We start from the raw sequence: 72,089 nt of genomic DNA, 5'->3' as shown, positions 1-72,089 counted from the left end.
GATAGGAGAGGTAGCCTATCGTATCGCTTTACCGCCGTCACTTGCGAATTTGCATGATGTTTTTCATGTGTCTCAGTTGAGGAGGTACATTCATGATCCGTCGCATGTGATCCAAGTAGATGATGTACAGGTAAGAGATAACCTGACTGTTGAAATATCGCCTATGAGGATTGAGGATCGAGAGTTGAAGCAGTTGCGGGGTAAAGAGATTGCCTTAGTGAAGGTAGCTTGGGGAGGACCAGCATGTGGCAATGTAACTTGGGAACTGGAGAGTCAGATGAAAGAGTCTTATCCAGAGTTATTTGCTTAAGGTATGTTTTCGAGGACGAAAACTCTTTTAGTGGGGGAGAGTTGTAACACCCCGAATAAAATAAGAGAATTATTTAAATTAAGTTAATAATATATTTATTAATTTAATTAAATAAATTGAATTATTGGATTATTATTATTATTATTATTTGGAATAATAATTAGTGGAAAATATATAAGTTGGAATAAGAGAAAAGGGTTTTCATTTTTGGTAAAGAGTTTTCACGTGAAACAGAGAAGCGGCTGAAAGGTGAAAAGTGGAGAAAGGGCAAAGAGGAAGAGCTAGAGAGCAAAGGTTGAAGAACGGAAAAGCTTGAAGCTTAGAGATTGCCGGATTATCTCAGGTAAGGGGGGTTTATCGTCGTTTAATGGGTATTATAGATTAACATGTCATGGGTAGTGATAAACCGTTGAAGTGACCCTAATTGGGATGTTGAGTGCTGAAATATTGTGATGAATAAGTTGTATTAAAGCTGTAATTGAGTCTGTAATTGTGTGAGTCGTGTTCCCCCGAACGTATAGCTTTTTACGGAAATTGAATCGGAGGTCCGGAAGTCCTCCAACGGCGGAAAATGCGGAGAACTCTGCATTCTGCCTTGTGTTAGCGCAGGAACTGCTGTTTTGTCTGCGTTAACCGGTTAACCCAGGGCGTTAACCGGTTAACACTGTTATATTTTGTGGAAATGTGTTGTTTTGCCTGCGTTAACCGGTTAACCCAGGGCGTTAACCGGTTAACACTGTTGCGTTTTGCCAGAAAGTGTGTTTTGTCCTGCGTTAACCGGTTAACCCAGGGCGTTAACCGGTTAACACTGTTGGAAATTTGAAAAATTGATATTTTTAATGTTGTGAACCTAATTGGTGATTGGCCTATTATAGTTAATTGTGATGAGTAATTTTGTTGGATTTATGTTATGAAGTGTTGATACAAGTATGTTGCTGAGTTGTTCCGTGTACGGAAAGTTGTTGAAAATACTGAGTTGTAGGCTTGGCGAGCCAAAGTTGATTATAAGTTGATGTTGTTGAAAACATTGTTGTATTGCTATTATTATTATGTTGTCGACAGTTTAAAGTCGTGTATGCCATGTACATTCATATGCATTAAGTCGGAGCTTTGCTCACACCACGTTGGCCTGGATTGGCAAATTTTAAGTTGAAAGTTGAAGGCTTATGCCTTGATGCCCAATAAAATGGCAATGATTTTAAGTTGGGAGTTTTACTCCGAATGGTACCACATGCATGACGAGTCGAGTCTCATTAGAGTTGCATTTTGTTGGCTTGTTGTATGGATATTTAATTTAATTGAGGAGTGGAATTGTGTTGATATTAAGTATGATGTTTGAGTTGATGTGCCGTTACTGGATGTATGTTACGATTAGGGTGATGAAATGTGTGAATCTACTTAGCATTACATGATGATTTATAATGCTTATTATATCGATTGAGGAACTCACCCTTACAACTATTTTTCAGGTAACGAACAAATGAGTTGAGTGGAAGCTAATGCTTGGAGTCTAGTGTAGTCTCCTAAGTGGGTCATGCTCTGATAGATGTAACATCGGGAGGGAACATTTTTAATATTGTTGTTGATGATTGTTGAACCAGTTTACATGTAGTATGTTGCATGTTTTGAATGATCGATTTGATCTCTATCCGCTGCGTATTGTGCAAATGTTTTATGTTTTGAGTTAATGAAAGAGCATGACAGTTATTATGGTGTGAAATGTTGTGTGACACCCTTGATTGCATATTTACTCTGATTGATATGTGTTATTTTTATTAAATATTTGGGGTATTTTAGAAGGGTGTTACACCACCTTCCTGGTCACATTAGCATATGATGCAGCTTCAACCCATTTGGTGAAGTAATCAATTGCTACGAGAATAAACCTGTGTCCGTTGGATGCCTTCGGTTCAATCATGTCGATCATGTCAATTCCCCACATAGAGAAAGGCCATGGTGATGAAATCACATTCAGAAGTGTCGGAGGAATATGAATCTTGTCCGCGTAAATCTGACACTTGTGGCATTTCTTCACGTATTTGCAGCAGTCAGACTCCATTGTCAGCCAATAGTAGCTTGCTCTCAACATCTTTCTAGCCATGGCATGTCCATTGGAATGAGTACCAAATGAACCCTCATGGACCTCAGTCATCAACAGGTCTGCTTCGTGTCTATCCACGCATCTGAGCAGAACCATGTCAAAATTCCTCTTGTAAAGCACTTCACCACTGAGGTAGAAGCTGCCTGACAACCTTCTCAAAGTTTTCCTGTCTTTCACAGATGCCCCAGGCGGATAAACCTGGTTCTGGAGGAAACATTTGATATCATAATACCAAGGCTTGTCATCTTCTGCTTCTTCAACTGCAAATACGTGAGCTGGTCTGTCCAAGCACATCACGGTGATATTGGGAACTTCATTCCAATACTTGACCACAATCATTGAAGCAAGCGTAGCAAGCGCATCTGCCATCCGATTATTCTCTCGAGGAATATGATGAAAGTCAACTTCTGTAAAGAACGTTGAAATCCTCCTCGCATAATCTTTGTACGGAATGAGACCGGGTTGATTCGTTTCCCATTCACCCTTGATCTGATTGACAACGAGAGCCGAATCACCAAAAACAACGAGATGATTGATCCTTAGATCGATACATTCTTCTAATCCCATGATACAGGCTTCGTACTCAGCCATATTATTCGTGCATTTGAAAGTTAGCCTTGCTGTAAATGGAATATGTGTGCCCTGAGGAGTAATAATTACTGCCCCAATACCATTTCCGTACTGATTTACAGCGCCATCAAACACCATACTCCATCTGGAACCAGGTTCTGGCCCTTCATCAAGTGTAGGCTCATCGCAATCTTTCATCTCCAAATACAGAATCTCCTCGTCTGGGAAGTCGTACTGAACAGACTGATGATCTTCAATCGGCTGATGTGCCAAGTGGTCAGCCAAGATACTACCTTTGGTAGCTTTCTGAGCTCGATACTCGATATCATACTCAGATAACAACATCTGCCAACGGGCAATCGTCCCGGTTAAAGCAGGCTTCTCGAAGATATACTTGATCGGATCCATTCTGGATATTAACCAAGTGGTATGATTTATCATGTACTGGCGTAAACGTTTAGCGGCCCAAGCCAAAGCACAACACGTCTTCTCAAGCATAGAGTATCGAGACTCACAATCAGTGAACTTCTTACTCAAGTAGTAGATAGCAGATTCTTTCTTTCCCGATTCGTCTTGCTGGCCCAAGACACAACCCATCGAGTCTTCAAGAACAGTCAGATACAGGATCAAGGGTCTTCCCTCTACAGGTGGAGACAAGATTGGAGGTTCAGATAGATATTCTTTGATACTGTCGAAAGCTTTCTGGCAATCCTCGGTCCAATCATGGGATTGATCTTTCCGGAGGAGCTTGAATATCGGCGCACATGTGGCAGTCATGTGGGATATAAATCTGGAAATATAATTCAAGCGGCCAAGAAAACCTCGGACTTGCTTCTCAGTTCTGGGCGCATGCATCTCTTGTATTGCTTTGACCTTTGCAGGATCAACCTCAATACCTCTCTCGCTGACTATAAAGCCCAATAACTTGCCGGAACGGACTCCAAATGTACATTTGTTCGGATTCAGACGAAGCTTGAACTTCCTCAGACGCTGAAAAAGCTTCAACAAATGTTCAACATGTTCAACTTCCGTTCTTGACTTTGCAATCATATCATCAACATAGACCTCGATCTCCTTGTGCATCATATCATGAAACAAGGTAGTCATAGCACGTTGATACGTGGCTCCGGCGTTCTTCAAACCGAAGGGCATCACTCGATAACAGAATGTTCCCCAAGGTGTGATGAATGTTGTCTTCTCCATATCCTCGGGTGCCATCTTGATTTGATTATATCCGGAAAATCCGTCCATAATCGAGAAGACTTTGAATTTAGCTGTATTGTCTACCAACATGTCAATGTGTGGTAGAGGGAAATCATCTTTCGGACTAGCTTTATTCAATTCTCTGTAATCAACACACATACGGACTTTTCCATCTTTCTTAGGCACAGGCACAATATTGGCCACCCATTGAGGATACGTAGAAGTCACCAGAAACCCCGCATCAATTTGCTTCTGAACTTCCTCTTTGATCTTCACTATCATATCTGGATGAGTTCTTCTAAGCTTCTGCTTCACAGGCACGCACTCAGGCTTCAGAGGTAGGAAATGTTGCACAATATCTGTATCTAGACCCGGCATGTCTTCATACGACCAAGCGAAGATATCGGAATATTCTCGTAGCAAACTAATCAATCCCTTCTTGACAGACTCTTCAAGGAGTGCCCCAATCTTCACTGTTCGAACACAATCTTCAGACCCCAAGTTGACTGTTTCCAGATTCCCAATATGCGGTTGAATGATCTTCTCTTCGTGCTCAAGAAGATGGGTAATCTCGTCAGGAATTCCTTCAACATCATATTCCTCTGCTTCGAATACAGGGAATTCAAAATTGGGAGATGGCGTTGGATCATTATGTTCAATGGGTTTTAGAATCAACCTGCATAATGATTTTGATATGAAAAGCTTTAGAATTCAAACAAGCAAATCATTATGCAGATGAAAAGATTGATTTTATTCTTTTTTAGGGTTTTTTGTGATCACCAATTTCATGCAAAAAGCAAAAAGGGAAAACAAATGGAAAAACGAATGTTTAACATGAGTTTATTGAATGAAATATCATTGTCTAAATGTTGCCCACAATGTCATCACTTCTCCTTTTGGCATGGGAGAAGGGTTTTTAAACAAAGCAAACATATTACGCTGACTTATGAATGACCGTAGGAACATCCACAGCGACCCAATTGTGGCAGATCCCACCAGGGATGACAAAATTGTCAGTATCTTCTGTATCCTCTTCCAGAATAGCAGCAGCTTCTTCACCCTGATCGGCGTGGATGAAACCTCCACTCTTGAACAACCCTTTATCATTGAAGACCCCAGAAGAATAGCCAATGCCAGCCCGGGACTTGTTATCTTCAAGCTCGATCATTTTTCCTAGACCAGCAACTGCACCACATTCAATGGCCAGTTTCGCATCTCGATAGGAAGCAAATGAAGGAGTCCTCTTCTCAACAGACTCGGCTATAGATAAAGCTTGGAAAGGAGTTCCGACTTCATCCTCAGCATCAATGTATGAGAAAGAACACAAGTGGCTAACTAGGAGAGTCTTTTCTCCCCCTACCACAACCAGTATCTTGTTCTTAACGAATTTCAGCTTCTGGTGTAGGGTGGATGTCACGACGCCAGCCTCGTGAGTCCATGGTCTACCAAGGAGACAGCTATAAGATAGGTGGACATCCATAACCTGAAAGGTGATCTGGAAATCGCTTGGTCCAATCTTGATTGGGAGATCAACTTCCCCAATCACAATCTTACGCGACCCATCAAAAGCTTTCACAACAACTCCACTCTGCCCCATGGGAGGCCCTTGATATGACAATCTAGAGAGAGTGGTCTTCGGCAATACATTCAGAGATGACCTAGTGTCCACCAGCACGTTGGACATGGAGTCGTTCTTGAAATTCATGGATATATGTAAAGCCATGTTGTGGTCTCTTCCCTCCTCATGGAGATCAGAGTCACAGAAACTCAAAGTGTTGCAAGCAGTAATGTTTGCAACAATGATGTCAAACTGTTCTATAGTGACATCTGTAAGACCCCAATTTTGTCCCTAAGATCCCTCATGGCATCATATCATAGCATTGCATAAACCTTAGGGATCAATAAGCATCTTGTGCTCCTTTACCTGTGGGTGGTATATCTTGTGAGTGATTCTTTGATCACCAAGCATGTTTGCATTATATATCTTTGCTTTTCTCATTTAAACACTAACCAAAAGCATCAAAAATATGTCATTAACCTTTGTTACTTGCAGCTTAAGCAGCCACAGGTCAAGGCAATTCAAGGTTTTCCTCTGAGCAGGAGGTGATGGTATTTTCTTGTTATGAGGACCACATGTCATTATCTTGAGCTTATATGAGCTAGATGTTCATTTTGGAACGAATTCCCCAAGTGGTTGAAGCTCAAATTCATCAGGCATTGTTAGGTCATCTAAGGACCAATGCAAGACAACTGAAAATCAACTGAAGGCTATGAGTGTGGGAATTGAATTTCTTCATCCCATTCATGTTCAAACAAGGCTTATTCATCATGTCAAACATCTATGTTGAAGAATTTGAAGCCAGTGCAAAAGTTTCCCAAAATGGAAAGTGACCTATAATTTCAAGTTTCCAAAAATGGAAAGTTTTTGGACCAAATTCAACTTAACTTTCCAACATCAAATAAGCTTCAAATGAATTTTTGTCCAACATGAAAGTTGAAGATCTTTCTCTCCCATTTCCAAAAAGTCCAAGATCATGAGCATCTGATGAATGGTTAAGGAGTTATGATCCAATCATTGCCAAGTGTGCATGGAACTTCAACAAGCCATAACTTTTGATCCAAAACTCCAATTTGAGTGCCTCTTTTTGCATTATGCTTGTCATGACATATATTTTCCAAATCCATCATCACATTGCATGAAATTTCATCATATGACCATTTGCTCATTCATGCTCATTTTGGAGGAAAATTTGGAAATTCAAATTTGGTGCATTACATGAGCTAAATACCATTGCCATTGTGTTCATGAGAGGTTTTTGAGTGAAAATACACATGCACATGCTACTGTGCACGTCCAAAATTAGCCATGCACCTCACATTTTCCATTTTGGTCATACACCTTATTCTCACTAATCTCCAATTAACCATTGCCTAATTAATTTTTCAGCATGATTAGTACATAGTATAAAACCTTAATCTTAACAGAATTGTTCAGTTTTCATTCATTCTAGATCTAGATCCAAATTCCCTCCAAAATTTCTCTCATCTCAAATTTCAATTTCTTTCACATAACACCTTGATTTTATTGGAGAATCATGATCAGTGAGCTTCATTGAGTATGGATCAAGCATTTATTTGAAGAATTCGAGCCAGAATCAATCACATCAAGCTCAAGAACATGAAGATGGAAGTTGAAATCTGAGCTAGATCCGAGCCATCTCAAGCTTCAATTCACGCACAAAGCTTCAATATACGAGTGATAGAGGAGATCTGGACATTGCTAGGCCTTGAACCGCTTGTTTCCATTGACTGCTCTTCAAGAGGTGTGGAATTCGATCCTCTTAATCCTTGATTTTATGCACATATTATTGTAGATCTTTGAATGCTGATCACACTGATGCTTTTAGAATTTGGAATGGTGAAGTATTGCATGAGTTATGCTTGGTAGAAGTTTTGTAGATCAAAATGTTTCTCTTCGATTTGCTTTGTTTAGGAAGAATTATTGTGAATTGATGCTGGATTTATGTTCCTCATGTCATGAGCTTTCGTTTGATATAATTTTTGCACGTTTCTGGAAACAAAATGGTCGCGTGCTACTGTAGCTCCGCAGTCTTCATGAAGAAGACGGTGGAAACCACCACTCCCGCCGCCGTCTGGTTTGAGTCCTAGGGTTTGTCCTAGTCACTGCCACGCCTTTCCTGTTGTCCATTCAATTGGTTCATGATCCGTTGACTGTTTCCACGCGTACCTGGACCGGTGAGTTGGCATGCCAACTCAATAAGTGGAGCGCAGCATTTTGAAACGCGCCTCCCTTCGATACCTGGCTCTGGCATTTGTTCCAAGTGCTTCATTTTTTGCATATACATGGTTCGATTCCAGCTGAGGGCATTTTTTTAAATTTAATTCACATTTTTCCTTTCCCTCCAATTTATCATGTTTTGTTCTTCATTTGATTTCATTATTTTCTTCCAACTTCAAAAAATCATAATAAATTGAAATTTAATCCAAATCACCTCCAATTTTTTGCTAGATGTTCATATGGATGTCTACTATTTTGTGGTTGTGGTTTCATGTTTTTATCATTTCTGGAATTTTATATGTGATTGTTCCTTTGGACATGTATGCAAATGTGACATGCTTCATTCATTCTATTGTGAAATGCCCATACATTGGCCAATTGATTTGAAATTTGGTATGCTGATTCCCAACATGTTGCATGATTTTTTAGGCTTGGTTGTGCATTTTTATCATATTTCATCTCTGTTTTAGGTACATGAATGTATGGTGTTACAATGTGTGTCACACAATTTGATGTTGATCTTATTCATTTTCATATACATGTCAATTGAGCTCTACTGATTCTAATTTTTGGCATGATGATTGTGTTTGACATGTTGTATACACATAAAAATTTCCATGATTGTTTGATTCATTTCTGTTTTAATATGGAATTTTCATTCTTGATATCCAATTGTGTGCTTTGTAATTGCCTTTGCCTTCTCTTGCTCATTACATGGCTTTGCTTATTGCTTTGAACTTGGTCCTCTTTAGGACATGTTCTTACTTGATTAAATGTGCTTTATGTTGAATATTGGTTGCTGTTTTGACTTTTTGCTTTGCCTTTGACCCTAGGCTTTGCCCTAGGGGTTTGTACTCACAATTTGAGCTTTGCCTTTCAGGTTCAAGCAATTAGTTCCAATGGATGATGTGATCTCCTTGCTTGAGATGCAATTTACTTTGTTTAACTAATTTTGATTGTGTTGTAGGTCCTTGGGTGGCTAACTCACTTGAGTGTTTGCCTCTTATGGCTTACATTTTCTACATATTGGTTGTAACACTGATGGCTGTCTGTTTGATTTTTCTGAATGTGAATATTGACTTGCTTGATTTTCATACAGGTACCTTAGCCGCTTTAGCTCATTATTTGAGTTTTGCTTTGCTTGTGGTTGGCATACCACTTAGGTAATTTCTCTAACTCCATGTAGTCTGGAAGTCCTATCGTTTCTGTTTGGCAGGCATTTGGCTGAAGTCCTCCTTAAGAGGCAATGTCTGTGATTGTTTATATTTGTGCCATGTACTTCAAGTCCTCCTAAGTGAAGAGGCAATTGGCAGATAGAAGGGATTTGCAATCAATCCCCTGCTATTCAGTTGAGTCTTTCATCTTGCTCGCACTACGTGTTGATGCATTTTGAATAAACACCCAAAATCTTGTATATAAAGTCAGTCATGTGGAATAGAGTTCCTCATTCTGGACTCCTACACCTTCTATGATTCAAGCTCACCCAGGCCAGGGTTAAGAGCTATGAGGTCTAATCCTCATTTCCCATCTCATCTGCTCACCCTGACGGTCAATGTCAGAGGTTAAGAGCCTGAACACCCATAACAGTATTGGCTTGTTTGTCAAGGTTGATATGACCCCTTGACTAAAGCCCAACTTTGATTAAGCCTCTTGCTTGTGTATAGAGTGTGCTAATTGACTGCTGTGATTGCTTGTGTTTGCTTTTGCATATTGTTTTGCATATTGTCTTTGCATTTGTTATTTGCTTTGCTTGAGGAGTCAGATGTAAGACCATTGATTGGCTATCTGTTTCCTGTTCCTTTTGGGGAGCTGGATATAAGACCATTTATTGGCACTCCATTTCCTTTCCTGTTTTGTTTTGTGGAGTCAGATGTAAGACCATTGATTGTCTATCTGTTTCCTATTTTTGTTTCTCTTGTGGAGTTAGTTGTAAGACCATTGATTGGCTATCTGTTTCCTATTCTGTTGCTTTGTGGAGTTGGATGTAAGACCATTTATTGGCACTCCGTTTCCCATCTTGTTTCGGAGTTGGATGTAAGACCATTTATTGGCAATCCGTTTCCAGTTTTGTTGCTCCTTTGAGCTTGCTTATTTGTCTTGCTTATTGCTTTGTTGCATATTCCAAAGGATGGTACTTGCTTGGATCATCTACATATGATCTCAAGAGAGGAACTCCTGATGAAGTTTTGCTCCTCATCCCCACCTTTTGTTCCCTTACAATCTCCACTTGCATTTTAACCCAAACCAAAAACTTTGTGCAAACATTTTCACTTGTTTTCAAAACTAGAAACCTAGGCCTTATGCCTTTGATTTTTTCAAACTTCACTTTCATAATACTCATTGTGAATTGAACTCTTAATCATACTTTGACCATCTTTGTGAATACTTCTAATTGGTTAATTCAACCCACTCAATTGCTTTTGTGGCCCTTGTCCACTTGTTAATCAAGTTTTCATGCATTAGCCATAGATCTGAATTATCTTAGCGGTTGATGTAAATCTCACCTCATCCTTAGTGATCGAATCGTAAGTCTTCCATACTGATAACAGGGTTAATCCCTCTAGTATGTCGAAGCTATTCTCACATGGTGGATTGTTGACTCAGGTCGAGTGTTCTCCCTTTGATAATGAAAGACCTTAAGGCTTTTGTTTAAAATCAACCCACTCATCTTTTGGAAATATTTTAGCCGAACTACGGCGTTTTGATCCTTATCTTTCATGAAAAGGTACGTAGGCAATGGGTTCATCCATTCAAACACAAAAATAACTAACTTGTACATTCTTCTCTCATTTCTTCAATCAATGTTTGCACAAAAATACTTTCATAAACAAATAATACAACATTTGTGAAAAGAGGTTCCCTAGGAGTACCTAGGATGTTGTGGGTGCCTAACACCTTCCCATGACATAACCAACCCCCTTACCCAGATCTCTGACCTTTTATTAGTTTTCTTTGCAAAACTTCTTAGGCTTTTGTTCGCTTTCTAGCCATTCCTTTGGATAAAAAGAAGTGTGGTGGCGACTCTATCTTTGTATGATTTACCTCGGATCTAATTAATATTTCCGATGGTGACGAATACACCGCTACAGAAAAGTGGCGACTCTGCTGGGGAGAAAGTTTTCCTGGTAGGTTTTGCCAACTTTTCACACTTGTTGTGTTATATTTGTTTATGACATATTTTTGGTACAATTTGGGATCATTGTATTGTTTGTAATGATTGAACTGCTTGATATATCAATTGCTTGCTTGCTTGGTGATCTCTGTGAGATGAGTTCTATACCCGAACTCGAGTGCACCTTCGGATAGGAGAATGGCATAGTCTCGTCGACTTTTGTGGAGTTATTCCTTAGCAAGTTGACTTGCGAGCCCATTCACTTGGTGGAGGTCATGTTGGATCAATGATGTCACACAAGTCATTTGTGGTTAGGCATTATTCTTTCAATATGTGTCTTAGAAGCCAAGGACCTCAGTTTACCAAGCCCATCTTGGCCTTTTGTTAGGACGTAGTACGGAGGTCGTTCAAATGTCAGGTTTGATGCGATTGTTACGCGATACTACACTCATAAGAGTCTCTCTTAAGAATATTTTTGGAATACGAGTATTCGTTCCTCCGATAATATTTGAAAGATGGGATGATGACTATGGGAACCTCTGGTAGAACATGTTCGGCAGGTTTAAACCCTAGTACACTCCCGTTGGGTGGTTCCTAACCGAGACTCCATGCTCGTGACTCACAACCAACCTGTGATTCCTGGTTGATCCGTTCACACCTCCTTAATATCAATGGAACTTGGGTGTTGATAAGGTGCAAACCATAATCCACCAAAATGGATGATTGATATTAAGGATGGTTGAGTCATTCGTATATCGTTAATATCAATGGAACTTGGGTGTCGATAAGGTGAAAACCATAATCCACCAAAATGGATGATTGATATTAGGGATAATACGAACCATCCCATGACCTTTGTCTGGCGTGCTTTGCTTGATCCTTGAGTGTGATTGTTGCATTCATGCATTCATGCATTCATCTGCATCCATATCATCAGAAAAAGAAAATTTTCAAGGAACTTAAGGGGTTTATTTGCAAAATTTTCAGATATGGAAAGACAAAAAAGGCATACAAAGAAGTACAGCTTCAGACAACCCGATCTGAAAGAGTTAAGGAATATGACATCTTATGTATTAGATCCCTTGGGTTTCAAAGCTCGTTACAGGAAGCTTCTGCCTCTTCTGACTACTCAGGTTGATGAAGGGTTGATGGGTACTTTGGTACAGTTCTATGATCCTCTGTATCACTGCTTCACTTTTCCAGACTTTCAGCTATTACCTACCCTCGAGGAGTATGCTCATCTTGTGGGTATTCCGATTCTGGATCAGGTGTCGTTCAGTGGCTTGGAGAGTATTCCTACTTCTCAAGAGATAGTTGACATGTTGCACATAGATGAATCCTTGGTTAAAGCTCATATGACTACCAAAGGTGGAATTCAAGGTCTTCCTTCTGAGTTCCTCATCGCTCAAGCTACCGTTTATGGGAAGGCCATGAGTGAGGACGCCTTTGAAGCCATATTTGTGTTTCTCATCTATGGATTGGTTTTATTCCCCAACATGGACAAATTTGTGGATGTGAACGCTATTAGGATCTTCTCTGTTCTTAATCCCGTTCCTACTCTGTTGGGTGATACCTATGTCTCTTCGCATCTGAGGAATACAAAGGGTGGTGGCGCTATTGTGTGCTATTTGCCTCTGTTGTATAAGTGGTTTATTTCTCACTTACCTCAGACGGTCGCTTTCAAGGAGAACAAGGGATGTCTACGGTGGTCTACGAGACTCATGTCTCTCACTAATGACGATATCTCTTGGTATGATCGTGCATATGATGGTGTCCAGATCATTGACTCTTGTGGTGAATTCTCCAATGTGCCTCTTCTTGGGTCATGTGGTGGGATTAGCTACAACCCCGTGTTAGCACGTCGTCAGCTTGGGTTCCCCCTAAAGGATAAACCTAATAACATTTTGTTAGAAGGTGTGTTCTTTCAAGAGGGTAAAGATCCCCAAGGCTTGAAGAGTAGGATGGTTCGCGCTTGGCCAAGATTCACAAGAAGGGTAGAAGTGAGTTGGGTCCGAAGAACTGTATTGCATTGGAGCCGTATACTACTTGGGTGAGGAAGAGAGCATCTGAGTATCTCATGCCTTATGATTATCCGAGACCTACACCTTTGGTTGTGGCTGGGCCTTCAACCCTCCCTAACCAAGGCGTAGAGGAGTTGAGAGACGAAGACCTTTCACGTGCCTGGATCCGTGAAAGAGAAGAGTTGCTTCAACAGCTTAAAGAGAAGGACGCTCTGATCGAGTTCCTCGAGCATCAGGTGATTGATGATCTTGATGATGCATGGACTTCTCTACTTCCTCAGTCTTCCAAGTTCTGGAAAATGAGGTATGACAAACTCGCCAAAGATAAAGCGGATATGGAAGCAGCATATGAGAGAGAGATTAAGAGGCTTCGTGCAACTTATCTTCCAGTGTCCCGAGCTTCTAGGGATCCATAGGATGTTTATTTTCCTTTTCTCTTGTAATGATTGACAATGCTGTACTTCTTTTCTCAAATATATTTGATGAGATATTTTCCATATGCGATCAAATGCTTAATCTTTCAAAACTTGCAAATAATACCCTAAAGTTCCTTCGAAAATAAAAACAAATCATATGCACAAACATTGCATGCATCATTTGCATAAGCAGGTTTTGTTCCGGTCCTCTGGTCTTGTGGTCTAACTCTGTTGCTCTTCATTTATTTTGAAGACAAGCTGACTCATCGGTACTACACCAGAGCCAACTCTTCCAGATTGATGGATCATCTTGAGCAAGAGAACCGTGAGCTGAAGGACGAAGTCGCCAGACTGAGTGCTTTGATGGAATCTTTCCTAGCAGCTCAGAACCAGCCGTCTCCAACACCTGTAACTCCTCCCCAGAGGACAGTCATTTCTGAGATTGTTTCCTCTACAGTGCCCGCTGCCAGTGCCCACTTCGTGCCAATAGCCATGCCGTCCGGGTTTCCGTGGAGGATGCCTCCTGGTTTTATGCCTGACATTCCTGCTCCGACTTTTGCTTCCATGCCGGCATCTAGCCCAGTCATTGTTGTTCCTCCTCCTGTCGTGCATACCGTTCCCAGGGTAGACGACACCATCTACCATTCTAAGCCGTCTGAGGGCCCATATGTTCATGAGAAGATGGATGCGATGAATGACCAATTTCTTGAACTCCACAAGGAATTGAAGAATCTTCGAGGAAAGGACCTCTTCGGCAAATCTGCTGCTGAACTTTGTTTAGTTCCTGGTGTGAAAATTCCTGTCAAATTCAAGGTACCAGACTTTGAGAAGTACAAGGGGAACACCTGCCCGCTCAGCCACCTGGTCATGTATGCCAGGAAAATGTCTACTCAAATGGATAATGATCAGCTGCTCATTCATTATTTCCAGGACAGTCTGTCCGATGCTGCACTGCGTTGGTATATGAGTTTGGACAATGCAAACATCCGTTCCTTCAATGATCTTGGCGAAGCCTTCGTCAAGCAGTACAAATACAACATGGATATGGCTCCCGATCAGGATCAACTCAGGGCCATGTCCCAGAAGGACAAAGAGACATTCAAAGAATACGCCCAGAGGTGGCGAGAGCTGGCATCTCAGATTGTGCCTCCGCTGGAAGAAAAGGAAATGACCAAGATCTTTCTGAAGACCTTGAGCTCATTCTATTACGAGCGGATGATTGCTAGCGCTCCTTCTGATTTCACCGAGATGGTGAACATGGGGATGCGACTAGAGGAATGAGTCCGTGAGGGACGTCTGACCAAGGAAGAAGGCTCTTCTGGCAAGCGATATGGGGCGTTTGCGAAGAAGAAAGATGGAGAGGCATATGATGTGCAATCCCATATCAAACCTCGAAGACCCTCCGTGAGGAGGAAGCCTGTGCGTTCAGCCAGCAACCAGCACCAGGTGGCTCATATAGCTCCTGTCTTCAGAGATAATCAGCAATATCATCATCAGCATAACAACAATCAACAACCATCTCAACATTATCAACAACAGCATCGTCCTCAACAGCAGGCTTACCAGCCTCGCAACAGTAATCAAGCTAGTACGAGTTATGAGAGGAAGAAGATCACCTTCGATCCAATTCCTGTGTCATATGCAGAGCTGTATCCCTCTTTGATAGAGCGGAAATTGATTACTCCTAGAGACCCGCCAGCTATACCGGTCAACCCTCAGTGGTGGTATAAGCCTGATTTGCACTGTGTCTATCATTCGGGTGCTCCCGGTCACGATGTGGAGAACTGCTTTCAGCTGAAGACTAAGGTTCAAGACCTTATCAGATGCGGCATTCTGAGCTTTGAGGACGCAGGTCCTAATGTTAAGAAGAACCCACTGCCCGAGCATGGGAAGTCAGTTAACATGGTCCAGGGCTGCCCTGGTAAATACAAGGTCAAATATGTTAGTCATATTCGACAGTCATTGGTTGAGTTGCATCGTCTACTGTGTGATTACAGTCATCTGGAGCATGACCATGACAAATGTCGTATCTGCTCTGTCAACAAATTGGGCTGTCGCCAAGCGCGTAAAGATCTTCAAGAATTACTGGACGATGGGACCATCGAGATCCTTCAGAATAGGAATGTTGATGAAGATGAGCCAGAGGTTAATGTGATTTCTCCAGTGTTCAGGATCCCTGAGCCTGTTGTCATTCGATATGATGGTAGCAAGCAGAAGGTTTCTCCTTCCTTGATTATCAAGCCTGCCGGCCTTGTGCCTTATTCTTCTGATAAAGCAATTCCCTTTCGTTACAATGTCGTTGCTGTTGAAGATGGGAAAGAAGTGCCCTTGCCTTCTCCATCTGTTGTGAATATTGCTGATGTCAGTGGGTTGACCCGAAGCGGTCGTGTGTTTTCTGCACCCCCGAAGCCTCAGGCTAGAGCTGATTTTGTTGAGCATCCGGTTGGGAATGTTGTGAATCCTCCGAATCCGGCACCTGTTGCTAAACCCTCCTCTGTACAAAAGACTCCTACTTCTTCTGTTGGCCCAAGTGGCACTGTGAATGAAGACTGTGATAAGATGCTGAGGCTCATCAAGAAGAGTGAGTACAATGTTGTAGACCAGCTTCTACAAACGCCATCCAAAATCTCCGTGTTATCTTTGCTTCTGAATTTAGAACCGCATAGAGAGGCTCTGCAGAAGGTCTTGGATGTAGCTTATGTTGATCACGATGTCACTATAGAACAGTTTGACAGCATTGTTGCAAACATTACTGCTTGCAACACTTTGAGTTTCTGTGACTCTGATCTCCCTGAGGAGGGAAGAGACCACAACATGGCTTTACATATATCCATGAATTGCAAGAACGACGCCATGTCCAACGTGCTGGTGGACACTGGGTCATCCCTAAATGTATTGTCTAAGACCACTCTCTCTAGATTATCATTTCAAGGGCCTCCCATGAGGCAGAGTGGAGTCGTTGTGAAAGCTTTTGATGGGTCGCGTAAGACTGTGATTGGGGAAGTTGATCTCCCAATCAAGATTGGACCAAGTGATTTCCATATCACCTTTCAGGTTATGGATATTCACCCATCTTATAGCTGTCTCCTTGGTAGACCATGGATTCACGAGGCTGGCACCGTGACATCCACCCTACACCAGAAGCTGAAATTTGTCAAGAACAAGAAACTGGTTGTGGTAGGGGGAGAAAAGGCTCTCCTGGTTAGCCACTTGTCTTCTTTCTCATACATTGATGCTGAGGATGAAGTTGGAACTCCTTTCCAAGCTTTATCTATAGTCGAGCCTGTTGAGAAGAGGACTCCTTCATTTGTTTCTTATCGAGATGCGAAACTGGCCATTGAATGTGGTGCAGTTGCTGGTCTAGGAAAAATGATCGAGCTTGAAGATAACAAATCCCGGGCTGGCATTGGCTATTCTTCTGGGGTCTTCAACAACAAAGGGTTGTTCAAAAGTGGAGGTTTCATCCACGCCGATTAGAGTGAGGAAGCTGCTGCTGTTCTGGAAGAGGATGCAGAGGACTCTGACAACTTTGTCATTCCTGGTGGGGTCTGCCACAATTGGGTCGCGGTGGATGTTCCTACAGTCATTCATAGATCAAAGTAAAGCTTCACTTTGTTTAAAAACCCTTCTCCCATGCCAAAAGGAGAAGTGATGACATTGTAGGTAACATTTATACAATGATATTTTCATTCGATAAATTCATGTTAAACATTTGTTTTCACTTTTTGCTTTTGCATGAAATTGGTGATCACAAAAAACCCTAAAAAAGCATAAAATCAATCTTTTCATCTGCATAATGATTTCCTTGTTTGGTTTCTAAAAAAGCTTTCATATCAAAATCATTATGCAGGTTGATTCTAAAACCCATTAAACATAATGATCCAACGCCATCTCCCAATTTTGAATTCCCTGTATTCGAAGCAGAGGAAGATGATGTTGAAGGGATTCCTGATGAGATTACCCGTCTTCTTGAGCACGAAAAGAAGATCATTCAGCCGCATCTTGAGAATCTGGAAACAGTCAACTTGGGGTCTGAAGATTGTGTTCGAACAGTGAAGATTGGGGCACTCCTTGAAGAGTCTGTGAAGAAGGGGTTGATCAGTTTGCTACGAGAATATTTCGATATCTTCGCTTGGTCGTATGAAGACATGTCGGGTCTAGATACAGATATTGTGCAACATTTCCTGCCTCTGAAGCCTGAGTGTGTGCCAGTGAAGCAGAAGCTCACAAGAACTCATCCAGATATGGCAGTGAAGATCAAAGAGGAAGTTCAGAAGCAAATTGATGCGGGGTTTCTGGTGACTTCTACGTATCCTCAATGGGTGGCCAATATTGTGCCTGTGCCTAAGAAAGACGGAAAAGTCCGTATGTGAGTTGATTACAGAGATTTGAATAAAGCTAGTCCGAAAGATGATTTCCCTCTACCACACATTGACATGTTGGTAGACAATACAGCTAAATTCAAAGTCTTCTCGTTTATGGATGGATTTTCCGGATATAATCAAATCAAGATGGCACCCGAGGATATGGAGAAGACAACATTCATCACACCTTGGGGAACATTCTGTTATCGAGTGATGCCCTTCGGGTTGAAGAACGTCGGAGCCACGTATCAACGTGCTATGACTACCTTGTTTCATGATATGATGCACAAGGAGATCGAGGTATATGTTGATGATATGATTGCGAAGTCAAGAACGGAAGTTGAACATGTTGAACATTTGTTGAAGCTTTTTCAGCGTCTGAGGAAGTTCAAGCTTCATCTGAATCCGAACAAATGTACATTTGGAGTTCGTTCCGGCAAGTTATTGGGCTTTATAGTCAGCGAGAGAGGTATTGAGGTTGATCCTGCAAAGGTCAAAGCAATACAAGATATGCTTGCGCCCAGAACTGAGAAGCAAGTCCGAGGTTTTCTTGGCCGCTTGAATTACATTTCCAAATTTATATCCCACATGACTGCCACATGTGCGCCGATATTCAAGCTCCTCCGAAAAGATCAATCCCATGATTGGACCGAGGATTGCCAGAAAGCTTTCGACAGTATCAAAGAGTATCTGTCTGAACCTCTGATCTTATCTCCGCCTGTAGAAGGAAGACCCTTGATCATGTATCTGACTGTTCTTGAAGACTCGATGGGTTGTGTCTTGGGCCAGCAAGACGAATCAGGAAAGAAAGAATTTGTTATCTACTACCTGAGTAAGAAGTTCACCGATTGTGAGTCTCGATACTCAATGCTTGAGAAAACATGCTATGCTTTGGCTTGGTCCGCTAAACGTTTACGCCAGTACATGATAAATCATACCACTTGGTTAATATCCAGAATGGATCCGATCAAGTATATCTTCGAGAAGCCTGCTTTAACCGGGAGGATTGCCCGTTGGCAGATGTTGTTATCTGAGTATGATATCAAGTATCGAGCTCAGAAAGCTATCAAAGGTAGTATCTTGGCTGACCACTTGGCACATCAGCCGATTGAAGATCATCCGTCAGTTCAGTACGACTTCCCAGATGAGGAGATTCTGTATTTGAAGATGAAAGATTGCGATGAGCCTACACTTGATGAATGGCCAGAGCCTGGTTCCCGATGGACGATGGTGTTTGATGGCGCTGTAAATAAGTACGGAAATGGAATTGGGGCAGTAATCATTACTCCTCAGGGCACACATATTCCTTTTACAGCAAGGCTAACTTTCAAATGCACGAATAATATGGCTGAGTATGAAGCCTGCATTATGGGATTAGAAGAATGCATCGATCTAAGGATCAAACACCTCGATGTGTATGGTGATTCGGCCCTGGTTGTCAATCAGATCAATGGTGAATGGGAAACGAATCAACCTGGTCTCATTCCGTACAGAGATTATGCGAGGAGGATTTCAACGTTCTTTACAGAAGTTGACTTTCATCATATTCCTCGAGAGGATAATCGGATGGCAGATGTGCTTGCTACGCTTGCTTCAATGATTGTGGTCAAATATTGGAATGAAGTTCCCAATATCACCGTGATGCGCTTGGATAGACCAGCTCACGTGTTTGCAGTTGAAGAAGTACGAGACGATAAGCCTTGGTATTATGATATCAAGAATTTCCTCCAGAACCAGGTCTACCCGCCTGGGGCATCTGTGAAAGACAGGAAAACTCTGAGGAGGTTGTCAGGCAGTTTCTACCTCAGCGGCGAAGTGTTTTACAAGAGAAATTTTGACATGGTTCTGCTCAGATGCGTGGATAGACACGAAGCAGACCTGTTAATGACTGAGGTCCATGAGGGTTCATTTGGTACTCATTCCAATGGACATGCCATGGCTAGAAAGATATTGAGAGCAAGCTACTATTGGCTGACAATGGAGTCTGACTGTTGCAAATACGTGAAGAAATGCCACAAGTGTCAGATTTATGTGGACAAGATTCATATTCCTCTGACACTTCTGAATGTGATTTCATCACCATGGCCTTTCTCTATGTGGGGAATTGACATGATTGGCATGATTGAACCGAAAGCGTCCAATTGACACATGTTTATTCTCGTAGCAATTGACTACTTCACCAAATGGGTTGAAGTTGCATCGTATGCTAATGTGACCAGGCAGGTGGTCGTGAAGTTTGTCAAGAATCAGCTTATATGCCGTTATGATGTGCCTGATAAGATCATTACTGATAATGGATCTAACTTGAACAACAAAATGATGGAAGAGTTGTGCAGTGAGTTCAAGATTGCACACCATAATTCTTCTCCTTACAGACCCAAGATGAATGGGGCTGTTGAAGCTACTAACAAGAATATCAAGAAGATTATCCAGAAGATGACAGTTACGTACAAAGATTGGCACGAGATGCTGCCATTTGCTTTGCATGGATATCGTACATCTGTCCGCACTTCAACAGGGGCAACCCCTTTCTCTCTTGTTTACGGCATGGAGGCTGTGCTCCCAGTAGAGGTGGAGATCCCATCAATGAGAGTCTTGATGGAGGCCAAGTTGACTGATGCTGAATGGATTTAGAGTCGTTACGACCAGCTGAATTTGATTGAAGAGAAGCGATTGACTGCCATGTGCCATGGTCAGTTATATCAGCAAAGAATGAAGAAAGCATTCGATAAGAAGGTCAAGCCTCGTGTGTTTCGAGAAGGTGACCTTGTGCTCAAGAAAGTCTTGTCTTTCGCGCCCGATTCCAGGGGCAAGTGGACTCCAAACTATGAAGGTCCATATGTTGTCAAGCGAGCCTTTTCAGGCGGTGCTTTGATGCTTACAACAATGGATGGGGAGGATTTCACTCGTCTTGTGAATTCAGATGTAGTCAAGAAATACTTCGCCTAAAAGAAAAACAGAATAGCTCTCTAAGTTGAAAACCCGAAAGGGCGGCTTTGGCAAAAATGAGCGTCTCGGTGGAAAACCCGGAAGGGCGATCCAGGCAAAAGTTAGAGACATAAAAAAAAGGTATATTTGCATCTCGCTAGATTGAGTACCTCACCCTGGGGCAATCTAGGCAAAAATTAGGGATTTGGCAAGTAACTCCATCTTGACAAGACTGTGTTCTACATCTATCATCCGTCAAAGATTCTCGATTCGTCGTCAACCGAAGCTTCGAATACATCGAATTCGGAATTGGTGGAGAAATGGTCATTATGTTCAATGTAGCCCTTTCCAATATATATCACCAATTTCAAACTTGTACAGATCTATGGAGTCTTGCCATTTGCAGACTACCATTCCATCAAATAAATTTGAGCTTTTATCCAATTATTTGCACTCTTATTTGTTTCTACTCAACAAATGTTTTGCATGTTTTAATTGATAAAAATATCATTGTTTTCAAAATAAACAAACTTTTCACAAAAATCGCTTTTAAACAAAGTGAACATTCACAATGATCAAAGGATACTCAGGAGATTCTCAGTGCTCTCCCAAGGGTGGTATGATTTCCAACAAGGTAAGACATTTGTTCATATCTCGAGATAACTGTATCTTTTTCCTGTAGAACCTTTTATGGTTTCTCCTCAGCGAGGTTGCTCAGTGCAGTGTTGGTTGAAGTTGTTCAGCTTCATTTCCCCGGCAATACAGCATCCTTCCTCCTAGCCTCTATTAGCCCTATTGTGGTTTTCATCCTCAGTGGAGTGCTGTATTAGCCCTATTGTGGTTTTCATCCCCAGTAGAGTGTTGTTTGAACGCTTTTGTGGGTCAATCCCAAGCAGAGTGTTTGTTGAAGACTTCAACTTTCCTCTCCAGCATTATTCTCTCCCTAGCATGGGTGCTTTTCTTTGGAAGATTCGGTAGTTGGTGGGTTGACATCCCAATACTTCGTCATTTCCTCGGATAGATCCCTAGCGGAGTTGTTGGTATGATGAACTTCATCTATGCTATCTATCCCCATCAGAGATCTGGTTGCTTCCTGGCATCTCTGATCCCTAGCGTGAGTTGCTGTTGTGGCGTTTCTGCCTGTGCATTGAACTTTGTTCTCTGGTTGTGACTGACGATCCCTCCGGAAACCTCTTGAGGCCTTCCTCTCCTGTAGAGATTTGGTGATTTCCTGATACCTCTGATCCCTAGTAGAGTTTCTTGTGTGGCAGGATCTACTTGTGTGATCTTTTCTCCCTTAGTGGATTTTTCCCCCAGTGGATTTATTTGGAGTTGCTTTCGTGGCAGTTCTTGCCTGTGCAGCGAGCTCTCTTTCCCAGTTGAGACTGATAATCCATCCTTGCAGATGATTTTGTTGTCTTTGATCTCGGCAGATTGGATGTTCTCCGGTGATCCTGGCTTTCTCCCTCGAGATGTAGTACCGGGCGTTTGATTCCTGGACCTGTTTGTGTTAGATATCTCTGTTTTGTCAGCATTCATCAAACATAAATCAAGCATATTCATGCATACTTTCAACATTCAGATATTCATGTTGCATTCTTTTGCCATATATCTTTTGATTGTTGTCTCCTGCTAATTGGTGATATAGATCTCTCCAGTAGATCCCCCCAAGCAGATGTCGGGTGTCTAAATCTCTCAATATAGAGTCAGCCCCTTAAGCAGAAAGTGTCTGTCCTTTCCTTCTGCATTTCCCTACTGAGTTATATCCTCGTGGATGACGGTTGTTTCCGTTCCCTCCCAACACACATAATAGGATGGGTTTTCCCTTTTGAGTTCTTTCCTCATTAGGATGAGTCTTGATTCAATTTGCCTTTTGGATCGTTCCTAAATTGGCTTCTTCGTGGCTGTCTCTTGTGCTTCCCTGTGGCATAAATGAATAGTTGCTTACTAACCGGCACTCATTCATCTTATCCTCAGTGGAACTTGTGGCCTTCTGCCTACTAACCGGCAGTTGTAAGTCATATCTGTGTGGTTTACTGCCTACTAACCGGTAGTTAAATCCTATTTCTTTTATCCCCTAGCAGAGGTAACCTTTGTGGTTCATTCTGGTTGATGGCGGATTTTGTGGTCTTCTACCTACTAACCGGTGGTTGTAAATCCTATTTTCTCGCTTTGTTCCTCAGTAGAATCTTTGGTCTTCTACCCATCATCTCGGTAGTTGTAAACCCTATTTTCTCTCCTTGCAGAGTTAACCTTTTTGTTCATCCCAACCGATGACAGTTACTTTTATGTGGTTTTCTTCCTACTACCCGGTAGATGTAATCCCCTCTCTGCGGTTATCATTACCTAGTTTGCGGTATTGATATTCCTTCTCCCTTTTGGATATTTGCTTTGATTAAGCAATTTTATCTCTAGCGGGTCTTCCCCTTCCTTGTGGATAACTGCTCCGAGTAAGCAATTTTATTCTCAGCGGGTCCTCTTTCATTCACCGTTTGCCGGTAATGTTTGTTGTCCCTTTTGATTGGTCATCATTACATACCTAGTTCGGTATCCCGATGCCTTTCCTTTCGGTTGATTTATCTTTTAACAACCTACAACCCGGTTATGGATAATCTTCCATGCGAGTATATTATCTACGTTTTGACGGCAATAGATAATATATCTCGTGCACTCTTCATGTCGGAGCCTTTCGTGTTTCCTCCAGTCGAGTAAGATTCGTTGTCCTTTTTGCGGAATCGAATATTTTACCCCATTTGTTCTGGTGATTGCCTTGCTTGCAATTTATCCCCAGTAAGTCTCCCGTCTACCCTTTTGTTGTTGGTATCGATTGTTTCTCTTTTCGGCCAATTTATCCTTTAACAACCTACAACCCGGTTATGGATAGTCTTCCATGCGAGTATATTATCTACGTTTTGACGGGTATAGATAATATATCTCATGTGCTCTTCAGTCAAAGTCTCGTTCTTCCCAGTTGAGTAAGATTCGTATTCCTTGTGGAATCGAATGTCCATCCTATAAACAAGTCTGCTTTTCTAGCTTTCTTCAGGATGATGAGTGTTTTGGAACACAAACCAATTCACGATTTCGGTTGATTTATCCTTTAATGACCTACAATCCGGTTATGGATAATCTTCCTTGCGAGTATATTATCTACGTTTTGACGGCTATAGATAATATATCTCATGCACTCTTTGGTTGAATCCTTTGTTTGTTTCCCCAACTGAGTAAGATTCGCATTCTTTACAGAATCGAATATCCATCCTATAAACAAGTTTGCTTTTCCAGCTTTCTTCAGGATGATGAGTGTTTTGGAACACATATCAATTCACGCTTTGGTCGGTCACCTATTATATGCCTACAACCCGGTATCCTTGGTGTTCCTTCCTTTCTGCTCCCTATTACGACCCCGGTCCCTTGCGGAGTCAGATTTTCCTGAGTCGAAATATACCTTTTTCAGGTCTTCCTCAGATGATTTGGTCGATTGATATCTCTCACCCGTATACAGGTCTTAGATATTCATTCTTCCCGAGCTTGTTACTCACTAACCGGTAACATCTCATCCCTTTGCTTTCCCTGGATAGTCTTTTTAGATTTCCCCAGCGGAGTAGTTGTTGTGATTCCCTTTTACTGTATTGGCGTTTTCCCCAATATATGCAATTTTCCCCAGCAGGGAGGTTCTGTGTGAATCTTTCCCCAGCCTGAGTCCGGATTTTCGTCCGAAGTATCCTTTGTGGATAGTTTTGTTGTGTTGGAGTTTTCCCCAATACACGCATCTTTGAGTCAGCTTGAGTCTTTCCATCGGATTTGTTTTCCTTTGGAACTCTTTTTCCCTAGTGTCAGTCCTTTACTTCCCAGTAAAGTCTCCAATTTCAAGTCGTGTCCTGCTCACGCATTATTTTCTTATCCCCATAAGATTCTCGTCAGAGTCTCTGTTCCACTAGGAAGTGCATCATTCCTGTGGATTTGTCTTTTCTCCTGATTTTCTCTTCTTCTTTGTGGACTCATATTTCCCACAGAGTTTGTTTGCTTTGCATTCATACATTTGCATCATGAGGTCTCTCAGGGACCAAAATTTGTCTCATTGTTGTTACTTAAGCCCATTCTACCGCGTCGAGACGGGGATTTTAACCTTCACTTCTCCGGCTGGAATGGTCTTAAATAGGGGCATCTGTAAGACCCCAATTTTGTCCCTAAGATCCCTCGTGGCATCATATCATAGCATTGCATAAACCTCAGGGATCAATAAGCATCTTGTGCTCCTTTACCTGTGGGTGGGATATCTTGTGAGTGATTCTTTGATCACCAAGCATGTTTGCATTATATATCTTTGCTTTTCTCATTTAAACACTAACCAAAAGCATCAAAAATATGTCATTAACCTTTGTTACTTGCAGCTTAAGCAGCCACAGGTCAAGGCAATTCAAGGTTTTCCTCTGAGCAGGAGGTGATGGTATTTTCTTAGTATGAGGACCACATGTCATTATCTTGAGCTTATATGAGCTAGAGGTTCATTTTGGAACAAATTCCCCAAGTGGTTGAAGCTCAAATTCATCAGGCATTGTCAGGTCATCTAAGGACCAATGCAAGACAACTGAAAATCAACTGAAGGCTATGAGTGTGGGAATTGAATTTCTTCATCCCATTCATGTTCAAACAAGGCTTATTCATCATGTCAAACATTTATGTTGAAGAATTTGAAGCCAGTGCAAAAGTTTCCCAAAATTGAAAGTGACCTATAATTTCAAGTTTCTAAAAATGGAAAGTTTTTGGACCAAATTCAACTTAAATTTCCAACATCAAAGAAGCTTCAAATTATTTTTTGTCCAACATGAAAGTTGAAGATCTTTCTCTCCTATTTCCAAAAAGTCCAAGATCATGAGCATCTGATGAATGGTTAAGGAGTTATGATCCAACCATTGCCAAGTGTGCATGGAACTTCAACAAGCCATAACTTTTGATCCAAAACTCCAATTTGAGTGCCTCTTTTTGCATTATGCTTGTCATGAAATATATTTTCCAAATCCATCATCACATTGCATGAAATTTCATCATATGACCATTTGCTCATTCATGCTCATTTTGGAGGGAAATTTGGAAATTCAAATTTGGTGCATTACATGAGCTAAATACCATTGTCATTGTGTTCATGAGAGGTTTTTGAGTGAAAATACACATGCACATGCTACTGTGCACGTCCAAAATTAGCCATGCACCTCACATTTTCCATTTTGGTCATACACCTTATTCTTACTAATCTCCAATTAACCATTGCCTAATTAATTTTTCAGCATGATTAGTACATAGTATAAAGCCTTAATCCTAACAGAATTGTTCAGTTTTCATTCATTCTAGATCTAGATCCAAATTCCCTCCAAAAAATTTCTCATCTAAAAATTTCAATTTCTTTCACATAACACCTTGATTTTATTGGAGAAGCATGATCAGTGAGCTTCATTGAGTATGGATCAAGCATTTATTTGAAGAATTCGAGCCAGAATCAATCACATCAAGCTCAAGAACATGAAGATGGAAGTTGAAATCTGAGCTAGATCCGAGTCATCTCAAGCTTCAATTCACGCACAAAGCTTCAATATACAAGTGATAGAGGATATCTGGACATTGTTAGGCCTTGAATCGCTTGTTTCCATTGACTGCTCTTCAAGAGGTGTGGAATTCGATCCTCTTAATCCTTGATTTTATGCACATATTATTGTAGATCTTTGAATGCTGATCACACTGATGCTTTTAGAATTTGGAATGGTGAAGTATTGCATGAGTTATGCTTGGTAGAAGTTTTGTAGATCAAAATGTTTCTCTTCGATTTGCTTTGTTTAGGAAGAATTATTGTGAATTGATGTTGGATTTGTGTTCCTCGTGTCATGAGCTTTCGTTTGATATAATTTTTGCACGTTTCTGGAAAAAAAAATGGTCGCGTGCTACTGTAGCTCCGCCGTCTTCATGAAGAAGACGGTGGAAACCACCACTCCCGCCGCCGTCTGGTTTGAGTCCTAAGGTTTGTCCTAGTCACTGTCACGCCTTGCCTGTTGTCCATTCGATTGGTTCATGATCCGTTGACTGTTTCCACGCGTACCTGGACCGGTGAGTTGGCATGCCAACTCAATAAGTGGAGCGCAGCGTTTTGAAACGCGCCTCCCTTTGATACCTGGCTCTGGCATTTGTTCCAAGTGCTTCATTTTTTGCATATACATGGTTCGATTCCAGCTGAGGGCATTTTTTTAAATTTAATTCACATTTTTCCTTTCCCTCCAATTTATCATGTTTTGTTCTTCATTTGATTTCATTATTTTCTTCCAACTTGAAAAAATCATAATAAATTGAAATTTAATCCAAATCACCTCCAATTTTTTACTAGATATTCATATGGATGTCTACTATTTTGTGGTTGTGGTTTCATGTTTTTATCATTTCTGGAATTTTAAATGTGATTGTTCCTTTGGACATGTATGAAAATGTGACATGCTTCATTCATTCTATTGTGAAATGCTCATACATTGGCCAATTGATTTGAAATTTGGTATGCTGATTCCCAACATGTTGCATGATTTTTGAGGCTTGGTTGTGCATTTTTATCATATTTCATCTCTGTTTTAGGTACATGAATGTATGGTGTGACAATGTGTGTCACACAATTTGATGTTGATCTTATTCATTTTCATATACATGTCAATTGAGCTCTACTGATTCTAATTTTTGGCATGATGATTGTGTTTGACATGTTGTATACACATAAAAATTTCCATGATTGTTTGATTCATTTCTGTTTTAATATGGAATTTTCATTCTTGATATCCAATTGTGTGCTTTGTAATTGCATTTGCCTTCTCTTGCTCATTACATGGCTTTGCTTATTGCTTTGGACTTGGTCCTCTTTAGGACATGTTCTTACTTGATTAAATATGCTTTATGTTGAATATTGGTTGCTGTTTTGACTTTTTGCTTTGCCTTTGACCCTAGGCTTTGCCCTAGGGGTTTGTACTCACAATTTGAGCTTTGCCTTTCAGGTTCAAGCAATTAGTTCTAATGGATGATGTGATCTCCTTGCTTGAGATGCAATTTACTTTGTTTAACTAATTTTGATTGTGTTGTAGGTCCTTGGGTGGCTAACTCACTTGAGTGTTTGCCTCTTATGGCTTACATTTTCTACATATTGGTTGTAACACTGATGGCTGTCTGTTTGATTTTTCTGAATGTGAATATTGACTTGCTTGATTTTCATACAGGTACCTTAGCCGCTTTAGCTCATTATTTGAGTTTTGCTTTGCTTGTGGTTGGCATACCACTTAGGTAATTTCTCTAACTCCATGTAGTCTGGAAGTCTTGTCGTTTTTGTTTGGCAGGCATTTGGCTGAAGTCCTCCTTAAAAGGCAATGTCTGTGATTGTTTATATTTGTGCCATGTACTTCAAGTCCTCCTAAGTGAAGAGGCAATTGGCAGATAGAAGGGATTTGCAATCAATCCCCTGCTATTCAGTTGAGTCTTTCATCTTGCTCGCACTACGTGCTGATGCATTTTGAATAAACACCCAAAATCTTGTATATAGAGTCAGTCATGTGGAATAGAGTTCCTCATTCTGGACTCCCACACCTTCTTTGATTCAAGCTCACCCAGGCCAGGGTTAAGAGCTATGAGGTCTAATCCTCATTTCCCATCTCATCTGCTCACCCTGACGGTCAATGTCAGAGGTTAAGAGCCTGAACACCCATAACAGTATTGGCTTGTTTGTCAAGGTTGATATGACCCCTTGACTAAAGCCCAACTTTGATTAAGCCTCTTGCTTGTGTATAGAGTGTGCTAATTGACTGCTGTGATTGCTTGTGTTTGCTTTTGCATATTGTTTTGCATATTGTCTTTGCATTTGTTATTTGCTTTGCTTGAGGAGTCAGATGTAAGACCATTGATTGGCTATCTGTTTCCTGTTCCTTTTGAGGAGCTGGATATAAGACCATTTATTGGCACTCCATTTCCTTTCCTGTTTTGTTTTGTGGGGTCAGATGTAAGACCATTGATTGGCTATCTGTTTCCTATTTTTGTTTCTCTTGTGGAGTTAGATGTAAGACCATTGATTGGCTATATGTTTCCTATTCTGTTGCTTTGTGGAGTTGGATGTAAGACCATTTATTGGCACTCTGTTTCCCATCTTGTTTCGGAGTTGGATGTAAGACCATTTATTGGCAATCCATTTCCAATTTTGTTGCTCCTTTGAGCTTGCTTATTTGTCTTGCTTATTGCTTTGTTGCCTATTCCAAAGGATGGTACTTGCTTGGATCATCTACATATGATCTCAAGAGAGGAACTCCTGATGAAGTTTTTCTCCTCATCCCCACCTTTTGTTCCCTTACAACCTCCACTTGCATTTTAACCCAAACCAGAAACTTTGTGCAAACATTTTCACTTGTTTTCAAAACTAGAAACCTAAGCCTTATGCCTTTGATTTTTTCAAACTTCACTTTCATAATACTCATTGTGAATTGAACACTTAATCATACTTTGACCATCTTTGTGAATACTTCTAATTGGTTAATTCAACCCACTCAATTGCTTTTGTGGCCGTTGTCCACTTGTTAATCAAGTTTTCATGCATTAGCCGTAGATTTGAATTATCTTAGCGGTTGATGTAAATCTCACCTCATCCTTAGTGATCGAATCGTAAGTCTTCCATACTGATAACAGGGTTAACCCCTCTAGTATGTCGAAGCTATTCTCACATGGTGGATTGTTGACTCAGGTCGAGTGTTCTCCCTTTGATAATGAAAGACCTTAAGGCTTTTGTTTAAAATCAACCCACTCATCTTTTGGAAATCTTTTAGCCGAACTACGGCGTTTTGATCCTTATCTTTCATGAAAAGGTACGTAGGCAATGGGTTCATCCATTCAAACACAAAAATAACTAACTTGTACATTCTTCTCTCATTTCTTCAATCAATGTTTGCACAAAAATACTTTCATAAACAAATAATAATACAACATTTGTGAAAAGAGGTTCCCTAGGAGTACCTAGGATGTTGTGGGTGCCTAACACCTTCCCATGACATAACCAACCCCCTTACCCAGATCTCTGACCTTTTATTAGTTTTCTTTGTAAAACTTCTTAGGCTTTTGTTCGCTTTCTAGCCATTCCTTTGGATAAATAGAAGTGCGGTGGCGACTCTATCTTTGTATGATTTACCTCGGATCTAATTAATATTTCCGATGGTGACGAATACACCGCTACAGAAAACTAATAATCAATTAGATCCGAGGTAAATCATACAAAGATAGAGTCGCCACCGCACTTCTATTTATCCAAAGGAATGGCTAGAAAGCGAACAAAAGCCTAAGAAGTTTTGCAAAGAAAACTAATAAAAGGTCAGAGATCTGGGTAAGGGGGTAATTATGTTGTGGGAAGGTGTTAGGCACCCACAACATCCTAGGTACTCCTAGGGAACCCTTTTTACAACTTGTTGTATCATTATTTGTTTATGAAATGTTTATTGTGCAAACATTGATTGAAGAGATGAGAAAAGAATGTACAAGTTAGTTATTTTTGTGTTTGAATGGATGAACCCATTGCCTACGTACCTTTTCATGAAAAATAAGGATCAAAACGCCGTAGTTCGGCTAAAAGATTTCTAAAAAGTGAGTGGATTGATTTTAAACAAAAGCCTTAAGGTCTTTCATTATAAAAGGGAGAACACTCGACCTGAGTCAACAATCCACCATATGAGAATAGCTTCGACATACTAGAGGGGTTAACCCTGTTATCATTATGGAAGACTTACAATTCGATCACTAAGGATGAGGTGAGATTTACATCAACCGCTAAGATAATTCAGATCTATGGCTAATGCATGAAAACTTGATTAAGAAATGGACACGGGCCACAAAAGCAATTGAGTGAGTGAAATTAATCAATTAGAAGTATTCACAAAGATAGTCAAAGTTGACATTAAAGTTCAATTCAGAAGAAGTATTGTGAAAATGAAGTTTGAAAATCAAAGGCTTAAGGCCTAGGTTTCTAGTTTTGAAAACAAGTGAAAATGTTTGCACAAAAGTTTTCTGGTTTGGGTTAAGGATGAAAAACATGGTTCAAGGTTAAGCATGCAAAAGAGGATGAAGGTTAAGAGACAAAGCCACAGGCAGGATTACTTTCTCAAAATCATAGAAATGATCCAAGTAAGTTCCTTTGGAATTAGGCAACACAAAGCAATAAGCAAATAAGCAAGGGTCTCATAAGAGAGCAACAAAACTGGAAATGGATCGCCAATAAATGGTCTTACATCCAACTCCGAAAAGAGATGGGAAACGGAGTGCCAATAAATGGTCTTACGTCCAACTCCACAAAGCAACATGGGAAACAGATAGCCAATCAATGGTCTTACATCTAACTCCACAAGAGAGACAAAATAGGAAACAGATAGCCAATCACTGGTCTTACATCTGACTCCACAAAAGAAATAAAATAGGAAATGGAGTGCCAATCAATGGTCTTATATCCAGCTCCCCAAAAGGAACAGGAAACAGATAGTCAATCAATGGTCTTACATCTGACTCCTCAAGCAAATGACAAATGCAAAGACAATATGCAAAACAAATATGCAAAAGCAAACACAAGCAAACACAGCAATCAATTAGCACACGCTATACACAACCAAGAGGCTCATACAAGGCTGGGCTTTAGTCAAGGGGTCATATCAACCTTGACAAACAAGCCAATACTGTTATGGGTGTTCAGGCTCTTAACCTCTGACATTGACCGTCAGGGTGAGCAGATGAGATGGGAAATGAGGATTAGACCTCATAGCTCTTAGCCCTGGCCGGGGTGAGCTTGAATCAAAGAAGGTGTGGGAGTCCAGAATGAGGAACTCTATTCCACATGACTGACTCTATATACAAGATTTTGGGTGTTTATCCAAAATGCATCAGCACGTAATGCGAGCATGATGAAAGACTCAACTGAATAACAGGGGATGGATTGCACATCCCTTCTATCTGCCAATTGCCTCTTCACTTAGGAGGACTTGAAGTACATGGCACAAATATAAACAATTATAGACATTGCCTCTTAAGGAGGACTTCAGCCAAATGCCTGCCAAACAGAAACGACAGGGCTTCCAGACTACATGGAGTTAGAGAGATTACCTAAGTTGTATGTCAACCACAAGCAAAGCAAAGCTCAAATAATGAGCTAAAGAGGCTAAAGTACCTGTACAAAAGGCTAGTCAATTAATAACCCAGACAGATAAACAGAAAACAGACAAAACCAATCAACAGTGTTACACCAAGCAAAGTACAAAGTGCAAGCAACTCAAATTGTTTCATCATTCAAATGACCTACAAAACAGCAAGGTTAGTTAACCAAGGTAACTTGCATCTCAAGTAATGAGATCACATCAATCATTAGAGCTAATTGCTTGAACCTGAAATGCAAAGCTCAAAAGGTGAGTATAAACCACTAGTGCAAAGACTAGGGTCAAAGGCAAAGCAAAAAGTCAAAACAGCAACCAATATTCAACATGAAGCTCATTTAATCAAGTAAGAACATGTCCTAAAAAGGACCAAATCCAAATAAATAAGCAAAGCCATGTAATGAGCAAGAGAAGGCAAAGGCAATTACAAAGCACACAATTGGATATCAAGAATGAAAATTCCATATTAAAACAGAAATGAATCAAACAATCATGAAAATTTTTATGTGCACACAACATGTCAAACACAATCATCATGCCAAAAATTAGAATCAACAGAAGTCAATTGACCTAGAAATGAAAATGCACAAGTATGACATCAAATTGTGTGACACACATTGTCACACCATACATTCATGTACCTAAAACAGAGATGAAATATGATAAAAATGCACAACCAAGCCTCAAAAATCATGCAACATGTTGGGAATCAGCATACCAAATTTCAAATCAATTGGACAATGTATGAGCATTTCACAATAGAATGAATGAAGCATGTCACATTTGCATACATGTCCAAAGGAACAATCACATTTAAAATTCCAGAAATGATAAAAACATGAAACCATAACCACAAAATAGTAGACATCCATATGAACATCTAGCAAAAAATTGGAGGTGATTTGGATTAAATTTCAATTTATTATGATTTTTTGAAGTTGGAAGAAAATAATGAAATCAAATGAAGAACAAAACATGATAAATTGAAGGGAAAGGAAAAATGTGAATTAAATTTAAAAAAATGCCCTCAGCTGGAATCGAACCATGTATATGCAAAAAATGAAGCGCTGAAACAAATAAATGTACAAAATGCTGGAGCGGAGGATCGAAGGAGGGATGAGCCAAAACGCTGTGCTTAAATAACTGACGTGGCAAGCCTAGTCACCAAGTCAATGTACACAAGGCTCGGTCAATGAAACGAGAGCCAATCAATTGGCCAACAGGCGCATGCGTGGATGCACACACGGACAAAAACCCTAGCCAACTCAACCTGTTGCAGACGGTGGCTCATGCGGTGGTTTCCACCGTCTTCTTCGTGAAGACGGTGGCGCTACAGTAGCTACGCTCAAATTTTTTTCTAGAATCATGCAAAACTTATATCATTCGAAAGCTTAGCTCACGAGGAACACAAATCCAGCATCAATTCACAATAATTCTTCCTAAACAAAGCAAATCGAAGAGAAACATTTTGATCTACAAAACTTCTACCAAGCATAACTCATGCAATACTTCACCATTCCAAATTCTAAAAGCATCAGTGTGATCAGCATTCAAAGATCTACAATAATATGTGCATAAAATCAAGGATTAAGAGGATCGAATTCCACACCTCTTGAAGAGCAGTCAATGGAAACAAGCGATTCAAGGCCTAGCAATGTCCAGATCTCCTCTATCACTCGTATATTGAAGCTTTGTGCGTGAATTGAAGCTTGAGATGGCTCGGATCTAGCTCAGATTTCAACTTCCATCTTCATGTTCTTGAGCTTGATGTGATTGATTCTGGCTCAAATTCTTCAAATAAATGCTTGATCCATACTCAATGAAGCTCACTGATCATGATTCTCCAATAAAATCAAGGTGTTATGTGAAAGAAATTGAAATTTGAGATGGGAGAAATTTTGGAGGGAATTTGGATCTAGATCTAGAATGAATGAAAAACTGTGAAATTCTGTTATGATTAAGGCTTTATATGACATGTTAATCACCCTGAAAAATTAATTAGGCAATGGCTAATTGTAATTAGTGAGAATAAGGTGTATGACCAAAATTGGAAAAGTGAGGTGCATGACAAATTATACACGTGAACAGTAGCATGTGCATGTGTATTTTCACTTAAAATCCTCTTATGAACACAATGGCAATGGTATTTAGCTCATGTAATGCACCAATTTTGAATTTCCAAATTTCCCTCCAAAATGAGCATGAATGAGCAAACGGTCATATGATGAAATTTCATACAATGTGATGATGGATTTGGAAAATATATGTCATGAGGATCATAATGCAAAAAGAGGCACTCAAATTGGAGTTTTGGATCAAAAGTTATGGCTTGTTGAAGTTCCATGCACACTTGGCAATGATTGGATCATAACTCCTTAACCATTCATCAGATGCTCATGATCTTGGACTTTTTGGAAATGGGAGAGAAAGATATTCAACTTTCATGTTAGACAAAAATTCATTTGAAGCTTATTTGATGTTGGAAAGTCAAGTTGAATGTGGACCAAAAACTTGCCATTTTTGGAAACTTGAAATTATAGGTCACTTTCCATTTTGGGAAACTTTTGCACTGGCTTCAAATTCTTCAACATAGATGTTTGACATGATGAATAAGACTTGTATGAACATGAATGGGATGAAGAAATTCAATTCTCACACTCAAAGCCCTCAGTTGATTTTCAGTTGTCTTGCATTGGTCCTTAGATGACCTGACAATGCCTGATGAATTTGAGCTTCAACCACTTGGGGAATTTGTTCCAAAATAAACCTCTAGCTCATATAAGCTCAAGATAATGACATGTGGTCCTCATACCAAGAAAATACCATCACCTCCTGCTCAGAGGAAAACCTTGAATTGCCTTGACCTGTGGCTGCTTAAGCTGCAAGTAACAAAGGTTAATGACATATTTTTGATGCTTTTGGTTAGTGTTTAAATGAGAAAAGCAAAGATATATAATGCAAACATGCTTGGTGATTAAAGAATCACTCACAAGATATCCCACCCACAGGTAAAGGAGCACAAGATGCTTATTGATCCCTGAGGTTTATGCAATGCTATGATATGATGCCATGAGGGATCTTAGGGACAAAATTGGCGTCTTACAGTTGTGCTTGGTGATCTCTGAGTGGTGAGATAAGTTCTAACCCTACCTTGAGTGCAATTAAGATAGGAGGATGGTAAAGTCATGTTCGACTTGTGTGGAGTAGTCCTTAACAAGTTGGCTTGAGATCCATCCGCTCAGTGGAGACTCCTTTGGATTTGGAAATGTCACACAAGTATTTGTGGTTAGGCATTACTATTTCTAATTGGGTCCGAGAAGCTGAGAACCTTAGAACATTTAACCCATCTTGGCCTATTTAGGACGTAGTGCGGAAACTGTTCTAGTGTAGACTTGATAACAATTTTTACGCGATACTACACTCAGACGAGTTTCTCTTGAGAATATTATGGGTCGATGAGTCAGTCATCTTAACCTGTAATATCTGATAGATGGAATTAAGACTCTGCGAACTTTTTAGAACATGATCAACAGGTTTTATCCTTAGTTCACTCCTTTGGGATGGTTCTTACCGAGACTCCATGCTCGTGACTTGCAACAAACCCTTGATTCTTGGTTAATCCAATCAAGTCTTGTCAACATCAATGGAACTTGGGTGTTGATAAGTGTAATACCCCAAAATTTACCCTTCATTTTTCCTGGAAGCATGGGATTATGTTTTACACTTCATTAGCATCATATTAGGTCATACTCATTGCATACTGCATTAGTGACATGAAGATCAGGTTTTGATCGATCACACCTTAATAGAAGGAGCCCACACAAAGCAAGATTGAGAATTGGACTTCATTTTCTAAGTATACAAGTCTCAAGGGTCTCAGGGGGGTCCAAGTATCTTATTATGGTCCTCAGCTCATCAGTGAAGGATTCAAAGCTATCAGAGTGTTCATCTGGATTTAATCAGAAATTAGGGTTTCATGGCTACCTGCAATAGGCAATGTTTGGTTGGAAGTAAAGGAGATCATCTATGTCATGATTAGAGAGGCATCTTGTCCTAGGAAGATTCACAATTATCTCAGAAAGATCCATTGGTAATCAGTGCAATTAGTTCTTGATCATTTTGCCCTAAAACTAGGGTTTGGTATAAAATCAGTTTATTTCTGATTCTTTGGGTGAAACTCTTTTCCATGGCCCTTCGTATGTCCACAAGGGTCTACATACAAAAAATCAGCTCTTTATTTGAGCTAGAAGTGCTTCAATTGATCAATGGAATCGGGAATCAGAAAGTTTGGGAAAAGTCAACTGTGGGGCCAGAAAAGTCAACTCCTGACATTTTGAGAGTGGAATCTCAAAATCCATGCCTAGGGGATCCTACATGTGAAACTTGATCAAGGTTGGATCATGGATTCATCATTTAATCAGGAATTGGAAAAGTTACTTAATTTGGAAATGGTTGACTTTCCATTTAGGGCAAGTTTTCATGATCATTGCACTCACTTTAAGCCCATTTTGCATCAAGATAAAAGCTCCATTTGAACATTTCTCCAACATGAAAGTTGTACCTCTTGTTCCAAGCTTTCTAGAGATATAAAGTTTGCTCCACTTGGATTAGAATTGAGAAAGTTATGCCTAGTCAAAGTGAGACATTTTTTTAGGACACTAAGAAAAATTTCTAAGTCCAAAATCTTCAAAATTTGTCAAGACTTCTTGGCCAGTTTTCTTGCACTTCAAGGCATTATTCGGAAATACTTTCTTCAAAACAATTGTACCTTTCCATGTCCTCTTTCACATCCTTTTGGAATCATCTTATTTGGATCCATGGTTTGAGAGATACATTCATTTAAAGTGGGAACCATGACTTGATTTTCTAGGCAGATTTTGGGTATGGCTGGCCCAATCAGATTTTCTAAGCATGCTGCACAAACCAGTCACGTTTTTTACCTCTTTTGACCATGCATTCCATTCACTTAAGTTTGGCCCAAAATAACAACATTTTACACCTCACTTCACACTTTTATTCTTATGGATAAATCACTTATTAAAAAGCCCATGAGAACACCTAATCCACCCTATTTAAGAAGCTAAAACCCTAACCCTAAAGAGGATTGGAATTTCGTGGCAAGGAGGCAAAGCTTTATCACATATCAGATTCCATTCCACTTCTATTTTCCATTAGGTAATCATCTCTTCCATGGCCATGTTTTGATATATCTACGCTTGCTTACCATGTTCATGACCATTAATCCTTCCATTTTCATATTTCTTTTTCTTATTTAAAATATTTTCTTCGTTCATAAAATTACCCAAAAATATTTTTCACTTTTCTTAACGTTTTATTTAATTTTATATAATTTTTATTTTCTTATTTTTTTAATATTAATATTTTATTTTAATTATTTATTCTAAATGGTCCATTTTGACACACTTTTTTTATTGATTTTATTTTTATGACTTAAAATTATTGTTAGCATTTGATTTTTGGGATGAAGGTTGACCCCTGTCTCATGGTCAACCTGGCCTTTTCTTGGAATTTTATTTAGCATTTTCAATTTATTTTGGATTTATTTTTGACCTAGTTTGGTTGGTTGACTTTTAATTTGACTTCTGTTTTATTTTAATTAATTCACGTACCAATTTTCGTTATTTTTAAAATATTTTTGAGGGATGATGATGCTCTGAACCCACCTTATTTATTTTGATTTTTCATAATTTTCTTGATTAATTTACTATTTATTCTTGATTTATTTCTAACCTAGTCTTATTAATTGACTTTTGGTTTGACCTATGTTTTGTTTTAATTAATTCACGTGTCAATTTTCATTATTTTTAAAATCTTTTTGGGGGATAATGATGTCCTGACCCCACCTTATTTAGTTTAATTTTTCATAATTTTCTTGATTAATTTTCTATTTATTTGTTATTTTTTAAGTTGACTTGAATTTTCAGTTGACTTCTTTATGATCGATGTTTGACTTAGGGATTGCTTATGGCAATTGAGAGATCTTTTGATCCTCCCTCGTTCATCTTGTATGCCATGTATTAGAGGCCTTTTACCTTGATTTTATTTGGTCCTTACCTCATGTCCTGATTAAATTACTCAGTGGACCCTTCGTGTGCATATTTTCATCTGTTTGATTCATCTGTTATCTTTTATACTTGTTTCTCTCATTCATACTTTCTATTGCTTGATTATTTAACATGTTTATACTCCCATGAATTGTTTAAATGCTCCATTATTTGATTATTTGGTTTGATTATATATTGTTTATTTATCCGATCTGATTGATAATTGTTGCCTACTTGTATGATGTATGAGGCATATATTCTTATTGTTTGTTTGCCATGAACAATCCCCATTCATAACAAACGTACCCCTCTCCCATAAAGTGTATAATATTTATTTATTTATTTCTTTAGTCACCTGTTAATACAAGAATTAAAACGAACATCCGATAACCATTTCAAAATAAGATCAAAAGCTCGATCCAACGTCGAGTAATCATTTTCAAAACTTAACAGAACCAGCACGCATTCATCCATCCTCTTGTAAGTCGATTGCCTCAGGCATCGTCATCTACCTGTAAGTCGATTGCCTCCGGCATCGCCATCTACCCTTATCTGTAACTCCTCTCCGTGCTCCACCCGTCGACTCTTATTCCGTTTAGGTAGCACCCATTAGGTAGAACCCTTTGTATGACAACATAGGTAGAATTCCCTTATTCTTTGCATGCTAACATTAGGTAAACGTTCCCCTTTGTAAATCCTAACACATAGGTCCATATCGCATGACAACTCTAGAGCAGAGTTTCCCCACTTTTAGACCTTCCGTCCGTCTCCGATCTTGTGGCATGTCAGTCAGTTCTATTGCAAAGAGGTAACTGCCTAAGACTCGATTCAACGAGCTGCGACACCTACTGCTAGGACGTTGAACACACTGCCCACCCTCCTTTGACACAGCTGGTGTCCTCTTTTGTAAGTCCATGTTCAGATGGCAATCCTTAACCCCTAGTTAGCCAAACTACGTTTTGCTCTGATTCTCATTCCAGATGAGATACGTAGGCATAAGACGCGACGTCTTACCGAGCACACTTCTCTTTAACCCATAGGTAGCCGAGCTACGAAGACTCTGATTCTCATACTCAGATGAGATACGTAGGCAGTGGATGCGACATCCTTGCGAGTAATTTTCTTTTAACCTTCCTTTTAGTAAATAGTACTTTAGATATACCTACACCCTTTAGACTAGAACAACACTTATGAAAAGGGCTCCCTAGGAGTACCTAGGATGTTTTGGGTGCTTAAAACCTTCCCATTACATAACCAACCCCCTTACCCAGATCTCTGACATTTTTACTAGTTTTTGATTCGATAAAACTTTTAGGTTTTTGTTTGATTTCTAACCATTCCTTTGGATAAATAGAAGTGCGGTGGCGACTTGACTTGTATGGTTTACCTTGGATTTAGTCAATATCTCTAATGGTAATGAATACCCCGCTACAAAGTCTTATCAGACAGACCCCGCAACAAGGTTACTTGATTGTAAGAGTTATGTTCACTTATGGAAAACAATTGATGATTATCCTCCCATCCTAAAAATCACACGAGAATTAATGAAATATGTCTACTACATCAATCTTTATGACCCAGAGAACCTTGATGATAGTACAACTTGTATAAGTCATGGAAAATTCAGAAGACTAAAAGTTGGAGAAAGCTCAACTCAAGCCACACAGCAGAATCCAGATTCTCCAACGGAAGCTAAATTCTTAGAAGGACAAGTGGAAGAAGCTAATAGAAAATTGATGGAACACACTTACATGATGGATGACATCTGGCAACATGAGTCATCATGTTTTGGAGATTTCTTTTCTGATGAGAACTTATCCGATCAGAATATGTCCCCATCTCATGAACCCATTTTCAAAGACTAGGTGGCAAGTGTCCCTTATATGCCATAAGCATGCTTATGAGTAGTGTTTTCTCGTCTTTTTATGTAAAAGTAATTCCATTATGTATGCATTAGAGATAAGGGTGTCGGACTTTTGAAAAAGGAATTTGTATAATGCCATGCTTATAAATAGTGTTGCTTTTGTCCTTTATGCTCCTCCTTGCCTATAAAAGGAGATCTCTTGTAACATATTTTCATCAAGCAATCACAAATAAACCTCTTTGTGTGTTCAAGAATAACTATGTTCTAAGTATCTTTTCTTTCTCCCTAAAAGCTTTAGTTATTATATTCCTATCATAATTCTCCACATGGATGCAAATATGCTCTACACCTGCCTCAAATGAGGATCTTGTGTATCAGAAAACATCTGATCTTCAATCTATACTACGGTCCTCACTATTATGGAATGCCAGTTTTAAATTGATAGTCTGTGTTATGCCTATGGTTGGCTATTTGATGACGATTCAGTTAAGATTGGTTTCATAGTATGTGAGGCTCCCGGGCAGTATGGTATCAGGGTCTCATTAAGAAGAAGGGGTGCATATGGTGTGAATATAGTAAAGAGAGTGAGTAAGGGAGAAAACCACTTAAACATGGAAACACCTTAACCAAACACTTAGCATATTACTACTACTTCTTCACTATCGCTTCCTAAACTCTGTAAAAAGACAAACTCTCATAAAATAGAAAACCTTATTGAGTATTCTCATGTTCCAGAAGATGCTCAAATTTTCGAAACAATACCTCCTCTATTAATCCCGTACAAGATCTTCAAAAGACAAAGAAGTGTTACCAGATTCATCTGAAATCTTATCTCTACAAACCACCCTCATATGAAAGAATACGTCCAGTCGTCTAGACTAGACCAATGTAGCTTAAGAGCTACAAACCAGGAGTAGTACGTAGATTTGGAGATTCCCCAATATCTCATAAGTCACTGGAAGACTAAAGGATATGCAGCCTTACACTTTGGGGTTGTGAGGCTCATACTTTCCCTATACGGAAGGAAGAACCAACCTTTCTTTTTCAAAATAGCTCTACTAGACTCAAGCTACCTCCATAATGAAAACATTGTGATAGGAATTGTTCTCACCATGCTTCATGCAGGGAGTGTTGTTTTCACCCTTTTCCCAAACTATAACGTAAGTCTCAATGATAATACCTTATCCACGAGACTAAAGGTACAGGTCCAGATCACCGGATCTGACCAAGTACCAGAATCCATGTCAGCTACTCTCCATCACCAGATAATATACTGCTTGTAGAGTCACTAGATAGATCTCCCTCTCTCAGGTTGCTCTTCTGATACACTATTGGTTGTCACCAATAGAGAAGAAGACATACCCTCTATAGTCCAAATTCCGAGAAGGATTACAAGGGAAGAGTTAACTCAGTTAATTCCCCTTGAATGGATAACTAACTACGAGAGACTCCATGTTGATAGAAGACCTATCCAATCCCAAGAGGCTACTTTTAGAAGATGTATTGACAAAACTGTCAAGACAATTTTCAAAAAGCCAGACGAAGGGTCGACCTTAATGTCTCCAATCTTCCAGACAATGATGATCCAACCAGTTTTAAAAGAAGACTAGTGTCATGTCTATGCTGTTACAACAAAAGGAAAACCCATATATACTGATAAAATAGATGGCCACTTCATCTGGGATGTTGATTCAATAAGATGTGACCCAGATTGTGACTGCTTGATGCACGACAATGATATTGACCGAGATATCATTCTTCCCAACAAAAAGAAAAATGGGAGGTGTAAACCCTCTCTACCTCCTCAAAGAATATTTGACCCAGACAATGGTCAACGGGTAGGAATCCATAGGGAAAATAAACCCCTCACAATCTATGAGGAAGCACTTAAAATCCTTAAGAAATAAGGATTGTTACCACCTGGTGATCCAACTCTTGTTACATGGTCACCAACAGACCATTGTAAGTCACAACATCCTCCAACTGTTGTCCAACCAAGTGCTTGCTATATGTACTCAGTTGAAACTTCAGAGTACGACCGACAATTTCCTTCCCTGGATAGAAAAATGGATCCAATCACAGGCAGAACATCTAAACCCTTCATTCATTTTAGTAAAGTCCAGCCTGATGGGAAACTAAAAACTTTAACTCAAGCTGAAGAAGTTCTAAACTGGCAATCTAAACACATGGTTTCTCAAAATGAGATTCTCCAAAACCTTGACAAAAGGGCGGATAAGATTGCTTAGAAAATAAATGAGACATATGAGAATCTCAAGGTTTTATCCCAAAAAATGCAGAAGCATTATAGGAGCTTAAAAGCCCAAGTATCTCAGATGGATCGTGATTTGCGGCAGATGTTAGAAGAGAGAATTTTTTGCAAAACTTTTGACCAACAGGAAAGAGAAATCAGAAATCTACAAGGCCAAGTAAAAAGATAGGTAATTTCTTAAGAGCCTCTCATGAAAGAAAGCCCAAGCCTATTGAAAACTCTTTCTTTGACCCTCCTGCTTTTCCTACATATTTCAAACAACTAGAAAGGCCTTCTCCTTTATACCCTCCCCATGTTTCATTACCATAAGATCAGGTTAGATACATACCTACAACTTATAGGCCAAAATCTACTAGGACCGCAACTCCCTCGACCTCCAAGACAAAAGGCAAAGCTTCCAGCCTAAGCGCTTCATCCTAGGACTCTCAGGATATCCCTGAAACACCTCCTCCAAAAATCCAAAAGGAAGAAGAAACTCCTGATAAAGATTTTCAAGCCATGACGATCACTAGAAAATACGAATCTTCCCAGAAAAATCACCTTTCTGCTGAAACATCAACACAAAAGGAGGATGGGTCCTCGACAGATGGTGACAATAACTCTGATTAGGAAATATCTACTGATGAAACACCAAGATCTATTTCATCAAAATCAGAATCTGAAGACCAGTATATCCCAAGACTCTTTATGGCAAATATAAAAAAGGAAGATTCCTTTTTTAAGGAAGAGTCCCTTGAAGAAACTCTGATCCCTGAAAGGATTAAACCAAATGGCGGTCCTTGGTTCACTTTTGATGATATTCCACCCAGCCGCTAGAGAAAAAGACTACTCGAATATGGAGCTTGGCTTGACACCCAGATGATGAAAACAAGTGCAGATAGCTATAAGATCATTGAAGAATTTTGTTGTAGGATGACAAGCACGATGAATGAATGGTATCACAATCTTGGAACCTTCAAACAAGATGAGTTACACCGTCTAGAAACTACAACTAATATTCTTGGTGTGCTTCACCGTGAATTTATTGGTGATATGGAGATGTTTGATAGGAAAAACAGACAAGAATTCTTTGAGATGAAGTGTTGTTCCCTCAAAACAAAGGACCTTGACAAACATTATCATAGAATGGCACATAGATATTATATCCTTAATGGATACAATGACCATAGTCTCAAGAATACATATGTCTCCTTTATACCACAAGAACTCCAACCAGAGATTCATAGGATGTTAGCCACAACTCAAAGGGATATCAAAACCATGAGTCTTGGAAAAATTCACCAGGTGACGATAGAAGCACTTGAAAATCTTTACAGTTTTCATCACCAATTTTCAGAAGTTATAGAACAAAAGTCAAAATTCACCCACGCCTGTAGAAAGCCCTACCTGGAGATTAAGTGTAAAGCCAAAAGGTCTAGCTGTGCAACAAAAAAGAAACACCATCACCATAAATACACCAAATCTCATAGGACCTTCAAGGGAAAGAAAAAGAAGACTATGAAGTTCTTCAGAAGAAAACCTTTCAGAGGAAAAGGGAAAAATCAGAGATGCTTTATTTGTGGGAAGAAGGGACATTTCTCTAAAGAATGTCCTAATAATACCCATAAAGCCGCAAAACTGATCAACTCTCTTCAGCCTCTAGAAGGAGACCTTAGAATCTTTGTATTCTGAGCAAAGCTATGCTGATGAAGAAACAATTTTTCCCTTCAAGATTCTTCGCCTGATGAAACATCATCTTCGGAGTCAGAAGATGGCAGATATCTTCTTGTTTACTCCTTCAAAGAGATAGGAAGTTCTCTCCCTACTCCACCTCTCCCTTGTGTTGAAGTTCATGTCCTCGCAACAAAGTTTTCACGTCCAAAGAAAGTTATAGCTTATATGGACACTGAGGCCCATATCATAATGAAGAACCCTAGCATTCTCCCAGCATAATCGTGGGTAACACATGATGCATACATTGTAGCAGCAGATGAGAAGGTTTTTAAGACAGATTTAATGACCAAGGAAAAAATAGGAATTAAATTCTTCCCATACTGCATCGTCTGGACCTGGGTCATTGGAAATAATCTTCCAAACAAAGATATTATAGTAGGAATGAATGTCTATTCAGCAGCAAACAGACTTCAAATTCTCCCCACAGTAATCAAATTCAAAATAGAATTCTAGCCTTATTCCAGAATATTGAAACTATACTCCTTGTCTAAGATCCTTGTTGGTTATGAAGAAATCAAGTCCAACCTACTCAAACTCTGCGCAGACAACCATGAAGAATTCCTTCATCCTAAACCCCTATGGAAAAATAAGGACTTTTTTATCCAACTTCCTTTTAACTAAATGAAGATGTTAATCCAAACAAGACCACTCATCCAGGAATGAGTCCATTAGGTTATACATTGGCTAGGGGAAAATGTAACCAGTTGCTCAAGCAAGGTCTGATAGAGCCCACCAAATCAGAATGGGCTTGTCAAGCATTTTATGTGGAGAAGAGATCTGAAAAGTTGAGAGGAAAAAAGAGGTTAGTAATTGATTACAAACCTCTGAATCATTTTCTCAAAGATGATAAATTTCCCATTCTAAAGGCCTTCTCCTTAAATGTTTTCATCAAAGATGCCAAGATCTATTCTAAGTTTGATCTTAAGTTAGGATTTGGGCAATTGAGTATCAACCCCGAGGATCGTTACAAAACATCATTTTGCATTCCTAACGCCCAGTACTAATGGACTATGTTACCATTTGGGCTTAAAGTGGCTCCGTCACTCTTTCAAAAAGCCATGACAAGAATTTTTGAACTCATTCTCAATAGTATCCTCATCTATATTGATGATGTGCTATTGTTCTTAAAAGATGAAAAGACCCATAAACAATTATTGGGTCGATTCCTTCAAATAGCCCAATAACATGGAATGATGCTCTCTGAAAAGAAAAGTTAATTAGGCCAAATAGAGATTGATTTTTTAGGGATGCATTTCTCCTAAGGGAAATATCAACCCCAACCTCATATTTCCCACCACTTACAAAGAAGCTCTCGCCGTAAAGATGGGAATTCAAAAGTTTGACTTCTACCTAAGAGGCTACTAGTTTGAAGTCCAGATGGATAATTCATCTTTTCCCAAGATCCTTGAACTCAAAAATAAGATGCCACCCGATCCTCAAACCCTTCGCCTCAAAGATTGATTTTTTAGATTTCTCTGTAAAACATATCAAAGGAACCCAATATGTGATTCCGGATCTACTATCCCGACCTATGAAACCTGTCTAGATCATCACATCCAAACACACTTTCCCTTTGATTCTTATGGTCAGACCACTACCAACTCATGCATCCGCAACCAGGAATCTTAATCCAGGAATAACAATTTCCTCTTCACCATCCCAACTCAAACAATATGCCAGAAATAATCTCTTTAATTACATGACAAAAATCATAAGGATTAAACTCCCGGAACATACTCCTTATTTCCCTGACATACCTTTTTCCTCATACCAATTTTAATAAACCCAAATGTCAAATTCACAAAAAACCAGTTATGGTATATCTGGTGTGCCACCGTATTGTATTTTATGCCTGTTCTTATTCCCACTAAAGCTATGTATCAACACATAATGAATACCGGGAACCACAAGTCCTTGATTTGGACTACTATTGAATGGTATTATCCATTACAATGGTGGAGAAATAAATTAAAACCAGTCATAGACGAGGTCAAAGAGAGAAGATTAGCCTTAGAAGCTATTAGCAAGCTCAAATATGTTTTCTTTCTACACATGCCTTATCAGACAGATCCCGCAACAAGGTTACTTAATTGTAAGAGTTATGTTCACTTATGGGAAACAATTGATGATTATCCTCCCAACCTAAAAATCACAAGGGAATTAATGGAATATGTCAACTGCATCAATCTTTATGACCTAAAGAACCTTTATGATAGTACAACTTGTATAAGTCATGGAAAATTCAGAAGACCAGAAGTTGGAGAAAGCTCAACTCAAGCCACACAACAGAATCCAAATTCTCCAATGGAAGCTGAATTCTCAGAAGGACTTGTGGAAGAAGTTAATAAAAAATTGATGGATCACACTTACATGGTGGATGACATCTAGCAACATGAGTCATCACGTTTTGGAGATTGCTTTTCTGATGAGAACTTATCCGATCAGAATATGTCCCCATCTCATGAACCCATTTTCAAAGACTAGGTGACAAGTGTCCCTTATATGCCATAAGTATGCTTATGAATAGTGTTTTCTCGTCTTTTTGTGTAAAAGTAATTCCAATATGCATGCATTAGAGATAAGGGTGTCAGACTTTTGAAAAAGACATTTCTATAATGACATGCTTGTAAATATTGTTGCTTTTGTCCTTTATGCTCCTCCTTGCCTATAAAAGGAGATCTCTTGTAACATATTCTTATCAAGCAATCACAAATAAACCTCTTTGTGTGTTCAAGAACAACTATGTTCTAAGTATCTTTTCTTTCTCCCTAAAAGTTTTAGTTATTATATTCATATCATAATTCCCCACATAGATGCAAGTATGCTCTACACTTGCCTCAAATGAGGATCTTGTGTATTAGAAAACATTTGACCTTCGATCCATACTACGGTCCTCACTATTATGGAATGTCAATTTTAATTGATAGTCAATGTTATGCCTATGATTGACTATTTGATGACGATTCAGTTAAGACTGGTTTCATAGTATGTGAGGCTCTCAGACAGTATGGTATCAGAGCCTCGTTAAGAAGAAGGAGTGCATATGATGTGAATATAGTAGAGAGAAGGAAGATTTTTATATAGTGAGAATAAAAATATTTTTAAATTAGATTTTTATTTTGTGTATGTCAAATATTACGATTTTAAGTAATTGTTTTATAATAATTTTATGAAGAGTTAAATATCCAATAATACAAAAATAAATTATTATTATTCTATCACATACATATTTATGTGTTAAATTTATAGTAACGAAAATAAATCCATCATACAATAACTTGAAAATATATTTACCCTACAAATCAATATTTCTTGATAATAATGATGAAAACAAAAACTAGAAAGGACATCATCTTACCAGGCATATTCCCCTAGTGATATAAGAACGAATATAATCAAATAAGTGTTTGCCCAACATTGACGTCATAAAGTAAAATAGTACAAGTAGTTATTTTTGTTTTGTTATATATATATACCACAATTAGTATGCAGCAGAAGCAGGATCGAAATATGAGTAAGAAAGTATAGAAATAGTAGAGAAAGTCTAGAGGAGTATTGAGAACTTTTCTTTCAAACTTATTTGAAAACTTGCATTACAAAAGAAACTTAAATCTCCTTATATAGGGAAGCAAAGGCTTACTATTTAAGCTGGTAACCTTTACCTACAATAGTAGGTGAACTAAAAACAAAAAACTTTTACAAAAGAAAATTAAGTGCATACATTTATGCCTAAAGACAAGAGATTCTTATTCCTTTAAGATAAGAAGATAAGATTCTTTCTTATCTTTTGCTTTTGGCAACTTTTGCTTTTGACAAGATTCTTATTCTATTAACCTTGTATTTTGCTTTTGACAAGATTCTTATTCCATTAACCTTGTCTTTTGCTTTTGTTTATTGATTCTTTTTCATTATTGCTTTGAAATGGCAAACAAGATAAGATTCTTTCTTATCTTTTGCCTTTGATTATTGATTCTTATTTTTTGATTTCTCTTTTGCTTTCTGGGCCATGGATTGAATCATTGCATCCCAGAAATCTTCTGCAGTTGGGTCCTCTGCTTGGGCTTCTCATGCCAAACAGTCAAATTGTGGGAATCAATTGATCCCATGGAAGAGCTGGTCTTCATAGATGAATCCTCATCTCTTGATGCTTTTGCTGGAAAAGTGGAGAAGAATTGATTTTTCATATGGTCCAAAGTTCTAACCATGATTTCATCTTCTGATTCATTTGGATATTTTCTCTGGAAGAAGTTCTTCAGATTTCCCATAGACATTTGTTGGGAGCTTTGCTCTTTGACCTTATTACTTTGGTCTTCAGCTATAGTTGTTTGAATTAAATTTCCTATTTTCTGGAATTCTTTGGAACTCATTTTGTTCCACCATTTATAGAAGAAATTTCTTTCTAAAATGGGTATGTTGAATTTATCTTGAGATATGGTGATTGACCATCTCCATATCCATGGAATCTGAAATTTGGTAAAGAACCAAAATGGACATTGTCCGGTGATTAAATGATCAGATAAAATATTTGCAATGAGTGGGCTATTGTCACACCAGGGATTGTATAAATCAAGTAATTCTTTGGGTAGTATTTCCAAAGACGGACCAAATTTAGTCTACCATTCATAAAACCAATTTGGTATAGGTCTATTAATCATCTCTGGATTAATAGAGAAAAACCAAGAATGCTTATTCTTGGGATTCTGATAATAAAAAGCTTGAGTAAAAGCTTGGACATATTCCTAGTAATTAAACTAAATATACTCTCCTTCTGCAACTCTTATTGCTTTTTCACCATTTGGGTTAAGACCCCATTCTCTTGGTAACAGGATTTTATTAATGTGACATTTACTGAAGTTTATAAAACTTTCAGGATTATTATTCTGATAATGGTGAGTAAATGTTACCGATTCGGTAATGGCTAGAAGAATTTCTAGGTAAGGCCTAGATTTCCCATTTAGGCCTGGATATCCTCTTGATTCGAGGTATCTAGTTTTGATAGACCATCCATCATTTGGATTGATTTTGATATCTTCTTCATCAATATACATGATTTTTTCAGTTACTGGATTTTCAAAATAATCCAATTGTTCTTGAGGTGGGTTATTAACCGCAATTTCTTTGTAAGATGTACTTTTATTAGAGGAAGAGGAAGGAATATCTTCCCTTTTAGATGAAGATGCAGGTAATTGTTGCATTTTTCTACCTTTATAAACTGTAGTCCAATCCCCTATTAGAGGAATGTTTGATTCTGGCTGGGGTAACATATTGTTACTCCCCTTTCCACCACGGCAATAACCGTGGCCTCTTCCCCTATACGGGGTCATCATTTTTTCCCTGCAAAAATTCACGAGTTAAATAATCAGCAAGTGAATTATTTTCACCTTTAATGTGTTGAATGTCAAATTCAAACATAGATAATTGATATTGCCAGCTAGCAAAAATTTGCTTAGCAACAAGATTTTTAACATCTTTTTCAATATTTGATTTAGCTGAGCTACAATCAATTTTTAATAAAAATTTCTTATTAAGAAGATCATCTTGAAATTTTGAAATGCATTTTATAATAGAGAGCATTTCTTTTTTGATAGTAGAATATTTTGATTGGGCAGGATTCCATTTTCCAGAGGTAAATCTAACTAAAACTTCTTTTGATGTATCAGGTATAATTTGTTTAAGGATTCCTCCATAGCCTAAGTCGGAAGCATCTGTTTCAACAATTTTGAAATATTTTGGATTAGCAAGGGATAAACAAGGCAAACATTTAACTTTGTTTTTAATTCTTTGGACTGCCTGAGAATGTTTATCAGTCCAAGGGCCAGGATTCTTTTTAAGCCTAGCATGTAATATGGCAGTATCTTTTGCAAGATTTTCGTAATAATCTGCTATATAATTGAGACTACCAAGAAACCTTTGTAATTGTTTTTTATCTGTAATAATATTGGGAAATTTAGAAGCAAATTCAATACTTCTTTGTATAGGAATTATAGTTCCTTGGTCAATTTCATGACCTAAAAATCTAACTTTTGTTTGAAAAAGTTTCATCTTAGGAGCAGATATAACTAATCCATTATGTTTAACTAATCCTTTGAATATTTTTAAATGTTTAACATGTTGATCTATAGTTTTAGAAAAAACTAAGACATCATCAATATAAACAATTATAAATTCAATATAAGGATTAAAAATATCATTCATAATATTTTGAAATTCAGAAGGGGCATTTTTAAGACCAAAAGGAAGGACATTCCATTCATAATGTCTAAAAGGAACAGTAAAGGCTGTTTTATACTTATCAGATTCATTAATCTGAATTTGCCAATAACCAGATTTCATATTAAATTTAGAGAAGATTAAAGCATTGTTTAATCTATCTAAAAGATCTTTTTTTATTAGGAATAGTATATCTAATCCATTTTAACACTTTATTAAGAGGTTTGTAATTTATAACAAGTCTAGGGACCCCTCGTTCCCTTTCGGCAGCATTATTAACATAAAAAGTTGTGCAGCTCCAAGGAGATTTGGATTTTCTTATTAAATTTTTCTCTAAAAGAGATTCTATCTCCTTTTTGCATAAATCCAAATACTCATGATTCATTTGAGCATGCCTAGCTTTGGTGGGAATGTGACTTTCATTAAAGTCATCAAGATAAGGTAAAGAAATAACATGTTTATTTCTATCCCAAAAGGCATTAGGTAAATCATTGCAGATTTCATCTCTAAACTGTTGATCAATTAATTTAATTTGATTTTGAACTTCAGGTTTCTTAAGTTGAGAAGTAATATTTAATAAATCTACTTCTTCTTTAAGAAAACAATTTTCTTTTTCTTTTTTAAGAAGAATATCTTTAACTTCATTAATCATCCTAGTATGAGGATCAGTAATAAATTCAAAAGTAATTTTTTTGTTATTTATAATGGAGGTAATTCCCTTTTGATCAACATTAATTAGAGGCATAATTTTATGCAGAAAAGGAGTTCCTAATATGATTCTATGAGTTAAATTTTTTACAAGAATAAAATGAGTAGGTAAACAAATATCTTTGTAACAAATATAAGCATTAGACAACTTATAATTAACCGTGAGTTTATCTCCTCCAGCTTGGGGTAAGAGATTGTGTGGTTTTATCAAAGTATTTAGTGGGAATAATTCCTTCTTGAAGGCAATTTAAATCAGCGCCACTATCAATAAGGGCAACTTCATTTTCTAATATAAAATTTCTATTAATAACTAAAGTTATTCTAACAAACCACTTTTGAGAGGTCACTCTATCAAGGAGAGAAAGGAATTCATCACTAGGTGAAGGATTACTAGTTGAAGATATCTCTTCAACCTTGGAATTACTAGATTCTAACAAAGTGAGTCTTTGAGATAAACCATAGTTTTCTCTTTTAATCTGAGATATCTCATTCTTTAAGAGGTTTATTTCTCTATTTAAATCCATAATAGAAACAGGAGTTTCACGGATGTTAGACTGTCAAAATCTAGACAAAACCTCACTTAATTGGTAAGGTGCTTCTCAAACAAGAGAAGAGATCTTTCACAGCTTCTAGCCAATTACCTGACAAAACCTCACTAACTGAGTGTCTAGCAGATAGAGATCTTTCACAGCTTCTAGCCAATTACCTAGACCTTCTACTTCTCAAACAAGAGAAGAAATAGAGGTCGTTAAGAATATAAGACTTAGAGAAAATAGAATTCCCCAAGGAATTTATCAAAAACCTAATACTCCAAGGGTAGAATCACCTACTCCGTCAGACATGGATTTCCAGTTATAATGTTAGATTACTCCCCTGGTAGCAAGATGAGACAACTCATCAATGATGAGTTTCAACATGAGAGATATACTCAATTTAGAGAATGGTTTTAAAAAAAAAATTCAAAACCCGAATTAGCTCAATTTAAAGATGAGTACTACAGTCAAATGAACCTTGCGCAGGATTTCATTCCTTTTGTAAAATGGTTTGTTAATTATTTCATAAGTAAAAAACAAGAAGAAATTCTTATTTTACAAAGACCTTGGGAAAATATTAGAGGAGAAAAAATGGAAGCTCCTTTTCCCCCTGAACAAACGATAAGTTTGAGTCAAAATACTGAAGCTACCCCTTACCTTAACCTTCAGTTACAAAGAGTTGAACAAAATCAAGTTACTCTTAAGGAATTAAATTCCGTCATCAGGTCTCAAAAGTATACCAATGCTTATCTTGTTTGCTTAGGAGAACAATTTATCTCTATGGAAAAAGATCTATTATCCATAAAAAATCTTTTAGAAAAATAAATAGCACGTTAAGATATCATTATTGACCTCATAAATAAACCTAAGGACCAGATGTCCACATCCACTATTTCGGATGTTCCTATAGTTCAACCTCCTGTTTCCATAGAGGGATTTAAAATGGAAACCGAAGGTCAAGAATTTGTTCGTATTTTAGAACAAAAGTTAAAAGGTCTTAAGATCACATTTATGTCCCATGAAGATAATTCTGAGGATAATAACAAAAACCATATTGATAAATTATCTGATATGTTTGCTAATTTAGACATTAGTAACCTTGACATTAATAATACTAATAATATAAACCTTGTTTATGCTCCTAGGCCTATAGAAAAGTATTATTACAAGCGCCCCTCACCGCAAGATTTGCTCTTTGAGGAATCTGAACCATTCCAGAATTCTTATTCAAGAAAAGCCATTTATGAATGGAATGTTGACAGTCTTAATGACAAACAGATTATAGATACAATCCATAGGATGATCATGTATTCTACTGTTTGCAAGCAACATGGAAATTCAGATAGTTCAATAACATCCTTTATAACCACAGGATTTGTTGGCCAACTTAGAGGCTGGTGGGATCATTATCTCACCGAATCTCAGAAATTAGAAATTCTTAATCATAAGAAAATCATTAAGGTCGAGCCAGAAACCAGTAGAAGCGCTACTTTGGCTACGACTACCACGGGAGAAGAAGATGTAGTGTATATTCTGTGTCTCTCCATCTTACAGCATTTTGTAGGAACCAATGTCCCTATTGGAGAAAAAATCCAGACACTTCTCGAAAACCTTAGGTGCCCTTCTCTTACCCACTTTAGATGGTATAAGGATACTTTTCTTTCAAGAGTTTATCAATTAAATAATCCCAATTCTTTGCATTGAAAGCAAAATTTATTGATGGATTACCCCATTTCTTTTCTGAAAAGGTTAGACAATCTTTAAGACGGAAAAATGATGGGATAAATATAAATTATTCTGACCTTACTTATGGTCATATAATTAGCACTTGTGTTAATGAAGGATTAACTTTATGTAATGACATAAAGCTTAGAAATCAACTTAAAAAGCAAAAGCTTTCGGAGAAACACCAACTTGGCGAATTTTGCGAACAATTTGCTTTTGATCTTGGAAAATCTCCAGATAATAATAATAATAATAAAAAAGGAGATAGAATCTCTTTTAGAGAAAAATTTAATAAGAAAATCCAAATCTCCTTGGAGTTGCACAACTTTTTATGTTAATAATGCTGCCGAAAGGGAACGAGGGGTCCCTAGACTTGTTATAAATTACAAACCTCTTAATAAAGTGTTAAAATGGATTAGATATCCTATTCCTAATAAAAAAGATCTTTTAGATAGATTAAACAATGCTTTAATCTTCTCTAAATTTGATATGAAATCTGGTTATTGGCAAATTCAGATTAATGAATCTGATAAGTATAAAACAACCTTTACTGTTCCTTTTGGACATTATGAATGGAATGTCCTTCCTTTTGGTCTTAAAAATGCCCCTTCTGAATTTTAAAATATTATGAATGATATTTTTAATCCTTATACTGAATTTATAATTGTTTATATTGATGATGTCTTAGTTTTTTCTAAAACTATAGATCAACATGTTAAACATTTAAAAATATTCAAAAGATTAGTTAAACATAGTAGATTAGTTATATCTGCTCCTAAGATGAAACTTTTTCAAACAAAAGTTAGATTTTTAGGTCATGAAATTGACCAAGGAACTATAATTCCTATACAAAGAAGTATTGAATTTGCTTCTAAATTCCCCAATATTATTACAGATAAAAAAACAATTACAAAAGTTTCTTGGTAGTCTCAATTATATAGCGGATTATTATGAAAATCTTGCAAAGGATACTGTCATATTACATGCTAGGCTTAAAAAGAATCCTGGCCCTTTGACTGATAAACATTCTCAAGCAGTCTAAAGAATTAAAAACAAAGTTAAATGTTTGCCTTGTTTATCCCTTGCTAATCCAAAATATTTCAAAATTGTTAAAACAGATGCTTCCGACTTAGGCTATGGAGGAATCCTTAAACAAATTATACGTGATACATCAAAAGAAGTTTTAGTTAGATTTACCTCTGGAAAATGGAATCCTGCCCAATCAAAATATTCTACTATCAAAAAAGAAATGCTCTCTATTATAAAATGCATTTCAAAATTTCAAGATGATCTTCTTAATAAGAAATTTTTATTAAAAATTGATTGTAGCTCAGCTAAATCAATTATTGAAAAAGATGTTAAAAATCTTGTTGCTAAGCAAATTTTTGCTAACTGGCAATCTCAATTATCTATGTTTGAATTTGACATTCAACACATTAAAGGTGAAAATAATTCACTTGCTGATTATTTAACTCGTGAATTTTTGCAGGGAAAAAATGATGACCCCGTATAGGGGAAGAGGCCGCGGTTATGGCCGTGGTGGAAGGGGGAGTAACAATATGTTACCCCAGCCAGAATCAAACATTCCTCTAATAGGGGATTGGACTACAGTTTATAAAGGTAGAAAAATACAACAATTACCTGCATCTTCATCTAAAAGGGAAGATATTCCTTCCTCTTCCTCTAATAAAAGTACATCTTACAAAGAAATTGCGGTTAATAACCCACCTCAAGAACAATTGGATTATTTTGAAAATCCAGTAACTGAAAAAATCATGTATATTGATGAAGAAGAGATCAAAATCAATCCAAATGATGGATGGTCTATCAAAACTACATACCTCGAATCAAGAGGATATCTAGGCCTACATGGGAAATCTAGGCCTTACCTAGAAATTCTTCTAGCCATTAGCGAATCAGTAACATTTACTCACCATTATTAGAATAATAATCCTGAAAGTTTTATAAACTTCAGTAAATGTCACATTAATAAAATACTGCTGCATACTAATATATATATATATATATATATATATATATATATATATATATATATATATATATATATATATATATATATATATATATATATATATATATATATATATATATATATATATATATATATATATATATATATATATATATATATATATATATATATATATATATATATATATATATATATATATATATATATATATATATATATATATATATATATATATATATAGTCTTAACAATATTATATAATAACTGATTTACACGTAAAATGCATGTGAAATTTAATATATTTATTCCTATGATTCCTTTTTCTTCTCTCAAGCTTGTTAATGAAAAAAAAACTCCAATTAGTTTTATTCAGAACAGAAAAGAAAAAAATTCACATTTGACTCTGCAGCTAGAGTGAGACAACTGACAAAAGCGATGCCGGAGGAAACGACGTCGATTGATTACGCCATGGAGGCGGCTTCCGGGCCCCACTTTTCCGGCCTTCGACTCGACGGCGGCCGACTGTCATCTTCTTCTCCAACCTCTTCTCTCGCTCCCAATTCAACCCTAACCGCAGATTCTCTTCTCAATCAACCCTTCGTTATTGGTCACTCTCTCTTCTCTTTTCTCTCTCCATCGCTCTCGCTCTCTTTGAATTTGAATGGAATGAACAACGTACGGTGATGGTGCAGGTGTTTCCGGTGGAACTGCTTCTGGAAAGACCACCGTTTGTGATATGATCATTCAACAGCTTCACGATCATCGCGTAGTTCTTGTTAATCAGGTACCGTACTACATTATGCTAGATTCTTAATTCTTTCTCTTCGTTCAATCATACGATTTATTTTTATAATTTTTTAAACTGTACAGGATTCGTTTTATCGTGGGTTGAAACCGGACGAGTTGGAACGCGTTCATGAGTACAATTTTGATCACCCTGGTAATTAGTTTAATTGATTAATCAATCATTGTAGCTTACAGTTCAGAGTAAATTAGATACACTTTATTCCTCCAATGTGTGGGACTACGCTGATTAAGAAAGTGATAGGGAAAAGATGGAGAATGTAGAGAGAGAGAGAATAGAGAGTAGAGATAGGAAGGGAGAATTTCATTTATTCAATAATAGCATACATGGAATGGTTAGTTTCTAACTATTTATAACTGTCAAAAACAGTTATAACAACCCAAACTAACTAAATATAACTGTCTAAGCAGTTATAACTAATATATGCATCATATCCTGCCCCTTAAAATCTTCCTTGTCCTCAAGGAACAGCTGTCACATCAAAATAAGGAAACTGGAGTTTGAGTTTGTATAGCAACTCCCAAGTAGCCTCTTCCATAGCCTCTCCTTTCCACTGAATCAAAACCTCAGTAACCGCCCTATTGTGCCTCTGAATGGAGCGCCTCTTCAAAATCTTAAATGGTTCCTTAGGATCATCCAAACTGCCCCACTCCTCAGGAAGTGCAACCACGGGAATGTTCTCATCAGGACACGGTTTCAAAAGAGATACATGGAACGTAGGATGAATCCGCGAAGTAGATGGAAGAATCAAGGTGTATGCAACTTTTCCCACCCTATGCAGCACCTAATAAGGACCATAAAACCGAGGAGAAAGCTTTTCGGAAGCACGATATTGAGCAGAAGCTTGTCTATAGGGCTGTAACTTTAGGAAAACCCAATCTCCTTCCTTAAATTCCCGATCACTGCGATGTTTATCAGCCTGCCGCTTCATACGTGCTTGAGCCCGGTAATTTCTGGATCATTTCTTCCCTTACAATGAAGCTTCGATCGACCGCCTCGACCTTGGTACTTTGAGGACAATAAGGAAGATGCAGTGGTGGTGCTTGGCCATACACAATCTCATAAGGGGTAGCTTGAATAGCGGAATGGTAAGTGGTATTGTACCACCACTCAGCCAACGGTAACCAATTGACCCATTCCTTAGGCCGCTGCCATGTCATAGCCCGCAAGTAATGTTCTAAGCAACGGTTCAAGACTTCGCTTTGACCGTCCGATTGAGGATGATAAGCTGTCGTTAAGCTCTGTGAAATGCCTAACTGACCAAGAAAAGAACCCCAAAATTTACTCGTAAATAAGGGATCTCTGTCACTCACGATGTTGGCGGGTGCACCATGTAACTTGTAGATTTCAGCAATGAAAATTTCAGCTAATTTGGATGCAGTAAAAGGGTGAGCAATAGGGATAAAATGGGCATATTTGCTCAGCCTATCGATAACTACCCAAATCGTGTCTTTACCATGAGATTTAGGAAGCTTTTCAATGAAGTCCATGGCTATACTTTGCCACATTCCCTCTGGGACTGGCAGGGGCTGAAGTAAACCCGCAACAGCTCTCGGTTCATACTTGCATCGAAGGCAAGTCTCACATTGCTGGATGAACTTTGTGACATCCTTGGCAAGGCCTTTCCAATAAAACATGCTCTTTATCCTTGCTATAGAAGCCCTGATGCCTGAGTGGCCTCCTTGATGTGAAGAATGAAGCCATTGTAGAATCACTAGCCGCACTTGTCCATCATTAGGAATGACCAACTTCTGTTTTCTATACAGCAAATTGTCCAAAACAGAAAAATGGGGATGCAAGGCTGGATTAGAGAGAACTTGCAGCTTGAGGCCCTGTAAAGCGGAATCATGCTCATAGCTCTTAAGAAGAGAATCCCATAACTCAAAAGAAATAGAAGAAACAGTCAGTTGTAAAACTTCACCGTGAGAGGCTCTAGATAATGCATCTGCAGCCACATTATCCTTACCCTTCTTATACAGAATTTCATAAGAAAGACCCATGAGCTTAGTGACCCATCTATATTGGGCTGGAGTAGATAGACGTTGCTCCAATAAGTACTTCAAACTGTGCTGGTCAGTAAGGATAGTAAATGTGTTCAGGGAGAGGTATTGGTGCCACTTAGAGACTGCATGAACCAATGCCAATAATTCCCTGTCATAAACTGACAAAAACCTATTTTTAGGAGATAAAACCTTGCTAATAAAAGCCACAGGGTGCCTGTCCTGCATTAGCACATCACCAATTCCAGTGCTTGAAGCATCTGTTTCAACCACAAATGGCTTTTGCATATCAGGGATGGCCAACACCGGGGAATTACTCAAAGCATCTTTCAATGTAGTGAAGGCGGTGTGTGCCTCTTCGGGCCAATGGAAAGAATGCCGCTTGAGTAAATCAGTAAGAGGAGAGGCAATAATACTGTAACCTTTAATGAACCGCCTGTAGTAACCCGTCAATCCCAAAAATCCCCTCAATTGCTTAACTGTTTGAGGTGCCGGCCAAGCTCTCACAGCTTGAACTTTAATTGGATCAGTAGTGACTCCTGTAGGTGTAATGAAATGACCTAAGTATTCGATCCGTGTAGTGAAGAATGCACACTTTTCTTAACATAGAAAGTGTGAGCTTTGAGGATCTGAAACACTTGTCGGAGATGATCCACATGTGCCTCCAAAGATGGGCTGTACACTAATATATCATCAAAGAAAATAAGAACACACTTCCTCAATAATCCCGAAAAAATAGTGTTCATTGTGCCCTGAAAAGTAGCTGGTGCGTTGGACAATCCAAAAGGCATCACCACATATTCATACTGCCCCCCATGCGTTTGAAAAGCTGTCTTAGGTACGTCCTCACTTTTCATCCTTATTTGGTGATATCCAGCCCTAAGATCCAGTTTCGAAAACACCACTGCACCACCTAATTCATCCAATAAATCCTCCACCAAGGGAATTGGAAATTTAGCCTTCACCGTCATTTCATTCAACCTCCTATAATCCACACACATTCGCCAACTCCCATCTTTCTTTTTGACTAACACAACTGGAGAAGCAAAAGGGGAAGAACTTGGTTGAATTACTCCGGAATCCAAGAGCTCCCTAACCATACCATCAATGATATCCTTCTGAGCTGGTGGATATCTATAAGGTCTTAAACTAACTGGGTTAGAACCCTCCTTTAGCACAATTTGATGATCATGAATACCCCTAAAGGGTGGCAGCTCAGTAGGTGTTTCAAAGACCTCCTGGAACTCCTGTAAAACAGATTCTCTATGCGCCGTCATCACCGGATCCTCTAGCTCCTTAGTGGTCACAGAACAACACACTGCCTCTGCTGAACAAGGTAGTAGCTGTAGCATGTAACAGAAGCTATCTTCCACCACTAATTGATGCAATTTAGAAGCAGAAACCACCTTACTTTTATTTTCTTTAACAGCCTGCAACTTCACATTCATACCATTCATAGAGAATTCCATAGCCATATTGGTGAAATCCCATTGTATGACACCCCATTGCCTTAACCATTGCATGCCCAATATAACATCACAACTAGACAATGGTATAGCAATAGCGTCAGTAAGAAAGTCATACCCTTGAAGCTTTAACCTGATGCCTTCACACCGTCCTGCACCATGTATAAGCCCGCCATCAGCTACAGTTATCCGCAAGGGATGCATCGGTTGTAGAATATTAAGCCCCTCCTTACATAATTTCTGGCTAATGAAATTATGAGTGCTGCCAGTGTCTATGAGTACATGAACTCTCTTTTTGCCCAGCCAGCCAATCAATCTCATCATAGGATGAGAAGAGTCTCCCTGAATGACATTAAGAGAAACAGTAGGATCAACACTTTGAATAGGCTCATTAGACACTTCCTCAGAAACAGAATCAACTTCAATTGAGTCTAATTGATTTTCCTCCCCAACCTCCATAAGGAAAACTTGCATTTTTTTTTCCTCTGGGGATAATCATGTCCAGGAAAGAATTTGTCATGACAGAAAAAACACAAGTTTTGAGCCCTATGTTCATCCATTTCTTTAGGGGAAAGTTTCTTCTGAAACGTATATGCCGGCTTTCCCAAAATGCTCTTTTGAGAACCTTCGACAATCCCTTTCTTCTCCTGAGGCATCACTTTCTTGTCAAAGGTGTTAGAAACTGTATTCTTCTTCTCACTCCAAGAACTTTGGGTTCGATTTGCCGGCACCAACCGTTTCTGCAACAAATCCAAGCTTCGTTCTTGCAACTTTGCAATACGAGTAGCTTCCAACACCGTACGCGGGGCGAACATCTTCACACCATTACACAATTCCTGTTGAAGGCCTCCCAAATAGCACTGGAGCTTTTGAGATTCTGTCAACGATGTTCTACCCACCAGATTGTCGAACGATTCCTGATATGCTTCCAGCGAACCAGTTTGCACCAATTTCTTGAGTTCTTCCATAGGTGAATCGAACTCGAGGCTAAATCGCATCTCCAATGCCTCGGTGAAATTCGGCCATGTCAATCGGCCATTCGATCCCTGTTCTAGACTTTGGAACCAACGAAAAGAGTTATCATCAAGAGCGATACTCGCAACCGAGACCTTGTCCCCTTCTTGCGTTCCATCCAACGAAAAAAAACATTCGCATTTCGCGATCCAAGATTCCACATCGTCTCGAGTGAATTTTGGAAAATCCAGACGCGTTAATCGCGTTGCTGGTCGAGTTGCACCGTCGCCGGCGCCGCCATGGCGACGCGCCGCCGTTAACTCCGACATCTGCAATCCAATTCCGCGCATGGCTTCTTGCACATTGGTGAATTGAGTTTTGAAACGATTCTCCAATTCACGAATTTGCCTCGTGATACATGGCTCCACTGTCGCCATGATGCGTTCCTCCGCCTCACGAATGGCATTCTGCAGTCGCGTCGCTTCTGCCATGAATGGTGTGGCCGAGGTCGACAGGCTCTAGATGGGAAGGGAGAATTTCATTTATTCAATAATAGCAAGAGAGTAGAGATAGGAAAGGAGAATTTCATTTATTCAATAATAGCATACATGGAATGGTTAGTTTCTAACTATTTATAACTGTCAAAAACAGTTATAACAACCCAAACTAACTAAATATAACTGTCTAAGCAGTTATAACTAATATATGCATCAAAAAGTTTGTTGGAGTACTAATTTTGTTGACTATTTATATAATTTTACATGTGTATCTTCAAAAGAGAGAGTTATTTAATGTTCATGTAAGAGTATTTAATGCAGATTATAGAAAAAAATATAATATAGTTAGGGTCTATGTGTAAAGAAATGATTGATGCACCATGAAATGTGAAGAGCATCTTATAAAAACGGATAAAGAAAAAACTCGAGGTCTTATAATTAGGAAGAGGTAGTAAAAAAAGAGAAATAAAATTATCTGAATGTCTTTTATTAGTCGGTTTGGCTTTTGTATGTGTCTTTTATCAATTAATTTGGTGTAACTTGTAAGGGGTGAAGAAGTGATTTACTCTACTTAGAGAGTAGAGAAGCCTCCTAAGAAGAAGATACAAAGAAAAGACTAATTTCTCATTCCATAATCAATGCTTTAGTCAATACAAACTTATATATAAATATTTCTTAACAAAATTTGTAACAAGAAATAACAAAATGCTAACAAACTTATTCTGAATTGTAGATTAGTCCCCACTTTATCTCACCAAATGGATTTTCTATAGTTGTGAGCCTCCAAATCATAACATTTGGTTATCATATGCGATATTAGTTAGTTAGGTCTATGAAATTGCTAACTGACACACTCAGAAATGTTTTTGTAATTCCAATACATTTTGGAACTATACTGACACCGTCTCACATGTCTAAGGACCAAAATAACGGTTTACTCTAGAGTTTACAATACATACATTGTGGGTGTAAATCAATTTTAGTCCATTAGTTTGCCATGCCATCCTATTCTTATATAAACTTGTTTTGAAATTGATTGTATGAAGTAGCAAAGTAGTGATTGTTTATTGGATGGCGGTGCAAAACTAATGTACGCAAACAATCCTTTGAATGAGGCTCCTTTGTGTTTGTTTGTTGCAGATGCTTTCGACACAGAGCAACTGTTAGAGTGTATGAAGCAGCTCATCAGTGGCCAAAGAGTTAAAATTCCCATTTACGACTTCAAGAAGCACCAACGCTCTTCTGATAGTTTTCGTCAGGTATACAGTGTGGATTATGTATCTCTGTCTATATTGACATTGCCAGTTTTAGGTCACCTATTATTTTTATTATTAACTAAACAAGTAAAAGCGTGTGTATAAGAATAAGTGTCTTTAGATGGTAAGACGGGACCAAAGTTTTAAATATATGTTGCGATAACATTTGTGTCATAGTACTTGATATTTGGAGAATCGTGGTCAAATGTGATTCAGTCTCATTCGCGGTCGTGTTAGTTTTCCATGGACAAAGCCAAGCTTTAGCATGAAAATAAAAAATCCTTCTCGCTGAAAGGGCTGGTGAGAAATTCAAACACAATGGTCGTTGTTTCCTGTTTAGAATTACTTCATCGTATCACACACAGAGGACAGAACTTAATTGGTTTGATGAATCATACACTTTGTAAGCATTTCATGTTGCACCTAATGAAATCTCTGTCCTATGAGCAATGAAACATATCATTTGGTTTCTGTTTGATTCCTGGATACTTGATATGGCACAAATACTATATGACATGAGTATGGGGATACCGTAAGTTCTTAAAAATCAAAGATACGATACAACCTAGATACGTTATCACAGATTTCTGATTTATGATAAATATAAATATTTTACTTAAATGCATCATATTTGCAAAGATGCTTTGAAGTTTTTAATTTACATATAGCTTTTATGTAGGCATATGTAGATGATGACAACAATTTACCTAAAGATACATGTGATTGTAACAAAAAAGAAAAGTCACGTGTATTTTATCTGTCTATAGCTAAAATTATTATTTTCCTTGTAAACATGTCACATGTATTTTCTCCAGAGTTGTCAATTCCAGATAGCGGAGAGGCCGATCCCAAAAATGGGATATCGGGACAGCGCATTGCAGGATAACCGCTATTTGACTATTGTTTAGACTAATTATATGAATAATCTATAAAACATATATTTAATGTAAAACCAAACAAATAAAAGAGGAAGAAGAGGAATAGAGTTATTAAATGACTGTTACTTAAAAAACAGAGGTAAAATCAAACCAGATTTATTTATTTTAAGGATACATCTGGGTTTTTGCGTTCAAAACAGTTCAAACCCGCTCGGATCGGGAAGCGCTACCGCTAAGCATCAAATAGCGGAGGATCACCGCTCCGGGCCGCTATCGATAACTCTGATTTTTTTCCTAACCAATGTCCAGTCTTACAAAATATATCACTAGTTCAGTAGTCCTATTTAAATTAAGGCTTGACTCTATTCAATTGCTTATTGTATACTGTCTAAAACTAATTGTATCATTTTCATCTCTCTCATTGTCATCATTTAAAAAAGCATAGCTTCTAAGTTTAATTCACCTAGAGACAACTCCATCAATTCAAGAAGTTGGTCCTCACGGTCTTCAAATAGATCATTACATCTTTACTAGTGTGCCACAACCACGTCTATCCTTTCTTATATGATATCATTAAAGAATGAATTCTACACAAAATGAAGAACAAAATTGTACAAAAAGCTATAGATATTCCTAAAGTGTCAGAAACCGCATCTCAAATGTATCGGTCAATATGTATCTAGGTATCATATCGGACCAATATGAGTATGACACTGATACTTAAGCAATTTTGAAGTAGATGGGCTTCATATGTGCTGTTAACATTTTACTTTTCCTATTTGAAGGTTTTTCTGGTTATTTATGAATGGTAATTGACATTTGTAGTCTATGCTCAGGTTAATGCATCCGATGTCATTATATTGGAGGGAATTCTTGTATTCCATGATCAAGGTGTCCGTGATCTGATGAATATGAAGATCTTTGTTGACACAGGTTTGATACAATTTTATTTTCATGCCAACCCTCTCCAGTGATGTGTCATTTCATGTGTAAATATTCGTATAGTCTACAAATACTGCAGAGTGTGTGAGATAAGATTAAGAAGTCTTGAGTTGTTCCCCTCCCCTTACTGTATGCCACATCAGCATAATTAAGCAAAAGTTAGTTATGACAGTGTAGAATAAGGCACCCTGGGTGTTGGATTAGGCTTGCTAGCTATAACTACCCGTGTTCAGTTATGGCTGAATCAATTAGTCACTGTAACAGATTTCACTGAGTATGAATCACTTTTTCTGTGAATTTTCTCTCATCCTACCGAGTGCTATGATTGCTAATTATTTGGGACCATTTTCTGTCTATTTCATCTACATTTTTGTGTTGCATTCATGTAGGTACTTGGTAAAATTAACTACTTGAAAACATATATGAATCGTTTGTTAAGAATGTGAAAATATAAACTCCTAGAAACAGCAAATGCACAACAAAATTGATGTAGAACTGAAGCCGTGGATGAACCATGGGGACACCAATTATTATCTTAGTTTTTTAGAATATTTGAAAAATTAAATGAGTAGTGTAACATGGATTATATTTTTAACTGTATAGGATTTAAAATTTTCTAACCAAAACCAATAGGCATTCCACTGATATATTATTAAGATCTATACTACCTTCTCACAAGTAACTTTATTTTGTGAACTGCAACTTCTCTGATATATGGTCAGTGACATGATTTGAGGGTTTAGTAAACTCATTTCTCTATATGTTCCCTAAATTCACGGTTCACCTCCCTTTCATTTCTGTCATTTTGGGGTAAATTCTTTTATCAGCTACTGGTCCTTGATTGAAGACCACTTCACAAGAGGTAGCTATTATTTTATTTTATGCAGTGTTGGAAGCTACCCTACCCTTCCTCTCTTTGTTTAATAATATATTTGGTTATTAATTGCATACAGATGCTGATGTGAGGCTTGCTCGTAGAATTAGACGTGACACAGTGGAAAGGGGCAGAGACATAAACTCCGTTCTTGAAATGGTAAGTCCAGTAGTTTAATCAGGAGTCGCAGTTTTACAACAGTTAGGCTAATATTTATAACTCTTCCATACAATTTTTTTTTTTTTAAGAAAGCTTGACATGTAAAAAATACAGACAGAATTTTATATTGTTTATTCTTTATGAGATGTGATCAATCACACTGCATGGTTATTCCTAACTGCCTTAATGTTGGCTTTTGTAGTATGCAAAGTTTGTTAAGCCTGCTTTTGATGACTTCGTTCTACCATCAAAGAAATATGCCGATGTGATCATTCCTCGTGGAGGTGATAATCATGTTGCCATTGATTTGATTGTGCAACACCTCCGTACAAAGCTTGGTCAACATGATCTATGCAAAATATATCCAAACGTGTATGTTATTCAATCTACATTCCAGGTATCTTTGAACATAATTTGCCAATTTCTTTTTCCATTTTAACTAATTGAAAATTTGTAGAAGATCCTGCGTTTTGCTTCTCACCCAAACATATTGGAATACCTTGGATTTTAATTTCAATTTAAGAAAAGGACATGTTCTGTTATGATTTATGACAAAAAAGAGTTAGTATTTTTCATAATACATGCAGATTGGTTGGTTTTTATGGTTAAGGTTGTCAAGTCAGTTTAGTCTTTAGTTCCTAAATATTGAATAAACAGTCATAAGTTATAGGTGCTTACAGAGAAGTGAGATGAAACAACTTCTGAGAGAGTTGAAGTGCATAGGCTAGTCTCAATTTATATAAAAAAATTATTCGTTAAAAGAATCATAGGCTCTATTTGGATTGTTTTATTTGAGCTTATCTATTGGCATAAACACTTATGACAAACTTATTTCCTAAGTTGTTTTCAACTTATTTCTATAAGCTCTCCAGGACAACGTGTAAAAACAGCTTATGGATTATGCAAAAACAGTTTGACTATCTTGTAAAATAAACAGTTTGATTTTATTTTATCTTGTGTCATAGTTTTCATAAGCACTTATATGATAAGCGCTTATATTATACACATTTTAAATTTTCTTTTCCTATAAGTTCTATTGGAAAGGTTTACCCAATTTGACTCTTCATGTTTAATTTGGACATACACTCAAGATTTTTATTGGTTATGGTTATATATTTCAGATAAGGGGGATGCATACATTGATTCGTGACACAGAAATATCAAAGCATGATTTTGTATTTTATTCTGATCGACTTATACGCCTGGTACTGTATGCTTTATTGCTCTGATGAACATTTTTACTTAATGGGGTTTTAGTACTTACATATATAATATAACTACCTTTGCTGATTTTGGTCATCAGGTTGTTGAGCATGGTCTAGGTCATCTTCCTTTTACCGAAAAGCAAGTTGTTACTCCAACAGGCAGTCATCTCTCCTTGTACTCATTTCTTGCAGTTTTTCACTTTTTATGTTTATATCATCCTCTCTTGTGTGGGGACAATATTTGTGCTTTGTGAACTGGAACGTGTATGGCTAAGAAGCAATAGGACACAAAGTGATTCATGTTGACACCATTAATTAACTGAAATGAGGCTTATATTACAGGATCTGTCTATACTGGTGTTGATTTCTGCAAGAAATTATGTGGTGTTTCAATTATTCGAAGGTGAGCTAAACTCTGAACTAGGTATTAATTTCCGCAGGTCCAGTCCAAATGATAGGTTGCTCCCATAAATGCAACGGTGCAACTAATAAAATTAGTTCCTTTGTTGCACTCTCAGATGCTTGCTTTGGATGTGCTTATCATCTAGAATATTGAATCCTTGTACTAAAACTTATTCACTTTTGCATTCTATCTTAGGCTGTTTCCAGTTGGCTGAAATTTTTTCGTTGTCCTTTTATTATAGTGGTGAAAGCATGGAAAATGCACTTCGTGCATGTTGTAAAGGCATTAAAATTGGAAAAATCCTGATTCACCGGGATGGAGACAATGGAAAACAGGTAGGTAAATTATTTGGAATCCATGAAGTTGACTAGGGCAGCTCTCATCTATATGTTTGCTATGGTAGTTTGTATTTAATGGTAATACTTCTCTGAGCAGCTTATCTATGAGAAGCTTCCCAAGGATATCTCAGAACGGCATGTCTTGCTTCTTGACCCTGTCCTTGCTACAGGTGAAATGTCCTTCCACTATTAATTGTTCCACTTAATCTTACTGTGTCATATTATGAAAGGCTTTATTTGCTTAACTCTTGATAGAAGTGGTAATCATTGAGATAAGAAGAGAGTAGAGAGAGTTAACAGAATTTTAGAAATTTCCAATATGATCAATCCTATTACAGTAGGAATATTTATAGAGCAGTCTTAAGCAACTAACTCTCAACAGAATTCAGTTAGTTGTAACTTGTAACCAATCTCTAACTGAATTCTGTTAGGAACAATCCATTTGAAAGGGAATTGGGCCAAGGCCCAATTCCTAATACAAGTGAAAGCCCAATCTATATTCCTATTAGTCCTCCATCAAACTCAGGGTGGTTGATCAAGTGGGCATCTGTCAATTATTTATAGTTTGTTCCCTTTAGTGTTACAAACTTATTTGTGGACAAGGGCTTGGTAAGTACATTAGCAGCAGTAATGTGTGACACTACCAAGCTCTTATTAATCACTTTCTGACAAAAAAGATGTCCACTCCATATGTTTTGTCCTGGAATGTTGTACAGGATTGTGTGCAAGAGACATCGCACTTAGATTACAACAACAACAACCAAACCTTATCCCACTAAGTGGGGTCGGCTACATAGATCAAACATTGCACTTAGATTATCACAAAATTCGGGGGATTTGATGCTTGACTTTGAGTTCCTGTAGCAGTGATTGTGTTAGACTCTTGAGTTCCTGTAACAGTGATTGTGTTAGACTCTTGAGTTTTAGAACTGATATTAAATTATTAGGAGAGTTAGTGGGTAATTATTAGAATTATCATATTATTAATTAAGAGTGTTTAGGTTTAAAATAAATAAGGGAAGACATTAAGGGAGTTGATCAACTTGGAATTGAATAGGAAAAGGGGCCATTTTGGCATTGGGAGGTGCAGACCCTCGAAGTTCTGCGATACTATTTTGTAATTCAAAGGGGTTTTCCCTATATTTGTTTATATATCAGTTGGTTTCTATCAACTGGTATCATAGCACTTTTGATCCGAGAGAGGAAATATAAAAAAAACAGAGAAAAAATGGAGTTGTCATCAAGAATGGAAGGAATGTTTGACCTTGTTGATGAAGTGTTGAAAGAAATTAGAGATTGGAGAGGAGAACTCAAAGAGTTACGATTAGAAATACCAATCTTTGAAGGAAGGGATGTTGTTGGATGGATGATCAAGGTTGAAAAATATTTTGATGCAGGAGGTGTATGTAAAGAAGAAGATCAAATACCAAAAGTTGCGCAATGGATGAGTGGTAAAGCCGTCACATGGTACCAATTATGGATTTCGGTCAATCTAAGTTCCACTTGGGGAAATTTTAAAGATGCAATTCTCAAGAAATTTGGGTCAGAAATTGATTCAATAGATATTGAAGAATTAAGTGAGAGACCCCCGGAATGGTTAGACCAACAACCTCCATTGTCAAAATCACCCAACATCAGCATGGCAGTGTTTACTGATATTCCTAAAATAAGGTCTAGGAACGAGAACGTTCTACTGCCGGTATTGCCGTTGCCTCAACAGCCGTTCACTAGAGGGCCGCTGACAGCAAGCAAATTTGATCCAGGAGAAATTCTTCATGTTTGATGTACTACTCAATCGTTTTGTTTGAAGTTATGGGATCCGGGAGGATATATTTTTCTACTGTGTATTTCTTTCACCTTGAGGACAAGGTGAATCTTTATGGGGGAGTATTGTTAGACTCTTGAGTTTTATATTAAATTATTAGGAGTTAGTGGGTAATTATTAGAATTATCATATTATTAATTAAAAGTGTTTAGGTTTAAAATTGTTAAGAGTCCCACATCAGACAATATATGGCCTGAACATGTGTTTATAAATGGGGGCAATCCTCACTCTACCAACCGGTTTTGTAGGGTTGAGTTAGGCCCAACCACACATTCTTAACATGTGTGTTTATAAATGGGGGCAGTCCTCACTCTACCAACCAGTTTTGTAGGATTGAGTTAGGTCCAACCATATGTCTTAACATGGTATCAGAGCCTCGTTTAAGATCCGGTGGACCACCCACCATTTATTTCCACGCTTCAGATGTCCAGTCTTGGGCGTGAGAGGGTGTGTTAAGAGTCCCACATTGGACAATATATGGCCTGAACATGTGTTTATAAATGGGGGCAGTCCTCACTCTACCAACCGGTTTTGTAGGGTTGAGTTAGGTCCAACCACATGATGTCTTAACAAAAATAAATAGGGGGAGACATTAAGGGAGTTGATCAACTTGGAATTGAATAAGAAAAGGGGCCATTTTGGCATTGGGAGGTGCAGACCCTCGAAGTTCTGTGATACTATTTTGTAATTCAAAGGGGTTCTCCCTATATTCCTTTATATATCAGTTGGTTTCTATCAGATTGAAGCCATAGGATTTCTGCATTTGCATAAGTTAGGCTTCTATATTCTGCCTCGACACTAGATCAGGCAACCAGTGTCTGCTTTTTGGCCCACCAAGGCACAAGATCAGGTCCTATGCACCAGAAGTGGATCTCCTGTCATCTGGGTTAGAAGCCCAGTCAGCATCACAAAAATCCTGTGATGGTGATAGGTAATAGAAGATTAGTTGGTGCAAGTAGAAGGCCATGATTGGTTGTGCCTTGAAGACACCTTAGGATCCTTTTAACAACTTTCTAATGTTCTTCTAGGGGATTAGAAATAAATTGGCAGACCTTATTTATGGCATACGAGATTTCAGGTCTAGTCACTGTGGCATACTGAAAGCCACCAACAATTGACCTGAAACTAATGGGATCAGTAACTTGTGCAGAACCAACTTTTGACAATTTTGTGCTTGAGGCCAGAGGTGATACAATACAGTTGGCAATGGCCATGTTGGTCTTATTTAGGTGATCCCTAATGTACTTGCTCTGAGATAGCAGCAATGACCCATTGGAGAGATGATGAACTTCAATGCTAAGAAAGTAGTCCAGCCTTTGGGGATAGGTGAGTAACCAAGGAATATACATTCCTCAGAGTGCATTGCTGGTTTATGAGAGTTATAAGGTCTTAGGTGGGGAAAGCAAGCATAACCAAAGGCTTTATGAAATTTATAGTCAGGAAATTGAAAATTCAAAAGGAAGAAAGGAGAGGAGTTGACTAGTGAGGGAGAGGGTAGTCTATTGATAAATGATAAGTTAGTAGCCAGCCTGCCGTCGGGATAAAAGCAACAGCTTACCGTTTTGTTGTTTGCTTTAAAAGAGCAACATTTTAATTATATAAAATACTATTTTCTAGTCAGTTGGTTATGTGAGAGGAGGTGGTAAAAATATAATTCGATTTATTTGTCAATTGTATTAGCTAGCTAGATACCACATAATCGGTAAGAGCTGAAAGCAGTGACTGATGATTTGTCTGAATCATGATCAACTTATGGTTTACTGAATCCATTTTTTCTGCACTGTTGATGATTAAATAATTATAATTAATATCAATAATTTTACTGCAGGTAACTCAGCCAACCAAGCAATTGAATTACTCATTCAAAAAGGAGTGCCAGAATCCCACATTATATTTCTGAATCTCATTTCTGTGAGTTTATTTGAATGCTTTTCTTTACAAATACAATCATGGTTATTTGATTAGAATTTCCCTCTATTAACATGCTATGATTGTGTGAATCTTTGTGATTTCAGGCTCCTGAGGGAATCCACTGTGTGTGTAAAAGGTTCCCATCGTTGAAAATTGTCACATCTGAGATTGATGTTGCATTAAATGAAGAGTTCCGTGTTATCCCAGGATTGGGTGAATTTGGTGATCGCTACTTTGGCACCGATGATTGATCCTGCAGCGTGTCGAATGGTGGATACATCTTTTAGTCAACAAATGTCTTGGCTGCATTGTATTGAAATATTGAAGATTTAGCAAATGGCTGCTATGTGATTAGAATAATATGAATGCAAACTCATTCTTTGGCTGATATGCATGATTGGTTTTCAGCTTATTGAATGTAGAGATAAATTCTAGCTAGATGATGATGATGCTATCATACAGAAGTTCTGAGTAGACAACTCTATCTAGTTCAGCCAAGGTTATTTGGAAAAATATTGGATAGGTGCCAAACTCAAACTATATCAAGTGCTGATCACTATGCAAACTTGGTATTATTCCACTAATTTTATCATATATATGGATATTACTTTTCAAATACAATTAGTTTATGTTTTATTGCCAGCAGTAGGGGTGGCAGCAGTACCTTTTATTCTGACGAAACTAGGAAGGTACTTGTCCACTCACATCACTCACTTCTAATTTTTATGCAATTTGAAACAAACTTGAATATGATTAGAAAAAGAAAGAAAGAGAGAGAAGTACTACAGTGAAACCAATTCAATATCTAACCAACACTTATGTGTATTTTCCAATCCAATCAGCAGCAACAGTGACAGTAACAGTAAGTACCCCATTTGCTTGGATAAACCTTTGATCTCGTGGCTGAAATCATAATGAAAAGTTACCCTAGCTCAATCCAAAAACAAAAATGTCACAGAAAAAAAATAGGATCAGTATTATTTCTGTCTTGCAATGAATCATGAAAGGAAACTCAATTCCCAGAAAAATAGTTCTTACTTTGAACTCTAAATCTTAACCTCGTGAAACTACTAGTGATAGAATTTCTTTAAAAAAACGTGATTGAGGTCCGGTGGCAATATCAGTGCTGTTGTTCGTTCTTTTGCTGAAAAAGATATAGCAATTCGTGCAAAGACATAGCAGTTCTCAAAAAGTTAATTTTTCTTAATCCATCTTATGTATTATTAGAATTACATAAAAATATAAAAATGTTTTTAGATTTCAAAGATGCATCTTCGGACGCACCTTAAATCAATAGAATTCAGATTTAATATAAAAAAAATTATAGAGATACATCTTCGTGTATATTACGGGGATACATGTTTGAACGCTAATTGTTCTAAAACGCGCCATAACCCTTTCTCCTTCCCCACTTCTAAAAAAACAACTCTAAACCTTTTCCAAACTTTCTCAACTCACATTTTCTCAAAATCAATCAACCAGGTTCA

General features: G+C 38.0%; 1 protein-coding gene across 1 annotated transcript; it reads left to right on the top strand.

Moving 5' to 3' along the window:
- The first annotated feature begins 55,378 nt into the window (after positions 1–55,378).
- Positions 55,379–71,223, top strand: LOC127128143 (uridine/cytidine kinase UKL1, chloroplastic). Its single transcript, XM_051057388.1, has 14 exons — positions 55,379–55,696; positions 55,782–55,873; positions 55,960–56,029; positions 61,952–62,070; positions 63,782–63,878; positions 64,841–64,920; positions 65,123–65,317; positions 66,042–66,125; positions 66,224–66,284; positions 66,468–66,528; positions 66,770–66,863; positions 66,964–67,036; positions 70,520–70,602; positions 70,707–71,223. Exons 1-14 carry the CDS (start codon positions 55,525–55,527, stop codon positions 70,851–70,853), a joined length of 1,428 nt encoding a protein of 475 aa, XP_050913345.1. The 5' UTR covers positions 55,379–55,524; the 3' UTR covers positions 70,854–71,223.
- Positions 71,224–72,089: the final 866 nt, after the last annotated feature.

Source organism: Lathyrus oleraceus, chromosome 3 (genome assembly GCF_024323335.1).
Source record: "Lathyrus oleraceus cultivar Zhongwan6 chromosome 3, CAAS_Psat_ZW6_1.0, whole genome shotgun sequence".
Lineage (NCBI taxonomy): Eukaryota > Viridiplantae > Streptophyta > Magnoliopsida > Fabales > Fabaceae > Lathyrus > Lathyrus oleraceus.
Note: the sequence above shows the minus strand (reverse complement) of the source record. Positions and strands in the feature narration are given on the sequence as shown.

Bases quoted from the DNA above. Each gene is read 5' to 3' on its own strand.
- LOC127128143 (XM_051057388.1), top strand. From the start codon at position 55,525: ATGCCGGAGGAAACGACGTCGATTGATTACGCCATGGAGGCGGCTTCC. The intron at 56,030-61,951 runs GTAATTAGTTTA...TGTTTGTTGCAG, and splicing joins GTACAATTTTGATCACCCTG to ATGCTTTCGACACAGAGCAA. The intron at 66,285-66,467 runs GCAGTCATCTCT...CTTATATTACAG, and splicing joins GCAAGTTGTTACTCCAACAG to GATCTGTCTATACTGGTGTT.